The sequence below is a fragment of the Mixophyes fleayi genome, chromosome 5, assembly GCF_038048845.1.
Source record: "Mixophyes fleayi isolate aMixFle1 chromosome 5, aMixFle1.hap1, whole genome shotgun sequence".
In the NCBI taxonomy this organism is placed as follows: domain Eukaryota; kingdom Metazoa; phylum Chordata; class Amphibia; order Anura; family Limnodynastidae; genus Mixophyes; species Mixophyes fleayi.
In genome coordinates, this window is record NC_134406.1 from 235,014,357 (window position 1) to 235,086,445 (window position 72,089).

At 41.7% G+C, this 72,089-nt stretch overlaps 1 protein-coding gene across 2 annotated transcripts; it reads left to right on the forward strand.

Moving 5' to 3' along the window:
• Positions 1-10,333: 10,333 nt before the first annotated feature.
• On the forward strand, positions 10,334-25,463 carry GDAP1 (ganglioside induced differentiation associated protein 1). 2 transcript variants are annotated; one of them, XM_075213674.1, is made up of 6 exons: positions 10,334-10,514; positions 11,431-11,620; positions 14,976-15,149; positions 18,056-18,150; positions 20,129-20,243; positions 23,984-25,463. In XM_075213674.1, exons 1-6 carry the CDS (start codon positions 10,419-10,421, stop codon positions 24,367-24,369), a joined length of 1,056 nt encoding a protein of 351 aa, XP_075069775.1. In that variant the 5' UTR covers positions 10,334-10,418; the 3' UTR covers positions 24,370-25,463. The 2 variants fall into 2 exon arrangements, with proteins under 2 accessions (XP_075069775.1, XP_075069774.1); XM_075213673.1 differs by having other exon boundaries at positions 10,338-10,514; positions 11,431-11,623.
• Positions 25,464-72,089: the final 46,626 nt, after the last annotated feature.

The following is a 72,089-nucleotide window of genomic DNA, read 5'->3' on the forward strand; positions in this document are numbered from 1 at the left end:
CTTTGTGCACTTCACTACTATAAAACTGTGGTTCAAATGACATCACAAAGCACATAATACCTGGACATTCCTCCTTAATAGCCAATCTTGCTGGAAAGAATTGCACTTGTAGACATAAAGGCCAAGATTTACAGCCACTGTTTTACAAGAACACCAGTGTCTGTTCTGCGCTCTGGCACAGAGGAACGACATTTCAGGTAGTTATGCTTCCGCAAAAATAAGGGTAAAGTACAGGAAACTCCCAAAAGCCTTATCATTTAATATTTACTTTTGAAAACATAATCAATTACCTGTATTTGACTTTCATTTTTTTCTACATGCCATAAAGGGAAGTTATTTATTAGATCTTCTGAACAGTAGTAAAATGGGGCAAAGTTCACTAGAAGTATACTTGCCTACTTTCAGTAGGCGACGTCCGGGAGAAGGGCGTGACTAGAGGGCAGAAGGGGGCAGGGCGCCTCGAATGGGATCATTTTGCCCCCTCCCCCACAAGTAAAATGCCGTTTTGTCGCGGGGGGGCGGGGCCAAAATGACGCAATTCTCTGTGAATCGCATCATTTTAACAAGGGAATTGCGGGATGCGGGAGACATGCCAGCTCCCCCGAGAGTCCGGGAGACCGACCCGAATTTCGGGAGCCTCCCGGACTTTCCGGGAGAGTTGGCAAGTATGCTAGAAGCAATAACCGGATACCAAGAGTACATTTTTTCCTTTAAATATATGTATTTTTATTTCTAGTCTTATATAGAATCAAGAAATGTATGTACAATATTACATGGACATTCACATTTAAAGTTGGAAGTAGTTATAACAGCTGTGACAGTGTAAAGCTGGGTACACACTACAGACATTTCGACCAACTTTTTATGCCGAGCGATTTTACATGCGATCGATGGTCCGATCGCTCGGTCCATGGACTGCATACACACTAGCCTTGTTTAGGACGATAAAGGGAAGAGCGGACGTCCCTTTAACGACTTTTTACAGCCATGTTGTCGTGAGCAATGACTGTTATTTCGTACTCACTGTTGTGGATCGGTCGGAAGTTTATACACACTACACAGCGGAAACGAGATTGGAACGAAAATATTAAACGGTACGACCAACCAAATGAGGCGACAATCGTCCATTTGGGCAGACTTTCGACCATCGTGTCACTACACACACTGACCCGACTTTTGAATGAGCGGTCGTATGTCGGCTGTTTGAGCCGATTATTGGACGAAAACAGTGTAGTGTGTACCTAGCTTAAAGCTGTTAATCTTGGATTGTGCATTTTCACTTGCCACACTTCTGTTTTGATGCATATGTACATAAATATTTCTGTGTGTTTTGAAATTGAATTGCTGCCCCTTTGTAAGACAAACTTCTGTATGTTCATTTGCCTTAGATGCCCAAGCTTTTCCAACTTATTCTTTATACAACCCAATTATTTTTTTTCCTAAGGACAGTTATTTTTCTTGGTCCTATTGTGCACAAAATATTGTCTATTTATGGCATGATGTCACTTTCCCCATGCGCCTAGGAAATGGGCGCGTGTCCAGCAGGACACCGCTCAGCTTACTGACTGCAGTGAAGAACACAGTAGAAGCTGGTGCCACAATATATAGAATCTACTTTGGTGGCCTCATAAGTGTGGGGCAGCCATTGATGTGGATCCTAGGTCCAGTGAAAGGGTTAAAAAAATTGGGAAGGGCTGGGGATGTGTTTTAAGTATCAGATATTTCAGTTTTAGCCTTTTAATTACATAGACGTGTGCTACATGAAAAAACAGTCAGTATTTAACTTATGTGCAAAACAGAATACTAATTTGCACCCCTTGCATTGTAACATGGTTTTTGTCCAGGAGACTGAAATAAGGATCCTCTTCATTTAAGATCCTTAATGAATCAGGCCCATTGTTTTCTGATATAAATTGCGTCTTTACACACTGGTCCAATCATTATATTCCACCATTTTTTAGATTAAAAAAATAGCTGCAATCTCTTTTAGTTAAATTTTTTTACTGACAAGCTGACTATTTTTGTTTTACTCATTGTGGGTATCAAGCAGGCTAGCAAAAAAGTAATAATGGCTCCCATGGGTGTTTCTACCTGTGTAACGGCAATAGCCAATAATGAGTAGCAGGAAGATGAAGGAGCCCATTGGGGCCCCTCAGCTGCTGAGCCCCCTGTATGCTTCTCTGGACCATGCTCCCCTCTTCTACCTCCAGTGACAGATATGCTCAGAGGAGAACATTACGCAGTCTGTGGTCAGCGGGACGGGTAAAGAGCGCCCCCTGCTGTGCGACTTTCGAGACTGCAAGGCATCTCATACTCTATGGCATTTTAGGGCTCCAAAATTACATTTTGCTCTGATGGGAAAGGAATGCTGATGTGTAGAGTGGCACTAGCCTGGTAAGGTAAACGAGGGGAAGGGATTGTGCTCCTCCACAGAAACTTTGGGGGTGCCATCAAATATTTGCTATGGGTTCTAGTTAAATTCATTTAGGTCCCTGGAGACTCCAGTCAGACAAATTGCTGTTTCCTCAACCAATGTGTGGTCTCCAGCGTTTGCTTTGCTGCCTTGTTGGCTAGATTTATAGATATAATTTATTGCAGTTAGCCGCCATGTAACAACAAAGAGGTACCAGTGGACTAAAAATAACAGTGTGCTTGGTGCTGGCTAATAATATTCCCCAGTTTCCATTGTACCAAGTTTTCCTTTAAATCAAATTTTTGGGCAGACACAATGCACACTTGTGAAAATAGCAGAATTGATTAAAATGGTGTATTTGGGGACTTAAGAGTAAGAAATTTAAATGAACAGAGGACAAATCTTTGCCCACTTGACCCTTCAAAAGTTGGGAGCATACATGGAATGCCCTTTATGTCACCGCTGTAACGCTGGCCCCACCTCAACGTCTATAAAGCTGTGAGGATCATCAGACTGTTTGATGTATACAGCACATTTAATGAAAAGTATGGAAATACAACACAATAGCCATATATTCCTGTGTTGCAATATGCTGTCGTTTGTTGGAGGAGAAAACGTTTAGTCATACTTTCCAACATTTTTGTTTGGGCTTCCGGGAGCTGACGGGGGGAGGTGGGCGTGCAGGGGCGGAGCGCCGAAAAATTGCGTCATTTTGGCCCCGCCCCTGTGATGTAATGCCGCAAAACGCATCATTTTACAGCGGGGCCGGGTGAATCGCGGCGTTTGAACTGAATTCTGCCCACTTCACTAGGAAGTGGGCAGATCAGGGAGATTGCCACACTCTCCCGGGAGTCCGGGAGACTCCCGCGAAATGCGGGAGTCTCCCGGACATTCCAGGAGAGTTGGCAAGTATGCGTTCACTACCTATGATGGAGGTTGTTGGCTGCACATGGACGGATCAGAGAGTTCCAATAATGAACCTCATCCTGCACACAAACAATAAAACAAGGAAAATTAATTTTGCAGTAAGAAAATATCATAATGAACCACAAGGGCTAGACACTGCACATATTTGTAGGCATTCCCAATATAGACTGGAGAAACTGATTTTACACCAACTGACCTTGTCACTACATTCAAAAGTACTTTTGTTCAATCTAGGAGTATATTATTGGGTAGGTGCAATAAATGCACATAATACTAACAACAATAACAGTATAAATATAATAGTGTATGTTATATCATATCATTACTGCCAGTAATGATATAACATACTAGTTAGTTAATACTTTTTAATCATCTATCTTTAAATTACATATTATTTTCTTTACATTAATACCATACCACAGTTAGTAGAAACAGTATGATAAAAATGTTTTTCATGATTTAGTACAAGTGTATTAGATGAGGGAGACATCTTGTGGTGACATGTATTATAGCGGATAATTATATTATAGCTGATCATTTCTATTCTGGTAAGGTTTGGATAGTAATTGATAAGTGTTTGTGTTAATTCGTACTGACAATACTATTATTATATTATAGTGCTGCTTAGTGATAGTGTTCACGTTGCTAACATCATATTGTGCAAATTTGAGTTTACATGTAAGTAACTAATTAATTATGTTGGGTTAGTTAGAATAAAACATTCTCATAACGAATTAACAAACACCAAACTCTCCAAAAAATGAATAGAAATGATCAGTTATAATATAATTCACCACAAGATACCTCACTCTACAAATAAGAGAGTCATGCTCATTTATATTTTATTTTGTTTATTAACAATTATTTATATTGCGCCCGCATGATCCATAGCATTTTACAATTGAGAACAAACACAGTAATAAATAAAGACTTGGGGCTAAATTTACTAAGAATCGAGTTTGGTGGCGTTTGGAATCCGCCACCCATCGCCGGCGGTTTAGTGGTGCAAACTGCCGCATTTACTATAGTGTGATTTGAAGCTTCAATTTGAAATGGCTGGCGATGTATGGCGGTGTGTAAACTGCAAACCACCATCAAAACCCCCATCCAAAAGATAGGTTTTTAAATACCTGCCTCTGATTGTCAAACTGCATGCTGTTTGAGCTATTTTGCCATTCAGAAAATAAGAGGAAGCATCAATCAGATATAAATTATTAAGGCAATCATTATGTATTTATTAAGGTGCATTTTTCCAAAAATTTAAGTGGTCAAAATTATTGAATTATTATATTAATCTGACAATATGTAATGCAAAATCTATGGATGGTCCCCCAAGAAGTTGCGATATCTCTGGATATACTCGTATTCTGGAAATGTTTCTTAGACGTATGTAACAGGGTTTAGCTACAGCTTGGATGTGAGGAACAAAGGACAGGTCTGAGTCAAGGACAGGGCCAGACTAAAATCAGCCCTGGCATGTAAAGAGCACAGGCGCACTATACACGATATTGTTGCACGCTGATGTGACGTTGCTGGTGCAGTGCAACATGAAGCAGCGACACAAACTTCTGTATCACGCTTGGTCTTCTGCCCACCCTGATCATTTCCCTTATTGTGCAAAGCACCGGGAGCATCAGGAAAATGTATAATGTTTAACACATTTTTTTTATATGGTTAAAATAAAATGTATAATGTGTCCATGCTACTTCCATGCTAATAATCAAATGAGTAGCTCCTTACTCCAGTCTTCTTAACAAGTTGCTGTTGTATTTTGTCACAACAATACTGTAACATAATCATCAAATGTTCCACGGCTTCCTGACACTAACTAAACCCACCAGCCCTAGCTATCGTCCGGCTGCTATTCAGCATCGGAAGCCCCACCCACCAGATACCACAATCATTTTATTCTCAACAAACACACCACAACAATCACACTCATGTTGTGCACCTGTGAGTAAAATCATTCCTCAAGGTAACAGCAGATCCATAACCCTGTCTGTACCTTTCCCTAGGTTACGGGTCCTATTCTGGTTACAAGACCATGACTCTCTTTCTCTCTCTCTCATTTTGGGTCTAAAAACTGGGTGCGTCTTATACAGGGGTAGTAGCACTTACCCTGTCAGATGATTCCTCTGTCCGGTAAAGTCTTCTTTCTTCTGTCGATTCTGATCCTGATGCTGGAAAGTCGCTTACTGTCCTCTTCGCTATGACTGGATGTGGTGTGTGAACCGCAAGTTGGAACGCACACTTCCGGTTTCTGCATTTGGCGTTTTACCAATCAGGACCTTGTCAAAGTCCTGATTGGACATCCGGTCATCGCGAAGAGGACGGTAAGCGACTTTCCAGCATCAGGATCAGAATGGACAGAAGAAAGAAGAGCTCACTGGACAGAGGAAGCATCTGACAGGGTAAGTGTATTTATATATATATATATATATATATATATATATATATATATATATATATATATATATATATATATATGTATACAGTGTATATATATATATATATATATATATATATATATATATATATATAAAATCACTTAATGGGATATCAACAAATAAATGTTCATGTTATGCCACACAATAGTGCCCCCAGTTCATATTATGCCGCATAGACGTGCCCCAGATCATATTATGCCTCATAACGGTGCTCCCCAGTATTATGCCACATAGTTGTGCCCCCAGTTAATTTTATCCCTCATATTTGTGCCACCAGTTCATCTTATACCTCATAGTTGTGCCCCCAGTTGATGTTATCCCTCATAGTTGTGCCCCCAGTTGATGTTATCCCTCATAGTTGTGCCCCCAGTTCATGTTATCCCTCATAGTTGGGCCCCCAGTTCATGTTATCCCTCATAGTTGTGCCCCCAGTTCATGTTATTCCTCATAGTTGTGCCCCCAGTTTATTTTATTCCTTATATTTGTGCCCCCAGTTCATGTTATCCCTCATAGTTGTGACCCAGTTCATGTTATCCCTCATAGTTGTGCCCCCAGTTCATGTTATCCCTCATAGTTGTGCCCCCAGTTCATGTTATCCCTCATAGTTGTGCCCCCAGTTCATGTTATCCCTCATAGTTGTGCCCCCAGTTCATATTATCCTTCATAGTTGTGCCCCCAGTTAATGTTATCCCTTATATTTGTGCCCCCAGTTCATGTTATCCCTCATAGTTGTGCCCCAAGTGCATCGTATCCCTCATAGTTGTGCCCCCAGTTCATGTTATCCCTCATAGTTGTGCCCCCAGTTCATGTTATCCCTCATAGTTGTGCCCCCAGTTCATGTTATCCCTCATAGTTGTGCCCCCAGTTCATGTTATCCCTCATAGTTGTGCCCCCAGTTCATGTTATCCCTCATAGTTGTGCCCCCAGTTCATATTATCCTTCATAGTTGTACCCCCAGTTAATGTTATCCCTTATATTTATGCCCCCAGTTCATGTTATCCCTCATAGTTGTGCCCCAAGTGCATCATATCCCTCATAGTTGTGCCCCCAGTTCATGTTATCCCTCATAGTTGTGCCTCCAGTTCATGTTATCCCTCATAGTTGTGCCCCCAGTTCATGTTATCCCTCATAGTTGGGCCCTCAGTTCATGTTATCCCTCATAGTTGTGCCCCCAGTTTATTTTATTCCTTATATTTGTGCCCCCAGTTCATGTTATCCCTCATAGTTGTGCCCCCAGTTCATGTTATCCCTCATAGTTGTGCCCCCAGTTCATGTTATCCCTCATAGTTGTGCCCCCAGTGTATCTTATCCCTCATAGTTGTGCCCCCAGTTCATGTTATCCTTCATAGTTGTGCCCCCAGTTAATTTTATCCCTTATATTTGTGCCCCAGTTCATGTTATCCCTCATAGTTGTGCCCCCAGTGCATCTTATCACTCATAGTTGTGCCCCCAGTTCATGTTATCCCTCATAGTTGTGCCCCCAGTTCATGTTATCCCTCATAGTTGTGCCCCCAGTGCATCTTATCCCTCATAGTTGTGCCCCCAGTTCATGTTATCCCTCATAGTTGTGCCCCCAGTTCATGTTATCCCTCATAGTTGTGCCCCCAGTTCATTTTATCCCTCATAGTTGTGCCCCCAGTTCATGTTATCCTTCATAGTTGTGTCCCCAGCTGATGTTATGCCACATACTTACCCGGAGTCAGCATCTTTAGTTCCACAACTTCAGTTTCTTTAGGGAGACAGCTGTGGAGCTCCTGTGTGCCAGACAGAAGTGGTCCGTTTGCTGACCCCTGACTTAACCAATGGAAATTAAATTGAATACATGTGCACAGATACCAATTAACATATTATTTTTACAGATGGGCCGGATGGGCCCAACTACCCATCAGCCCTTCTGACATTTGCCAGAAGTGCCAGATGGCCAGTCCGGCACTGGTTAAGGATAACACCAAGTCAGAAAACTTGAGGGGTGGGGTTTATTGTCATGCTGTCTGCAGAAGTAGAGATATTAGGTAGGGAGCTTCTGTTGCTAATATGAATATTAGTAGCTCAGTTTTTGAAAGATTGAGTTTGAGGGGGTGAGTAGACATCCAATATCAAGTAACAGAGATACATTCCATAACTAGGGAACAAAAGATATACTGAGATGTCTGGAGAGGATAAATAAATTTGGGTATTGTCTGTATAGAGATGACACTTAAATCCAAAGAAGCTCATTAGTTTTACACTGAGCTAGATTTATACACCCATCCTGCTCTCTTTCACTCGCCTACAGCATGCTGCCATGATAGATGAGAATGAACTGGCAAACAGTGACAGACAGACTTGCAGACTTGCACTGTGTGAATCGCTTGAATCTCTTACAGAGACAGGGACAATGATGCCATGGTGTCAGTAACTACAGCCTTCTCAGTCTTAGCACATGGACTAGATCCCATAAGAGAAAAGCTTCGACTGTCTGTAATGAAGTGTAGGGGTAATAATTTACTTTTTAACAAAGCAGCAGTAAGAAGTCAGTTAACACGAAATAATATATTTACCTTCCTGGTTATTGTTTTAAAATTTCAATGTTGGAATATAGTGAACCGTTAATTGATCAGTGCCCAGGAAAGTGATATCTTAAATAGCCAATCAGAGACAAGTTGCTTCCTTCCAATGCCCTTAATATCCAGGTGTGTTTTACTACATTACATGATAGAACAATGTAACATTAAGTCTTGTGAAATGGTCTTTTTTTGTTCACATACTGAAAGAATTGGACAGGTGCTAAAGCTGGTTTTTCCCTTCACAAAACTTTACCAACCAAAGACCTAATTTTTATTTTGTTCTGATTATAGCAATGCACCTATATGACCTACATATTGATTTAATATTCGGATTTACATCTGTTCTGTGTCATTGATCAGTTTATCAATTAATAATAAAATAAAAGATGTTTCTTATGGACACAAGTAAAATAAAACAAACTATTCATGTAGGTATTAAATAATCACTAGATTTATAGTATCTGAAAGGGCTGGGGATATTGGAGGAAAGTATACACCATCTGGCTCCTAGGCTTGTGAAACTATGAATGGGATGCTCTGTAGGAAATGGGCCTAGTGTAGAGCTGCTATGCATGGCTCTACCAATGGAGAGAATGTTACTTGTAGGGTGCTCTGAAAAGGCTGAAGGCTGGCATCTGCGTTATGCTGCAGTGGCTGAGACAGAACACCTGGAAATTTTCAGTGGCTGCTCCAATATGCACTCCTCTCTGACAGGGCACTTTAAAGAGACCCACTTCCCTTTCTTCCTAAGTAGAGAGATATCTTACATGAGGTCATGTAGGATCCATTGGTATGCTGCAAGGCCAAGGTTAGAGATGAAGTGGCCCATAATGCAAAGCAAGCTGGAACCTCTAACATTTAGCTTAATTTAAAAAATATATATAATACTACTGATAAGCATCATTAGTTTGAAACACATCTTGATTATATCAAATAAAAATATAGGGATATTAGAAATCAAGCATTGCTATATAGTATATTGTATTTGGTGTGATTATTGTTTACTTAGTGTCAAGGGGTTTATTTATCATTGATGGCCAGTGTTAATTAACATTTTGTATAGCTGCATACCATCCACCACCGTCCTGCGATGGTATGCACGAAAATCCCCCTCCTCTGCAATAGGGTAAAGGGTTTCTCAGGCAGTCTCTATTTTCTGTAATGTGGTGACATTTACCAAGAGTTGCGCACTTAAAATTTTATTTAGCAGAGGGATCAAGAGAAGCACCTGCTTCTCTGAATTGTACCGCCACTATGGGGGTTGTAATCGACAACAGGTTCCTAACACCATCCTGAAATAGCATTAGGTTTTAAGGTCTTGGTCTCAAGAAGTAAAGGTCTATGGGACTGCGTTAACATGCAGAAAATAGGTTAAGGCAGGAGAAATCATTAATTTCTGCTGCATTAGCCCTTTGATAAATTGAACAGAGTGCTACAATAGCCATTCTTTTGAGAAAACCTTCTTTCCTTTCCATATTTTTGTACAATTGTAGTTTCATTTACAGACCCCCAAGTGCTTTGATCATATTGAAACATGAGGCTAGAAGTCAAATGCTTTTATACAGACCACATCATTTATAGTGAGGTCCAATATGCATTTTTATTTTACAACAGGGGGATACAAAATTCCTTATAATACACAGGTATCATATGCATAAGATGGTCCTTATCTCCAGGTGTGTTTTGCCTTCACTGACAAGCATACATTTAATCACAGAGCTCTTTCACAAAGAGTTATGTAACACAAGTGACATCACTGCTCTGTAAATTCAAGGCTATATTTCACAGTAGCGATGTTACTACTCTTCAAATATAAATGATATCACTCATAAAATATAAAGAAAGCTAGATGTTTGTTCATGTTTCTACAAAATAACGTTTTTATGCATGCACTAGGTAAACAATAATCACACCAAATGCAATACACTATATAGCAATGCTTGAGAGGAAAACAACGCCTCATTATGCTGTTACATCGGGAAACAGCACCAGGACCATGCAGACGCACTGCCCTCCCAGAATGCTTTGCTGCTGCAGCCGAGTCGGAGGCTGCCACTGCCAGCCGTGCGTCTCATCAGCGCAGAGATGAGTGATCACAGCGATCCCCTGACCGCAGTGAGACCGGCCACGGAGGACAAGCTCATCCTCTACCACTGGACCCACTCCTTCACTTCCCAGAAGGTGAGTGCAGCACGGCCCGGGCTCTGTCAGCAGGTTCAGTACCTGGACAGCTCAGTCTATCAGGCCCTCTCCTGCTGCTGTTGTTGTAGGTGTGGTTATTGATGCAGATTCAAATGTATATTTTATCTTCTTTACTATGCTGAATTGATGCTCAATCTAATCCAGAGGATAATGTCAAAAAAGCAATAGGACTGTTCTATCACAGCTATGTGGGCTGGGTTACAACAATCTATAGAGGACCTTTTGGTTATCTTACTATATAGATTGCTATGTCTAATCTAGCTGCCTATCTATATATCTGCAATTGAGCTAAAATATATTAGCATCCCATTGGATCTCATTTATGAAATTCAAAATAGCTGGGGTACAAAATCATTTTTTGAGGCTGCGCGCCTCTGTTTGAGCAAATACGTCTAGATTTCGTCCAAACGCAGAATGGAGTTGGTGCATCTAGTTTTGCAGAGCAAAGTTTTCATTAGAGATTATCAGAATGAGATAATGGGGTAGAGAGAATGCATTTGTATAAGTGTTCTTTGCTGTGCAAAGGAATGGATGTTTTTACACCCCGCAAAAGTGTTTTGACCCAGAAAAGTGAAAGTGGTGGTTAAAGTAGTTGGAGGTTGGACGTCTATACTTTTGCACAGAGTGCGTCTTTAGATTTTTCCAACACACGCAGAATAGGCATGCGGCTTTATAAGTGCAGGGCAGACTATCATACATGGGTGCAAAATAAAAGCATTGTGCTTTTTAGGAGGCTGGGGTGGGAATGACGGATTAGTGTGCTGTCTGGTGATGAGTCTAGAGTACATATATGGAAATACAGCTTACATCTAGTTTCTGTATTTTAAAACTGTGATGTTGGCAGGCCAGTGCCTGTGATAGACCTGAAGTTACTTCTTTATATTTCTATTTCCAGGTAAGGCTCGTCATAGCTGAAAAGTCTCTGAAATGTGAAGAGCATGATGTGAGTCTTCCCCTGAGTGAGCACAATGAGCCATGGTTCATGCGACTCAACCCCTCGGGAGAAGTGCCAGTTCTTGTTCATGGAGAAAATATCATCTGTGAAGCTACACAGATTATTGATTATCTGGAACAGACATTTACTGGTGGTAATATCATTGTTTGTTTGTTTTTGGAGATTATATGAGATCATGTACAGTCTTGTGTTATTTATAGGACAAAAAGTTGTCATGACAGGTAAAAGCAGCTGGTAGAGCACTATATTAATGGAGGTGACTAAAATATATTCCAAAATCTAAAAGAGGTGATATTATTTCTTATAACATTTACATGCATCTAATGAATTATTTAGTATGAATGTCACTATGTATCTCTTACACATATATTACAATAAAAATAGATAAATAACTAATGTGGAGGATATGAAGGTTGATATATGTTAGAGGTGGAGTTTTACCCCCCCTTCCTGTTGCATCAATAACGCCATGAGCCAGTAAAAGACTAAAGATGTGGGTGTTCCTGGATGATGAGGGTGTCACGTATGGGATGTGAGCCTCACATCATCATCACCATTTTCATCATTGACCTTTATTTATATAGCGCCAACAAACACAGTGATATAACAAATGTAGATAATACAGACAGACAGAGAGGTAAGAGGGCCCTCCTCGCAAGCTTACAATCTATGGGACAATGGGAGTCTGATACATGAGGGTAAGTGCTACATATTCCATATTTGTACAGCCAAATTGTAAAAATAAAAAGTGCTTAGTGGGCTATATGATCCAGTCACATAGCAATGTTGGTCAAAGGGTTGTTGTCTTGTTTAAATTGTGTAAAGGCTGCTAATAGGGTAACCTAGGGAGGTTAAAAGAGTGATTGAGTAAATTTATAAGCTTGTCTGAAGTGGTGGGTTTTGAAATCACGCTTGAAGGTTTGAAGACTGGAGGAAAGTCTTATTGTGTCATGAAGGGAATTCCACAAAGTTGGTGCAGCCCAAATAAAGTCCTGTAACCGAGAATGGGAGGATGTGATGAGAGCTTAAGAGAGAGGCAGATCTTGTGCAGAATAGAGGTGTGGAGATGTGAGATATTTTGAGACAAGTGAGGAGATGTATGTTGGTGCAGTTTTGTTAATGGCCTTGTATGTTATTAGAAGTATTTTATATTGGATTCAGACAACCAGTGTAGAAACTGATAGAGTGGAGCAGCAGAGAAAGAACAATTTGTAAGGAAAATCAATCTAGCCACTGCATACAAAATAGATTGTAGGGGTAAGAGTCTGATTTGAGGAAGAGCAATAAGGATGGCATTGCAAAAGTCAATGTGGAAGATGATGAGTGCATGAATTAAAGATTGTGTAGTGTCTTGTATGAGATGTGTGCGTATTCTAGAAACATTTATTTGATGTATGTAACTTGATATAGATATAGAGTCAATGTGGGTAACAAGAGAGTTCTGAGTCAAGGATCACACCTAGGCAGTGGGTTTGTGGGGTGTTATTGATTGTCATCTTGTCAACAGAATAAAATTGTCAGGTAGGTAACTTCTATTGGCAGGTAGGAATATGATTGAAAGGTTGAGTTTGAGTTTGTAAGAGGACATCCAAGATGAAATGGCAGAAAGACAGTCAATAATGCTGACCAACACAGATGGTGAGAGATAAGAAGAGGATAGATAAATTTGGGATTCAACCACATAGAGATGGAACTGAAATCCGAAGGAGCTTATTAGTTTTTCAAGAGAAGTGGTAGAGATAGAGAACAGCAGAGGAACTAATACTGAGCCTTGTGGTACTCCAAATGATAAAGGAAGTGGAGCATGGTGGATCCAGAGAAAGTAACACTGAAACAGCGATTAGATAGGTAGGATGAGAACCAGGATTGAACAGTGTCTTTAGGGCCAAGGGATTGTAGCGTTTGTATGAGGAGAGAGTGGTCAACAGTGCTAAATGCAGCAGAGAAGTCCAGGAGAATTAGAAGAGAGTAATGGCCTTTAGATTTAGCAGTGATCAAATCATTGACAACTTTAGTCAACACAGTCTCTGTGGAGTGTTGAGAACGAAAGCCTGAGTGAAGAGGATCCAAAAGGTTGTTTGCAGAAAGAAAGCATGGGAGCTAAGAGATGGAATGGTAGTTTGAGAGAGAGTTTGGGTTATAATTTATTTTTTTCAGAATAGGAATAATCACTACATGCTTGTATAATGATGGAAAGATACTAGTAGAAAAAGAAAGAAATTACAGATTTTAGTTAGAGGTGGAGGGAAATCCAGAAGATGTTTTCAGTATGGATAGACGGGTCGGATACACTGGAGCACAGTCAGCACAAGGGATATCCAGAAGCAGGGTCAGTCAAGCCAAAGGTCATTCACAAGAAAACAGATAAGCGACAAGGCAGGAACATAAGGGGAACCAGACGCTAGGCAGAAAACCTGTTGCTCTGACACAGACAGTGTGTCAAAGCTTATCTGAAATAGAAGAGGGAAGTCAAATTCCCCGCTCACAGGCACCTGACCGCAGCGAGCCGCACCGCCCACCCGGATGCTGACAGTGCGGGCGGCAGTGATCGGGAACAGGAGCGTGGAGCAGGTAAGTATCTAACAGAATTGAGCTGATTGCTTGTCGAAGGAGATGAAACCATTTCAAGTTGGATTTTATCAATCCTGACCTTGAAGTAAGAAGCAAGATCTTGGACACTAATAGTAGTGGAAGGGTTTGGAGTGCAAGGGTTGAGAAGAGATTTAAATGTGTTAAAAAGACATTTTGGACTAGAAGCCTGAGCAGAGATAAGAGATTGGAAGTATGTTTGTTTAGCAGTGTCCAGAGCATTTCGATAGGTAGATTGCAGTATATGTGAGGAAATCATTAGAGGTATGAGATTTACGCCAGTGACGTTCTGCTTCCTGAGAATGTTTTTGAAGATTTCGTGTTACTTTAGTGTGCCACAACTGACAATTAAGTTGAAACGGAGTATGAAGGGTCACCGGATACACATGATCTTCTGATATCCAATTAATTAACATCCCATTTGTCCCATATTGCCTAGTGCTTCACTGAATCCCTGCCAATGATGTTAAATGATATGATCAGATATATATGACATCAGTGACAAAATGCAGCAGTTGGAAGAATACCCTACTAAGTATTGTGATATACATGTGTTAGTTAGAAGTCTAAGAACAATTTACTGAATATTAGTCTGTTCTGCACCACTCTAAATATACTAAGGGCCTCTTCATGTTGGGGCGTAAATCTGTTTGCGTGTCGTATCAGGCGTGAAATAGCTCTGCACATGCTCAGAAACGGACCTTACGCCAATGAACGCAATTGCATGCAATTCATGTGCGAACGGAAATGACACTTAGGACAGGCTACGACTTGAAGGGTGGAACGGGGATGGGAAGGGTGGACAGACATAGGCAATGGTTTTTCTATATTCATTTACTAATGTAAATCCAGTTATTTGCATATTGTGTGTTGACATCTGAACATGTTATTTGCAGAGAAAACACCCAGACTGGTACCAGAAGAAGGGAGCGTCTACTTTGTGAGAGTGCAACATTACAGAGAACTACTGGACTCATTGCCCATGGATGCATATACTCATGGCTGCATCCTACATCCAGAGCTAGCTGTAGACTCCATGATACCAGCGTATGCAACGTCAAGAATACGCAGTATGTACAGAATACAGATAAGCGTTGTGTTGAAAACAATCGGTGACTGCCCCTTTGCTTGTTTAACAGTTAGATAATTCCAACTCTCTCTGCTGGAATATTGCCACAATACGAGCTTGACGCTTGATAATGATCAATCATAATCATTTGGAAGGCTATTGTCTGTGCCCTTAAATCCTGACCAAGGGTTGTCGCTGTTGACCTGTGTGTGTTTTCATTTTCCAACTGCATTAACATTAATAGGCCTCCTAGCAAGCTGTAAGTGCTTCAGTTTTTCAGCTCCCCTACCATATAGCTGGGTCTCATCCAATTTGGTCACCTCCATGTAATAGTCAAACTGGATAGTGTTCCTGTTGCACAGCACTTCGATCTGAGTAACCAGATCAGCCCATCTATGGCCACCTTTTCTGATGGTTACATCATACTTGCCAACTTTTACAACTTCTCCTCTAGGAGATCCTGGAGGAGAAGTCATATGACAGGGAGTAGGAGGGGTTAGCATAGCTCCGCCCCTTCTATGAAATGGCAAAACCCACGCCATTTCAAAGCAGCAGGCGTGGCTTAGTGAAGCAAAAGCACATCATTAAGCACCGCCTCCATCACAGTCCAGGAGGATGCCTACGCTTCCGGGAATCCAGGAGGACTCCCAGAAATTCCGGGAGAGTAGGCAGGTATGAGTTGCATCCCTGACCATTCTGGCAATATGAAGCCAGGACTGTATCGATATTGTAATAAAAATTGTGAGTGAATACACTGTAAACTCATAACTGTGCATAACAGATGCTCTATCCAATGCTTCTACATACAGTTTTGGATAATTGGCAGGTTTGTGCTCTGGATAAAAATGGGAAATAATTAATAAACAGGGAGACTACATGGAGATGGTAATTATTCAGATATCTCTTGTAATAACATTTTTGAACCAAAGGAGAAACATAAAACACATATGTCTTGTCAAATAATGAACAGTGGCTCAAACTAATGTTTCTCCCTGAATGGGATATATGGGCAAATTATGTTATGAAAGCTTGTCACATTTCAGTGTTCAATATTTGCTTATGTGTATGTCATAAACAAAATCTGAGACACTACCCAGTCATTATCAGCTGTTCCGGTATCCTAGTTTTGTTTGTTTATTTTTTTTATAGTTCTGTTGCGAATCAACAACAGTCTTACTAAAAGTTAAGCAATTTGGCTCTATTTATTCCCCTTATTCATTATTCTCAATATACTGATAACACTAATGTTTTGCTTTTAACACAATGAAAAATTATACAGACTTGAAATTGTCTAAATAATCTGTGTCTTTAGCACATTCAAGATGTTAATAATATAAGTTGTTTTAATACAACTAAATGCATATAAAGTGTACAAAATACATAACATTTACCTTCTTTTAAGCTTAAAGAAAAAGTCCACACGTGGGGACATTTTCACAATGCAGAATAGTGAGGACGTGAGTAGATCATGTTACACCGATATATATGAATATTTGCCTCGGATGGCCCATGGTCAATGATCACACAGCCCAACAAAAAACATAATTTTGGTTGCTATGAATATTTGAATGAATTTAGGGTTTTTTGAGGTTGCTGAATTCAAAAATGAGAGTATTTTTGTTTTTCAAATTGGCTCTAGTCCTTGAGATAATGAATACCCTTAATTAGTAGAGAACTTAGCCATAACACATGGAATAGGGAATCTACCAGATTATTCTAGAAGGTGAGACCCGCGAATATTCACTCCGCAATCATTCTAGAATTTCCCCCCTCCATATATAAGTGTTCGTTCACTCGACCCAACTTCTTGCTTGGGTAGCAAAATGAACATTCAAAGTACCCTTGTTTCATCTGTTGATGTGATAATAGGGTGAAGCAAGATCATTGAAATAAAGTAACATGGCCTTCAAGAGAAAACATGACTGTAGGTGCAGTGAACATCATTACCGAGCCATCTTCTACCACTCCATTTCAAGCTGGGACTAATGAAACAATTTGTTAAGGCCTTGGACAAAGATGGCGATTGTTTTAAATACATTTGTAGATCATTCCCTGGACTGAGTAATGAAAAACTAAAAGCCGGAATCTTTGATGGCTCTTAAATTTGTAAACTTATCAAGGATTCTAATTTCACTAAATTTATGAAAGTGGTTGAAGCTTCTGCCTGCTGCAGTTATGTCTCAGTTGTTAAGAACTTCTTGGGTAACACAGCAGACAATTATGGAGAATTGGTGAAAAACATAATCACAAACTTTAAAAATGTGGATACTAATATGAGCATAAAGGTAAACTTTCTCCATAGCCACTTACACTGATTTCTGGATAATCTTGATGAATGTAGTGAGGAACAAGGGGAGAGGTTTCATCAAGGTATAAAGGTGATGAAGGAAAGGTATCCAGGCAGATGGGACAGTCACATCAGAGCTGACAGTTGCTGAAGCCTCCAACGTGATTGTCCTGATAACCCAGATAAAAAAAAAATCGTACAAACAGCATTTTACTATGAATACATTTTAATTATCTGAATGTTTATCTATTATTATACAAAACAAAATACCCTTATGTATTTCATGTATGATTTGACACAATTTCAATTAGATTTGTAAGTGGACTCTGCCTGACCATTAATTTTTTTTGCATTTTATGTTTTCCAATAGAGTACCAATTATCTCAAAAATTAGAGCCACTCTAGCAAAAAATTATGTCATATTCGGAATCAGCACCACAAAGTTATCCAAAAATCACTCTATTATGCAATATTAGGCAATAAAATGAGTGTTGACCAGTGTTATGAATTGGAAGAGACCAGAATCCAGTTTTGTATGAATTATTTCTAAATGTAAATATTAAGTGGTAATTTATTTCTTAATGGTCCAGTTGAAATGTTTTATTGCTTTCATCTTCTAGCTCAAATCGGTAGCACTGAATCTGAGCTTAAAAAACTTGCTGAAGAAAATCCAGATCTTGAAGATGCCTACATTGCCAAACAAAAACGCCTAAAAGTAAGTTAATCTGATCAATGGGACATTGCAATTATATTTTCATACATGTTATGTGCAAATGGGGTTTACAGCATGGAACATAAATTAGGCATACAATGGACCTGTCAACAGGGACATATAGTTTTTTATATTTAGAAAAAGCAAAAATACAATGTCATAGGTTGGCTGAATCTCACTGTACTGTAAAACCCATCAGCCTGCCTCAAAAACCTCTACTGCACTGTCACATGACAGTTGGCCTCGAAAACACCCACTGTCTTGTCACAGGACCTGCAAGCCAGCCACAAAACCCCTACTGTACTGTCACATGGCCTGTCAGCTGACCTCACAACTCCCGCTATACTGTCACATGGCCTGTCAGCTGACCTCACAACTCCCGCTGTACTGTCACATGGCCTGTCAGCTGACCTCACAACCCCCGCTGTACTGTCACATGGCCTGTCAGCTGACCTCACAACTCCCACTGTACTGTCACATGGCCTGTCAGCTGACCTCACAAGTCCTGCTGTACTGTCACATGGCCTGTCAGCTGACCTCACAACTCCCCCTGTACTGTCACATGGCCTGTCAGCTGACCTCACAACTCCCCCTGTACTGTCACATGGCCTGTCAGCTGACCTCACAACTCCCACTGTACTGTCACATGGCTTGTCAGCTGACCTCACAACTCCCACTGTACTGTCACAGGACCTGTCAGCTAACCTCACAACTCCCACTGTACTGTCACATGGCCTGTCAGCTGACCTCACAACTCCCACTGTACTGTCACATGGCCTGTCAGCTGACCTCACAACTCCCACTGTACTGTCACAGGACCTGTCAGCTGACCTCACAACTCCCACTGTACTGTCACATGGCCTGTCAGCTGACCTCGCAACTCCCGCTGTACTGTCACAGGACCCGTCAGCTGACCTCACAACTCCCACTGTACTGTCACAGGACCTGTCAGCTGACCTCACAACTCCCACTGTACTGTCAAAGGACCTGTCAGCTGACCTGACAACTCCCACTGTACTGTCAAAGGACCTGTCAGCTGACCTCACAACTCCCACTGTACTGTCACATGGCCTGTCAGCTGACCTCACAACTCCCACTGTACTGTCACATGGCCTGTCAGCTGACCTCACAACTCCCACTGTACTGTCACATGGCCTGTCAGCTGACCTCACAACTCCCACTGTACTGTCACATGGCCTGTCAGCTGACCTCACAACTCCCACTGTACTGTCACATGGCCAGTCAGCTGACCTCACAACTCCCACTGTACTGTCACATGGCCTGTCAGCTGACCTCACAACTCCCGCTGTACTGTCACATGGCCTGTCAGCTGACCTCACAACTCCCACTGTACTGTCACAGGACCTGTCAGCTGACCTCACAACTCCCACTGTACTGTCACATGGCCTGTCAGCTGACCTCACAACTCCCACTGTACTGTCACATGGCCTGTCAGCTGACCTCACAACTCCCGCTGTACTGTCACATGGCCTGTCAGCTGACCTCACAACTCCCGCTGTACTGTCACATGACCTGACAGCTGACCTCACAACTCCCGCTGTACTGTCACATGACCTGACAGCTGACCTCACAACTCCTGCTGTACTGTCACATGGCCTGTCAGCTGACCTCACAACTCCCACTGTACTGTCACATGGCCTGTCAGCTGACCTCACAACTCCCGCTGTACTGTCACATGACCTGACAGCTTGCCACAAATGCCCAATGCATTGTCACTGTGTCTTGTGACACAATTAAAAACTATGAAATCCACAAGGGATATTTCTTGCATAATGTTTTCTATAGTAACCACTAGATAGTTACAATATTTGCCTTGCACATACAGTATGTGTATTGCAGACAAATATGGGTGCAATAAACTCAAGATCAAAATATCTCAGCCTTACCTTACTGTCACTTTTTAGTATTGTTAATAATATGCAATATTAATATGTCATTTGTAAAATGTATATTTTTGTAGAGTAAATTGATGGAGCATGACAACATAAAGTACTTGAAGAAAATACTTGATGAGCTAGAAAAAGTTCTGGATCAGGTTGAAACTGAGTTACAGAGACGGAGTGAAGAAACACCAGGTCAGAGTGGTAATTAGGTCAAAATGTATATTTTGTCTTGTTTATAATTATAGGGGTAAATTTATCAAGCTGCGGGTTTGAAAAAGTGGAGATGTTGCCTATAGCAACCAATCAGATTCTAGCTGTCATTTTGTTGAATGTACTAAATAAATAATAATTAGAATTTGATTGGTTGCTATAGGCAACATCTCCACTTTTTCAAACCCGCAGCTTGATAAATTTACCCCATAGCATCTTTAGCAAAGTACAGGAACAAATGCAGCATTGTTCAAAATCAAAAAAGAAAATCTGCTTCTTCATATGTTTTATGTATGAATAGCATGGCTATAGCATACACACAGAAAAACACACACTTCAAGAACATATCTAGCTATCTTCACAGTATATCTGCCAACAGTCTTTATTTTCAGCACCCAAAAGGGCAAGGTCTGAGGGGGAAATGGACATGGCTTTAATGGACCTGTACATGGTTTGGGGATATCTGGGGTGTGGCCTATTTTATCCTGAATTTCCAATAGGGGAGGCTGGCAGATATGCTATAGTAATATAAGTTCACCCAGTGTAGCATCTGAACAGAAGAGTAGTTGGCATGCTAATTAGCAGCTAATATTGTAATTGCTCTGCTGTGCAAAGCTCTGACTCTCTCTGCCGCCCCCTGCTGGACAACAGCTCTTTCAGCTCTCAAGAGCACTGAGGTCCACATATAGACCAGGGGGACTGATAGTAGAGGAGTGAGCAATTAGAATCCTAGGCACACAAACGCTATCTCTGGCAAATTATATGCCCAGTACTATCTAGTTAATTATATAATTGCTGCCGCAATTCTGACACATCCTTTTTAACCCCTATTTAATAAAGCCATGTATAAGGGAAAGTCCTGATCGGGAAAGAGAGTAATCTTGCCTGAAATAGACATGATTCTCTTTTCCACCCTTTCCGGTATAAATAATTATATAAATTACAAGCATCAATACTATAATGAAAATAAGGTAAGGTTCCCTAGTGTGCTACATACATTTTTAGAACTGGTCTTTTTGAAACCTTCACCTCTAGCAATCCCTGTTCTCTGGAACGCTATGTGTTCTGCAGTACATGGTTGTCCTGAGGACCAACTCGAAGAAATAATGATTTATCTCAGCAGTCATTGTAGGTTTTTAAGGGAAAAAAATGAAATCTCTGCACCGTATAATGTATCTGAACCTTTTCTTAAAACTTTTGTACGGTTTAGACGGCCCTATTGCGGAACGTCGGTTAAACATGGCTTGGAAGGCCGCATGCAAAAATAGTTTGTGAATTCAAAGCTCATGCGCTCGTTGTTCATAGCTTGTGTGTCGGGAGCGGCTGTAGTTAGAGGCATCCACCCTCTAAACAATAGAAAGATATAAAAAGCCAAGCGCTACACCTTGTGGTTTGTGAGTGGTATGTAGGTGGTAGAGGTGTAATGATTATCTGTTTGGTCTTGAACATGTGTGTGGGGAATGATGCACATGTGAAATTAAATCTATGAACTAGCAAAGGTGTTTATCATACAGAAGTTTCAAAATATCCTGGGCGGAGTGGTATAAACTCTGTAGTTCGAGACATCTAAGAAATCCAAATGGGTCATTAAGTAAAGCAGTGCCACATAGTCGCTGTCAATCCAAAAGTTAGTAGTTCAGAAAAGAGATCAAGAGCTAGATTTACTAAACTGCGGGTTTAAAGAAGTGGAGATGTTGCAACATCTACACTTTTTAAAACCCGCCGTTTAGTAAATATACCCCCAATAGTTCAATTCACAAATGTAGCAGCTGTAAGTAGTATGAGGACTGATACCAGAGCAGTGTGTCAGAAGGCTTCAGCAGTCTCGTACCTTGGGGGGAAACCAGACAGGTATATATGAGGATAAAACCATACCCTGCTATAATAATCTAAATACAGAGGAATGAAAATACAGAAGGGAAATACAGAAAGGGAAAAACACAGAAAAATAAATACAGAAGGGAAAATAATACTTACGCTGTATCGCTGATTTTTCTGGCTTGTTTGGTCCTCTCGTGGCACTAGCCAGGCGGTTTCTGGTATGAAGGCTGATGTCTCTAGAAGTAGTAAATTTAGTAAAAAGACTGTCATCTCCAGATAAGGTAACAGTGAAGATCTTTATTGTAGTATATCCCCATATAATATGACATAATAAATAAAATAAAATCTGATTTAAGAAAGTTTATGTAACAAAGTTCGCTCTGCATTTTGCACGTGCAGCTGTGAAATGGAATGCTGCTAGTGTCGTGCGTTCCACAGGGGCATGCACTGTATTTCTGACTTGTGTGCAATGGCTGATCTTGGACCCAACGCGTTTCAGCCGGGGTTCAGCCTTCCTCAGGGAGTGGGTGTGTAAGGTATAATAATTTGCAGCAAATTGGTGAAAGGAATAATCAAGTACTATCTATCCTTCACATAACATGTAGTGAATAAACAGAATAAATAAATTATACTTATATTCAATTTGGTGTATAAACAGTCTTCAAAGTATTCCAGCGATGGAACTAATCATAATATAAAGAGAAAAAAATAATACAATAATAGTGCAACACTGTTTGGAAATAAATAAAATACAGCACTGTTTGGAAATAAACTAAAATACAACACTGTTTGGAAATAAATTATAAATATCCAATATTAACTCCCACTGATAAAATGTCAACCTGCATGGATGTATACGGCTCAGAGTATGGATGTAAATATTCTATTTTTTAGAGTACATTACGGCCATTTTGCAGCCAGTTCTGCATCGACCCCTATGTCTTTGTACTCATGCTGTAAAGTGATCTCCAGATCTGTTACATACATAGTTTTTAAAGAAATATGATAGGTTGCAGAGATCTGCTGGGAGTAGGGAATTCTGTCCTGTGCTGGGATCACTTTTGGGGAGGGGCATGCTGATAAAAATTACTTTTTTTTTTTCTACACCATGAATGTCGTGATGATCAGCACGGATCTTTGCACCGGGGATCAAACACCTGCAACAGACGTATCTGCGGCTGCTCTCACCTCTAGTTGTGCCGCAGTGACGTGAACATGCCCTTACTGTACTTGGCCCACACTTCCCTCCCCTGTTCCACCCGTTGAAGCATAAGGAGTCGTAAGTCTATGCTGCCAAGTCTAAATATGGACGCATGCATACATTGGGCCTGAGCCATTAAGGAGAGCAAAGCATAAAAAAGGAGTATCATTTGCACCTAGGAAAAACCATGTTGCATTGGAGGGGAGGTAAATTTCAAATGTGGGAACAGATTTATAGTTGAGGTAGGGCATGTCCTAGATCAACATTAAATTTCAGTGTAATAATAAAGTTATTGAGTATTTGTGTATTAGATGAAAAAACAGCCAGTATTTAACTTGTCTGCAAAATAATAAACCAATTTGCACCCCTTGCATTGAAATATGGTTTGTCCCAGAGAACATTTACTCCCTTTTTGCCTTAACGACTCAGGCCCATTGTGTTTATGCTTGTGCGCAGTATAGAAATGCATATTTTATGCCATTAAAAGGACTTATATGTAACTTAACATGAGGACCATAATGCTTAAGGAGCATTCTGTTTTAAATACTTCCTCTCATTTCAGTGCGGTCACTATATCACTAGTGCACTATGAAGTATAGCAAAACAGTGACGATAGAAAAACTGGGGATCTTTATTAAAAGTAATTTGCAAAAAAAGTCCCTCTCATTTAACATTATTATTGTTTTTCTCTTGTATACAGAGGAAGGAGAAGGCAATGAATCATGGCTGTGTGGACAGTTTTTCAGCCTGGCAGATGTGTCATTAGCTGTCACTCTTCACCGATTGAAGTTCCTTGGATTTGCCAGGAGAAACTGGGGTAATGGAAAACGTCCTAATTTGGAGTCATACTACGAACGTATCCTACAAAGAAAGACTTTTAATCAAGTTCTCGGAAATGTCAACAATATTTTAATTTCTGCGGTATTGCCGACTGCTTTTCGCGTGGCCAGAAAGCGAGCGCCTTCCATTCTTGGTACAACGTTAATGATCGGATTGTTGGCAGGGGCAGGATACGTTTGTTTCATGTGTGTGAGAAAAAGACTCTTTAATGTCTTCTTGTCCATTAAGGCAAAACACTTTTTTTAGTTCATTTTAGAAGGTTTTGGGGTTACTACCATAATTGACATACACTACATGGCCTAAAGTAAGTGGACACCCAAACATCACATCCATATGTGCTTGTTGAAAATTTCATACAAAAAACCATAGGCATTAATATGATGTTGGGCGATAACGTCTGGCTCACAATCGGCATTCCAGTTTATCCCAAAGGTGTTCATTGGGGTTGAGGTCAGGTCTCTGTGCAGACCCACAACTCTCTAGAATGTCATTAATATTTTCCTTCAATGGAACTAGGAGGCCCAGATAAAATCATGAAAAACGCCCCCTCCTCCACAAAACAGTTGACAGTGCACATTTGGGTAGGAAGCATTTTCCAGGCATCCACCAAACTCAGATCCGTCCTTCAGACTGCCAGATGGGTGAAATGTGATCCATCACCCTAGAGAATGCGTTTCCACTGTTCCAGAGTCGATGATTGTCATAGCACATGGTGATCTGAGGCTTGTGTGCAGCGTCTAATCCATGGAAACCCAATCGATGACAAACAGTTCTTGTGTTGATGTTGCTTCCAGAAGCTGTTTAGAACTCAGTAGTGAGTATTGTAACTGCACATTTTTACACAATACGCGCTTCAGCACTTGGCGGTCCTGTTCTGTGAGCTTGTGTGGCCTACCGCTTTGTGTCTGAGCTGTTGTTGCTCCTAGATGTTTCCCCTTCACAATAACAACATTTACAGTTGACTGGGACAGCTCTAGAAGGGTAGAAATGTGTTGAACTGACTTGGAAAGGTGGCATCCTATGACTATGCCACGTTGAAAGTCACAGCTCTCAGTACGTCCCATTGTACTTCTGATGTTTGACTATGGAGATGGCTGTATGCATGATTTTATGCACCTGTTAACAAAGGTTGTGGCTGAAATTGACACTAATTAGAATGGATGTCGACATATTTTTTTGCCATGTAGTGTATTAGAAGGTGTGTTAAAAGATGAACGTAGGAGAATATAAAGGCAATGTGTGACAAAAAACACGGTTTGTACAGACATAACCATTCCCACCTGTACTCATATGTCAAACATCACATGATGTCTGCACAATAAAAGAGATGTGACGTTTAACTTCTGCTTTTTATTTTTCACTGTAACACTGTAAGGATGCATACACATGACCTACCCCCTGCCCCCATTTCACCCTCGCTTTGAATGCTAAAGGATTGTACCTCTTATGCGGCTTGTAATATCCCTGTGAGGGGAGCAAGAGATTTGAATTTGGACATTGGGTGCTACACAAAGAGGCTGTAAGATGATATATAAAATCATATAGTACAATTTTGTTCCATCCTGAAATCAGTCAGTCTATCCCAGAATGTACACGTGCATTCATAGTGATATCACAAGCTCCATCCAAGGTGAGCCTGAGGAGCGTGTCTTCTCCGGGGATTCTTTTAGGGAAAGTGTATTTTTTGTATACAACACACCTTGGGTTCCCCACCTTTTCTGCTAGAAACAGTACGCTACTTTCTTAAGCTTTTAGACTATGGTACGGTATTTGGAAATGGATGAACTAGTGAAACTAATGAAATCCATCTAGCAGATATGTCAAACTCTTTATAATGTCTTAGTGTTGCATTCTATAAGGCTACATACACACTGGATAAAATAAGCTAGTGTGAATGTACCTGTCACTATAGACATCATTGATCACAAGGCAGCAATGCCGCAGAATACTACAGCCGTTCACACACCTTATACAGAGAAAAGTTTGCTTGATGGAATCTGCAAGTCTGAGATTGTTTTGCTTCTGCCATTTCTTGCTAAAATGCCCATGATGTGTGTGAATAAAGTTCTCTCTACGCCAACTTTTGTCTGAGTTGCACAATCCTCATAAATCCTTATAAAATTAGCACCTCTTACCATCTATCAGCTGCCTGACACTGACCTCGGATAGTTTATTGAACTTGGCTCTTACCTCTAAAAGATACCATTTCATCAGATATCTGTTCTGATTTGCCTATTGTTTCCAACCATGTCCTATCCATCTTTAACCCCGCATTATTCCGAAATAACAACTCTACAGTCATGGCCAAAAGTTTTAAGAATGACACAAATATTATTTTTCACAAAGTCTGCTGTCACAGTTTTTATGATGGCAGTTTGCATTTACTCCAGAATATCATTAAAAGTGATCAGATAAATTACAATTAATTTCAAAGTCCCTCTTTGCCATGGAAATTACATTTATCCCAAAAACAACATTTCCACTGCATTTCAGTCCTGCCACAAAATTACCAGCTGACATCAGGTCAGTGATTCTCTCGTTAACACAGGTGAGAGTGTTGACGAGGACAAGGCTGCAGGTCACTTTGTCATGCTGATTAAGTTAGAATAACAGACTGGAAGCTTTAAAAGGAGGGTGGTGCTTGAAATCATTGTTCTTCCTCTGTTAACCATGGTTACTTGCAAAGAAACACGTGCAGTCATCATTGTTTTGCACAAAAGTGCTTCACAGGCAAGGATGTTGCTGCTAGTAAGAGTACAGCTAAAATCAACCATTTATCGGATCATAAATAAGTCAAAGGAGAGAGGTTCAACAGTTGTAAAGAAGACTTCAGGGTGCCCAAGAATGTCCAACAAGCGCCAGGATCGTCTCCGAAAGTTGATTCAGCTGCGGGATCGTGGCACCACCAGTGTGTCATTCTCATAACTTTTGCCCATGACTGTACTAAGTCCTAGGGCAACCAAGTATTCACAAGCATATCAGCATTTCTAGGATTCTCATCATCTCAACAGGTATTATCCTAAAAAGATGTTGGACTAAATATCTCTGATTTGTTCTTGCTGTCACTAACTCTCCAAATAAGTTAATAATTGATTTTGTGAGTGTGGTCAACCACAGTCGTAGATCAAAGACGCCAACTGATGGCGTGAAAGGTCTCTTGCACCCTCTGCAGTATTTGAAAAATTCCCCCACAGTTTTGTACATATGAAGAAATAATTGCATTACTTTGCTGCACTTTGTAAATGAATGCCACTGATCTATAGCTTCACATATAAACCACAGGAAGATATTTAAATCATTATACTTATTACAGTTTGATATAACTTATCAGATTTACCACATTACTAAGAAATCCATCTATATCAATCTTACAAATAGTAAAAGTTGTGTTTTAATAAGGAATCATACTAGAATTCACCACCAGATGTCAGTAGTATACCACAACCTCTAAATCTAAGTAGTAGTATATATAAAAAGCACCTTCCTTGTTAAGACTTATTTAATTTTTTGCTATTCGGTAAAGTTATAATGATCTCCATATAATAAACAAATCCACAACTATGACTAAGGTAAATAGAAAAGAAAGGTTGTAATGCTGCACGTAATGGGATCATTTTCACATTTAATTGGTCCTGGCTAAAGTTGTGTAATTTTATTAGGGTTGGACAAATTTTGTTCCAAAGGGACATTATTATGTTTCCCAGGAAGAAGCCTAAGTATTAACACAAAGATGTTATTTACAAGTAACTAATAGCCGATGTATTAGGAGGTTACCTCAAATGGCTCAAGAGGCAGACTGAAGGCGATCAGTTACACACCCTGAAACCTGATAAAACCCGTATGGGAATAAATAATCAAATATAGTCATTGTCATTGAATAATACGTTAATCAGCCGAGGGAGACTAAGAAATATCTTTCATACAAATAACGTCTCATGGGAAAGGTCATCTGTTTACCTTTATCACTTCAGACAAGCAGGAAATAGTCTATGTAATTAGGGTTACATGGGGAACGTAAGTAGTGATTTCACCTGATTTTGCAACTTGGCAACCTCTTGAGAGCTTGCTTATAAAAAATGTATGTAAACCTGTTTTGAATGCAGTTTCTCTATGTCTGCCCAAATTTCTAATCGTTATACCTTTTTGGAGATGGTGAAGTTGCCTTTGATAAGTCTTATTCTCCTCCATGTAGGATGTTTCAAAGGGACTCAGCATCAGATATCGGACTTCCACTGGCTTTAGAAGAGCTGTCTTAAGCTCAAAAAGAGCTGATATATTTAGCAGCGAATGATAGTAAAGTGAATCAAGTATGCACATAATAAACACCTAGCCCATGTGCAAGACATTAACTTATTTCTTGAACCCTGACTGTCAAGTGAACAGCTAGAGCCACAACAGTGTAATGTTTGCCACAAGTTATTTGCTTAACCTTTGTGCATAGTATAGGTATAAATGTATTAACTGCAGTATACAAAGGATATATGACAGACTAGTACCCTGAATAAACACAGGTGGAATACCAAATGACAGTAGGCAACTGAATACAAAAAGCAGAATAGTCAGGTACAACCCAAACTAGCAGCATGTGGCAAACACAAAAGTAGAGGTCACAAACCATGGTCAGGACAGGCGGCGGATAATGATAACCAATAAACAGGCTAAGGTCAGTACAGGTGGCAGAAAAAAGTGGTCAATAAACCAGCAGGGTCAACTTCCAACAAACAGATACAAAGCACAGAGTCTAAGTTAGCTGACTGACAGCCTTATAAAGCCACCTGGAACTAATCCCAATAAGTCAATGATTCCAGCCCTCCCAATGTTGATCAGTGATCCTAAGCTCTGGAGTGTCAGTGAAATTAAGTGATGTCAAGGCAACCAGTGTAAACAATGGAGATAGGCTGATATGTTATAGAATGCCTCAATCTGCCACTATCCCAACCTATGTCCATAATCCTGACAAACCGTCCATCGACTGAAGCTACTCTTCATTGAATTAGAGACTCTGAATTGATCTACTGGAGCTCAGCTCTTCTGGGACTACCTGTCTCCACCCAGACACAGTCACTGAGCCTCATTCATGAAGTACAATATAGTTGGGCTTGGTTTTCCACCGGCATGCTTGGAATGGTACGCCCAATGCACATCAAAGTGTGAGCCTGCTCTCTGCTCTCAAGAGATACCTTTGCAAATTGGAAGTATGTCTGTGTGTGTGTGAAAGGGGAAACAATCTCAATACTGCTACCTTTAGCCTCATTTATGGCTTCAATTATTCATGAGAGTAAGGGGACATTGGGACAGTTTTTATTATGCTTCACTTTTGTTTGTGTTAAACATTTTGTGACATTGCTTACAGTGCACCTAGAAATGCTCTTCTCCTGCCATCATGGAAGAGCAAAACGGTCTCTATTAAAAGTGAGACCCCAAGAACGCTAGTTCTTCAGTGTCATTTCAGTGCTCCGCAAAATTAAATATTATTTTTACGCTGCTCCACAAACCTAAATGCATTGGTGAGCCTACTCAGTACTTTGCAAGGAATGCCCTTATTCCACCAAGTCATTCCCTTGTCTGGTGCAATCTTCTGCTTCTTCTGCTATTTGGCAGATATCGATGCGTAATTGTGCAAATCGATGAACATGACATATCTAAAGAGGATTTTGCTTTAAGTCTGGGCCATTCTGCACTTCGGAAATGAGTCTCACTGTTATCAGCTTTTCTGAACACACGCCAGTCTTTTCTAAGAAATGAACTGTAATATTTTCATTAAGACACACCAACCACCTAATTAGTGATAACAACATTTTATTTAAGTCTGTCCGGTCCATGACTGTAGGCACCAGGGCCAGTGCTACCATTAGGCAAGCCTACACAGTCGCCAAAGTGTGGAAGGTTCCTAAAACACTGGATGAGTGACATAATATCAATCATTCAGTATGTCCCTACAATGTCCCCAGACTGAGCGCTGGCTGTTAATATGGAGGAGCAGCAGTCAGCAGCTTCTTACCTTCTTACCAGGCTGCTCCTCCTCCATGTCAATGACAAGCTGGGAGTGTGTTGCTAAAAGATGTTTGTGTGGTCTGCAAGGATGAAATGTACCTTAAGGCCAATACCTTTACTGTACCAAAGATAGTTTCACAGGCAAAGCGCCCAAACTCCAATAAAGTTTTTATTTTCTGCAGGGGTAAACATATTAGGAATGATCCACCAGAATGTGTTTTTTATTTTAAAGAGGATATCAGTAGGTAAAGTCATAAAATGTTTGCATGGGTTTAAGTCCGTTGGGATGAAACTGCTTAGGTATGTCATTTTTCATGGTAGATTTGTAGACCCTTAGTAGAAATGATGTAATGAAGAAAGACACTTGAGATTGTTCAAATACACAACTTTCCATAGTGACATAGATTCTGTTGTCCTGTAAACACTTAAGAATAATTTCTTCATGTTTTCAGTGTAGTCACTATATACTTGGCTAAGCGATGTTGGTTGTGTGTTAGATCTAACTTGGGTCATCAACCTGGCTATTGCTCACTCTCCCCAAATTCAGGATTCTGTGGGTTAAAATTAACAACAGATGTTTCCACACATGCAGGTCTGGTAACAGTGAACATGTGTGATGCAGATGGAGCAGGTGTGGAGTGCACAGTTACCTCTAATTAAAAGAATAAGCACAATGAGCCTAATTTATTAAGGAAAGTTAAGTAAAAAATTGAGTAAGTAGTCTCCTGGACAAAACCATGTTTCAATGCAAGGGGTGCAAATTAGTTTTCTATTTTGCACTGTCTGTTTTTTCATGTAGCACACAAATATCAACTTTAAATTCCAGTGTACAAATAAGCTATCAAGTATTTGATCAAGTAAAGCATCGTCCTGTCAGGGTTTTTTTTATTATGCCAAGACCTGGATTGTAATATGAAGATGCCAGTGGTGCCAACCTTCATACTTAGGATATGCTGGCACGATTGTTCCTCAAGTGCCAGCATGTCCTGACAGCCATGGCTATGCTAGAGCTTGTAGCACTACAGGTATCAGCATGCCAATCAACTTGGCATACTGGGTCAGTAGTGCATCATGATAAATGATTTGCTTTACTTTTATTTATTACTTTTATTTGTTACCCTACACCCAGCGCCCAAGAGTGTTTGAATTACCCTAATGCTATCAGCAATGGGCTGTTCATTGATAGGGGTGGCTTGTTTTTTTCTTGTGGGCCCAATCCCCTTAGGGAATTCAGCCTCGTGTTGAACAATCAAGAGCTGCTTGGTACTATGGTACTATGGTAGGGTGACCCCACACTTAGGTTTCCCTGCACAGTGCCACTAGCCCTGGATAGCTTAGGCTAGTGTTGGTAGCAGTAATTTCTTCCAGATGTTGCTAATACTAGCCTAGGCTGGCATGGCTAGAACTAGTTTGGCCATTTTTGGGGGGAGGCGGCGGGAGAGCGGCATTTAGGCAGGTGTGGAAAAATGCTGCAAAGTAAGAATGCTATAAAAAATTGAAGTGTTAACAGTTTATTTTGATCAATTAACAAAATGCAAAATGAATGAACAGAAGAGAAATCTAAATCAAATCAATATTTGGTGTGACCACCCTTTGCCTTCAAAACAGCATCAATTCTTCTAGGTACATTTGCACACAATTTTTGAAAGCATTCTTACTTTGCAGCATTTTTTCCACAGTTGTCTAAAAAATGTTCACAGTGTTGTATTATTTTTCAGGTTTATGACCGCTTCAAGCATATGTTATTGAAATGTGCGCAATTTGTGTACTATGCAGAGTTGCTTGTATCTTAAGAAACGTGCGACTCTGCATACTAAGTTATTTTAGTGGACGTAATTTACTCCTATGCTTTTGGTGTATATTACGTCTGACCCTGAGGCCCTGTATGTCCCATACATGAGGCCCTGTATGGCAATAATTATCACATTATCACCTCTGTCTTATGTATAACCCAACACTTGGCTCAAGAGCAGAGACACTCACACACAGTGGGCCTATAACTGTCACTCTGGCAAACTTCTATACAGATGCAGTCACATTAGAGTGCTTGCACATGCAGTTCAGTCTAGCGACATCCTTCCCTAACCTCACACTCTGTCATATCCCGTTGGGACCTCTATCTCTGTCTTTCTGTTTTTGAACATATCTCTCTGAATTCAGGGACACTTGAGCATTCACAGTACTAGGAACATGAACAGACCAGACTCGGGCCCTTGCAAACAGATCTATCAGGCTTTAACCAGAGTCTTCCAAATGGATTTGAATCACAGAGGCGTTACATAAGTGCAAAGCAAAATTTTGCATATAGAGGATAATATTGTCATTCAGCCAATAGCAGCGTTTGTTAGGCGCGCACCATTAAAGATGATTATATAGATGCTTCACTTAAGGTACTCCCAGTAAAGAGCAAGGGCATGTTCAGACACATGGACACTTCTCTTTGTAAACCAACTCAGAGGACTCTTTGGTGTCTCAGCAGCAGGTTTTGTTAGCATTTGTTGTACCAAAGTTCCTTTCAGACCTTGCGCCAACCACTAGCACTGCAGTGGCATATTGGCAGCAGCTGCTAGCAGTGTAGTCTAGGATCATTTTATACTATTGGCTCTTCATGAAGTTTGGAGCCAGACCCACTGAAGTAAATCATCTGAAGCATTCTCTCTCTATCATTCCTTGAAGTCAATATCAACTTTATTTCACCAAGAAATGAGGTCATGTAGATTTGTAAAAGATCCTGGCCAGTTAGATCACCTTTATGATGCTCGGACAATCTTTGGAAAAACATTGGCACCAGTGCAGCCAAAGGGAGGAATAGTATTAGCTGCTCTAAAACAAAATTGCTAGGTGAGTTTTGAGAAAACCACAGCACGGAGTTCATATGACTGCAAAGGGGTTGTAGGATAAAGGATACTTTTGCATTTTCTTGCATTTCCCTTTCCTTTAATTGTTGTTAGAGGAATTTAATTGTCATAAGAAGCAAAGCACGTCAGCCAGGTCCATATTGTGAGCAAATGGTAATAATGGGAAGGTGTCATAACTAACCAAGGATCAGGAGCACTGGAGTATAGTGGCCAGTGGTATAGCTGGGTCCATACCAAGTAAGAATTAAGCAAGTACTACCACAGTAATGAAAAGCCAGAAAAGCTTGAGGCTTAAAATAGGAGATAATTAGGGCCTGATTACGGGGTCTGGCGTCCCTAGGCTAATATGGTTATAGCACTCCCTCACCTTCCAAACTAGGTTCATACACAATAGGTAAAAACAAACTTATCCTTAATTTAAAATCCTTCACCCTCCCCCACTAATGTATATGTTCCAGTGTTTTCAAAAAGTCAGCTACTCTTGGCTTTTTAAAAGGATCACAGCAATCTGTTACTTATTTAGTTTTTATTACAATCCGAACTGTATAGCAAAAAGGTGGAATGAGCGAGCTCAACTAATGGTGAAGGTGGAGGGGGCTGTCATGCATGCGCCTGTCGCCATCCTTGTCTCTCCTTCTCATTTATCCCAAAGATGCCTCATTTTCATCAACCTTTACCATAGGAATGCATAAATATTAAAAATATTATTACTTTTTTCTTTCATGTTTTTTTACTTTGAAGAACAACTATTATCTTATATTTTAATATTATTATCATTTTATATCTCTCCCCCATGCCCTACAATGCAGCCTAGTCAGCCTATTGGATAATCGGTCCTTTATCATCATTTTCATCATTTATTTATATAGCGCCACTAATTCCACAGCACTGCACAGAGAACTCACATCAGTCCCTGTCCCATCGGAGCTTACAGTCTAAATTCCCTAACACACGCACAGACACAAAGACTAGGGTGAATTTGATAGATGCCAAATTAACCTACTAGTATGTTTTTGGAGTATGGGAGGAACGGGAGGAAACCCACGCAAACACGGGGAAAACATACAAACTCCACACAGATAACGCCATGGTCTGGAATCAAACTCATGACCCCAGTGCTGTGAGGCAGAAGTGCTAACCAGTAAGGCACCGTGCTGCCCTTGTACATAATAAAGACACAGTGGGAAATCACCAGGAGAAGTGGGATGGGCTCACCCATAACAGTTTGTTTATTGGCTTAATATTGCAGCATGTGTGGCGCCAAAATGAGTAAAATGTCAGATAATGATCATATTAAAATAAATAGGGTCATTAGCAGCAAAGTGGAAAATACAGTCATAAGATGAGCTACCTGCCTCTGTGTTGGATTATATTCTGCCCCCATTTAAAGGCTGCAATCAATCTGGAAGCAATCAAGTCACTCGTTCTGATAGCAGAATGGTCATGTCTCTTATTGATTTAGCCTCTTATGATTCTGTCCAAGTTGAAATATGAACCTGTTGCTTGATTCTGCGGTTGAGTGTCAGGAATGGCCTATGTGTGACCACCTTTAGAGGGAATGCAGACATCCGTGTGCATGTGAGCAGTGGAACAGTGGTTCCTTTCTGTCGCAGCCTGGATATTAACCTTGCAGCTGTGGTAAGTGACACTCCCACTCCTCTTTAAAGGGATTAAAGGGTAGATTACTATTAGAAATAGTGTAATAGTAATAAGTAAGGCATTACATGTTTCATATTTTATGTTTGGAAACATATTGAAGTATCTTTAGAATGTAAGCCCTTGTGGACAAGGCCCTCTCAACCTATTGTCCCATGTCTACCTATTGTCCCATGTCTGTCTACTGTCCCCCGTACGTTTTGTCATTTTTTTTGCTGCACTGTGTGCAGCGTCGGACTGGCCCAGCGGACTACCGGTTAAACCACCGGTAGGCCCAGCTACCTTACGGCCACACCCCTTTTTACCCGTGGGCGGAGCTTAGGAGGCCCCTCACGACGGTCCTCTCCGGCGTCCCCGCTGCTCAATTGCGATCGCAGCTGCGATCATGTGACCCCGCCCCTCCCCCTGTCAGCTGATCTCCTACAGTCCAGCGGTTCACACTAGAAAAAGAAGAAGAGAAAAAACAAAGAAACAAAAAAAAACTTACCCATCATCCAGCCCCAGATCCTCCTCCTCACTGACTGCCGGGCGTGACGTCATCACGTCCGTCAGCCTCAGTGAGAAGCAGCAGCATCAGCAGAGAGGACGTCAGGAAAGAAGGTAAGTAAAGGAGAGTGAAGGGGGCAGAGAGACACTGAAGGGGACAGAAAGAGACACTGAAGGGAACAGAGAGAGAGACACTGAAGGGGGCACAGAGAGAGACACTGAAGGGGACAGAGAGAGAGACACTGAAGGGGACAGAGAGAGAGACACTGAAGGGGGCAGAGAGAGAGACACTGAAGGGGGCAGAGAGAGACACTGAAGGGGACAGAGAGACACTGAAGGGGCACAGAGAGAGACACTGAAGGGGGGACAGAGAGAGACACTGAAAGGGACAGAGAGACACGCTGAAGGGGGCAGAGAGAGACGCAGAAAGAGGACAGAGAGAGATGGCGAAGAGGGGGACAGAGTAATTTGGTGAAGAGGCGCAGTGATATGATGAAGGGGCACAATGTGATGGTGAAGGGGCCTAAATACATCTTACGTCATTTTGACCCAACTTGTTAAAAAACGGGACTACCCGGTAATTATTTTGGCTTAGGGGTGCCTTGGAAACATTATGGTGACCCTAAGGGTGCCTCGAACTGAGAAAGTTTGGGAACCACTGTCCTACACTCATTGACAGTACAGAACACACAATGTAGTAAGTAAACTCTTCTCTTTAAAACGTTTGCTCTGTAAGTCTGGGTGCTGTTGATTTAATGGCAGGGATGGTTGGCGTTTCTAAATGTACCCATTATTTTTTCCAAATAGGGCCCTCAGCAGTCCAGGATCCAGACAAGCCGCAACTAAAGAAACCAGCAGCCACAGGTGGTAAAAGTGACAACAACAGGTAGGACAGTCTGTCAAATGTTCTGAGTCTAGTGCAGGCTTGGCTAACTTGTGGTACTCCAGGTGTTGTGAAACTACAGGTCCCAACATACCCTTACAGCAATAAGCTGTTATATATTGGCAAAGCATGCTGGGGCTTGTAGTTTCACAACACCTGGAGTACCACAGGTTAGCCAAGCCTGGTCTAGTGGGACAATCCTGCTTTTTGGTGACTGTTCTGCCCAATCTAAGGGGCAGGTCAAGACTGTGTATTCTTTATACACACACTGCATTTTTTATATACTGCACTAAGGTGCTAGCTGTCCTTCGTGGACTGACCACTCCCCCTCTAGTGTCTGGTCCCGCCTCTATGATGGCTGACCACACCCCCTTTGGTGGGCCCCTAGTGTTGCATTCCCCGGTGGGCCCTTCATGCCCCAGTCCGACACTGACTGTGTGTGAGTCCCCATAGCATTACTCACACTCATCTGTGCGACTTACATGTATTACCTCATTTATTTGTTACTTGCTTCTGTATCTGGTGCTACGGAATCTGTGGCGCCTTATAAAAAGGTAAATAAATAATAATAATAATAATAATAATAATAATAATAAAAAAGTATACTGCAGAAATGTAGTCTAAAAACTAATAGCTCATATTATTATGCCTCAGCTATAACAAACGAGATGAAGGTCAAACAGTTTAGCTTTCATATAATACATGAAAATTTACACATACATTTTTTTTGTTAAATTATGCCTTTCTACACTATATTAATTTGCAATGTAGGCTTAGTATCCATTTAATGGTTGCAATACAGCTCCATTTATGTATTAAAAATTTAAACAGACACTGCACACTGGTCATCTTCCGCCTCTCAGCCTGGATAGTAATGATTTGACAGATATGTAGACCCATGTTCTCATCTCTCCAGCCTCTCTAATCCACAGTAATAAGCTATATTGCATAGAACTTGTATAGTGCTAGGTTTCAATAGAATCTAATACAGCACATTACATCGTATTAGTAAGGTCTACAGGATTTGCTACCAATCAAACTGTGAGCAAGGAGCTGAGCATGTATAGTGTCTGCATACAGCCTGATTGGAATGACTGGTGGGGTACATAAAACATGATATCCATTATGAAGGGTGGAGGGTCATGGTTATTAATTTTGATGGAGAACCCCTTTAAGATATCCAGGACTGTTTAGTTTATACAGTATCTCATGAGACATGGCTCATATGAAGTTTCACATTGCTCTTGTGAGTAATGATTCCCTAAATCTATTTTGCATTAAAATCTCACTACCTACTTTTTTTTTTAATAATAAATTCAATGAGAGCAGTATAGAATCCCGGGGGCTGTTTTAACCATTTTTGGTAATGTAAATTGCTATTGGGTGCTGTTTCGACACTAATGAATTGGGCCCAAACAGGGATATTTATGTGTTCTGGAATAAGGAATTCTGCAGATCATGAACACAGATCTTGGGCTATTAAGCATCTGTTCTTGTTCAGCCGGCTTAAGCACATCAGCGTGTAGGGAGAATCATTTCCCAGCTCCAAATTGTAATGTTTGACTTGTATGAAACAGCTGAATTATCTTAAAATAAAGAGTAGAAGAACGTAGTGTTCAGAAACTATAGAAGTTTGTAACAGACTTAGTTTTATATGGAAGCAAGATAAATGGTAGCATAGGCTTCCAGGATAATTTCACTCTAGCCTTTCAGTTTTGAAGACAATTAATGTGCCAACAGTAATATTTGTGCCAGATACCAACTCATTTACTACTAACTGTAGTAAATGAGCGTGTTAAAGGGAAAGTATCACAGTCTTGCAAATACAAAGTAAAAAAATACTTGCAATTCATTTTTAAAATGTATTTCACTAGAAAAAAAAATCACTTTAACATGAACATATCAGAAATGTACTGTGTCAGGTTAGGCCTGGCAGGTCTGAGTTTAGCCCCTCATTGGGTAACGCTGATGTGCCTTGTATGTATTTTCCCTTAACTGTGCCACATGTATTACTCTGCACTGATGCCCTGGAACCTCTGCTGAGTGTAACTTGGTGGACGTGCTTAGCAAAGCAATTGATGTCTGAGAATATGACAATATGATTCTCTGGCCTTCAGTCAAAGTCCACGGACAAAACGCGTTGGGTAACATCAACAACACTCACACCAGCGAACGAAAAGAAGCCTCACGCCATCCAAAAGCACGAATCCACCCCTCCGCTAGAGAAAAACTTCGGAACAGAGGAGCGAAGGACAGCGGTGAGCAGCACAACAGTGGAACCCACCGGCGCCTGTGCGTTTCACCCAGAACCAGAAAGTTCGGCATTTGGAATGCACAGTGCGTTCCAGGTGCCGCTGCAGGAAGCTGCTTGGCCTATCTACTTCACCGCCCACCAGCTACAGAGAGGCCCCGTATCCCACTGGACCCCACTAAAAAGAAGGACGTTGGAAATGAACACACAACTGCTCTTATAAGAGCAACCCATTAAGAGCATGCCGATTTACTAAATAAATTACTCACTAATACACACGCACGATTAAACAACCTCATCCACCTCTACCGTTTACCCAGTAGAAGACACATATTTAACACATATACTACACAGCATCCCACACAATGCCACATATACCCCAGACACATAACATACAACTATGAACTATAGACAAAAAGCTCTTAACCTAAGAGCTACAAATCAGAACAAAACTAGGAGCTATAAACGAAGAGCTATAGACATTGCTACAAACATCCAGAGTAATTCTCCGAGCTACAGACATAGAGCTATAACCTAGTAGTTGCAACCGTCATTACACTTAATATACACTGCATTAGAGCTATAGACAGAAAAAGCAAAAGAGCTGTAACATTTAAAAACCGCAAAAAAGCTATAATCGCCTGCTGAAAATATCATCACTCAAGTATATTGTCTGTACCGATACTATTGCAATTTCCCCCTCTCTCTCTCCCCCACCCCTGTACCCTCTTATCTCCATTTACAGGCACCTCAGGTTGTGTCATGGCAGAACCAACCAACCAAACACAAGACCACATCCACAGGAATTGGAACAACTGGAACACCCGTAACGGCAGCACCAACCACCAAAACACAAGCGCAGACGTCCAAGGTAAACCCCCTAAAAAGGGTCCCTACCACCTCCATTCAAAGTGACAGCATAACTACCAGTGTTACTGGTTGCAGCACTGGAACAGTTTACGTCAAGTTTATGATTCGCTCAAACCATTACCCAATCATCTCAAGCAGTGCCCATCCTGGTAAGGCCTTAACCCATTTTGACCACAGAAATTTGGGATTGTTCTATGGAAATCAGAACTGTTGACAGGTATGATCAGTATTATTGTTCTATAGGCAAGCACTACACAAATAAAAGGACTCACAGCAAGTGCAGAAGGCAGGTCTTACTTATTCAGTGAAGGCATAATGCATACCACGCAAGGACTTTGACACAAAAGACTTGAGGGTCTGTTGTTTTCTGTGGAGTAAAAGATGATGTTGGATTATCTGAGTCTTTTGCCAGTGGGAAGAAGTTTTCAATTAGCTTCAGTTCCCAGTCAATCAGATGGAGAAAACAAGTGTGATGGATGACCATTGGGTGGATTACCTTATTGGTCTCACCTAACTAACAAAAACAGTACATAGAAATAGAAGCTCAGATTAAGATTAAGTCAGTAAATGCAACTAGTGTACTTGGTACACCCATCCTCTCCTTGTAGAAGCTGGTGAATAAGACAACATAAGTTCGGTCAGTTATGTTGCATACATTGGTGTTAGAAGGCTTGCCCCTCTTCTTTCCTCTCATGTCTCCCTAGCTTAGTTCACTGAGGGGTTCAATAGGCTGTTAATGTCACCATAATTACTCCATCTCCACTACTGTAAGGACCACGCTAGCAGATAAAGTTTTAGAAACGGGCTAAAGAGGCCTTCACCTTTAGTAGCCGCTTTTTCCGTAGAACTAGATTCATTCTGAGGTACTGGGATACCTCCAGGACTTTAACTCTAAGGTAGTAGAAGTTTATCAATTTAACCGTAGCACAGGAAGCAGGAGACCGGATTACTGGAGGCAAGAGCTGGGTACAGACCAGAGGTCATAGGTCAGAAGCAAGCAGGAAAGTCCAGGGACAGGTCAAAGGTCGGGAAAACAGGGAAGTCCAAAAGCAGGCTGAGGTCATGAGGTCAAGGGGCACAGGTTTACAAGCAGAGTCCAGTACAGAAGCCAAAAGGTCACAACAGGTAAACAAATCTTAGGACATCAACTATCCACAGTGTAGCAGGACAGCAATCAGACTAGAACACTAGTGCTATAACCGGCAGGGAGGCTAAGCCCTCCCTGCATTAAATACATAGTGTGGCCAATCAGAGAGTGCAATCAAAAGAGTATTCAGTCTGTTGGGGCTGATTAATTATCAGATATGCACGCGCACCCGTCTGTCAGTTTAGCTGGACCGTGGCGGTGAAGGGGAAAACATTCTGGCTGTTGCCCTGGTAACAGCCAGGATGTGGAACCCGGAAGTGACGTTCCAGCTGTCAGGGTGGCAACCGGGACGCGACCCTTACAGTGAGTAACAATTCGCTGCAGTAGCGACTTGTGACAACTACTATCAAGAAAATGTCTGCGTACATTGTAGTAAAATACTGAATTTCTCTGAATACTAAAATAAAATAAATATATTTTACATATGTTTTCATATATTATTGAATTGGAATATATTAGTTTATGGGTGCAATTTTGTCTATCCAAATCCAAGTCAGCTTTCATCTCAGCATGTATTACTTTATAGGTTATTAAGCATTGTAGCATATACTGCAACATATGTATGATATTCAGGACCGCCGAGAGAGGGGGGGGGAGCGGGTACTAATTACCCGGGCCCGGCATGTCAGGGGGCCCGGCCCGGGCCCTTGCGCTGCTGATTTTTTTAAAAACATTTTTTTCCCCATTTTTAAAAAACGGGGAAGCAGCATGTCAGAGGGGTTAAAAACGGGGAAGCAGCATGTCAGAGGGGTTAAAAACGGGGAAGCAGCATGTCAGAGGGGTTAAAAACGGGGAAGCAGCATGACAAAGGGGTTAAAAATGAGGGGGAGCACAGAGGGAATAAAAAACGGAAAAGCAGCATGTCAGAGCTGTTAAAAAATGAGGGGGGCATAGAGGGGTTAAAAACGGGGAAGCAGCATGACAAATGGGTTAAAAAATGAGGGGGAGCACAGAGGGGTTAAAAAACGGAAAAGCAGCATGTCAGAGGGGTTAAAAAATGAGGGGAACACAAAGGGGTTAAAAAACGGGAGGGGGGGGCAGCATGACAGAGGGGTTAAAAAATGAGGGGGAGCACAGAGCGGTTAAAAAACGGGAAAGCAGCATGTCAGAGGGGTTAAAAAATGAGGGGGGCATAGAGGGGTTAAAAAACGGGGAAGCAGCATGTCAGAGGGGTTAAAAATGGGGAAGCAGCATGTCAGAGGGGTTAAAAATGGGGAAGCAGCATGTCAGAGTGGTTAAAAACGGGGAAGCAGCATGACAAAGGGGTTAAAAAATGAGGGTGGCACAAAGGGGTTAAAAAACGGAAAAGCAGCATGTCAGAGGGGTTAAAAAATGAGGGGGGCATAGAGGGGTTAAAAAACGGGGAAGCCGCATGTCAGCGGGGTTAAAAAACGGGGAAGCAGCATATCAAAGGGGTTAAAAACGGGGAAGCAGCATGACAAAGGGGTTAAAAAATGAGGGGGCACAAAGGGGTTAAAAAACGGAAAAGCAGCATGTCAGAGGGGTTAAAAAATGAGGGGGGCATAGAGGGGTTAAAAAACGGGGAAGCAGCATGTCAGAGGGGTTAAAAATGGGGAAGCAGCATGTCAGAGGGGTTAAAAATGGGGAAGCAGCCTGTCAGAGGGGTTAAAAACAGGGAAGCAGCATGACAAAGGGGTTAAAAAATGAGGGGGGCACAAAGGGGTTAAAAAACGGAAAAGCAGCATGTCAGAGGGGTTAAAAAATGAGGGGGGCATAGAGGGGTTAAAAAACGGGGAAGCCGCATGTCAGAGGGGTTAAAAACGAGGAAGCAGCATGTCAGAGGGGTTAAAAATGGGGAAGCAGCATGACAAAGGGGTTAAAAAAAGAGGGGGAGCACAGAGGGGTTAAAAAACGGGGCAGCATGGCACAGTGGGGTTAATAAACAGGGGTCAGCATGGCACAGTGGGGTTAAAAAATGGTGGACAGCATGGCACAGTGGGGTTAAAAAGGGGGGGAGGCATGGCACAGTGGGATTGAAAAAGGGGGGGGAGCAGCATAGTATAGTGTGATGAAGGGGAGCTAGATGAAGGGGGCAAAAGCAGCATGGAGGGCGCAGTGTGATCATAAGGCATGGCGATGATGAAGGGGCACATTATTGTAATATTGGAGCTGGAGGAAGGCCTAATTATTAATCGTGGATGGTATTGATTTAACGCCAGGGTTGTTTGGAATTATCTAAATGTAGCTCTTTTTTTTCCAAATAGGGCCCCCAGCATTCCAGGATCCAGACAAGCCGCAACTAGAGAAACATGCAGCAACAGGTGGCGAAAGTGAGAAGAACAGGTAGGAGAGAGCAGGACAGTATGTGAAATGTTGTGATTCTAGTAGGGACAATGTCAATTTTTGGTGAGTGTTGTGCCCAATGTAAGGTGGAGGCCAAGTCTGAACTCTTTGTGTACACACTGCATTTTTTCTATACTACATTTTGGTGCTAGATGTCCTGAAAGTCAGGAGTGCTTGGACATATGTGACGCTCGGATGAATTGAGAGCCTAGTGATTTTGATGTGTTAGCCACGCCCCAATGGTGCATTTGCCTCACTCCCAAATGCATGACCACACCTCCGTAAGGCGGTGCAATTTTTTTTACCATACTCAACTATGAGGGGGGCCCCATGAATTTATTGTACCGGGGCCCTGAATTCCTCTTGGCAGCCCTGATGATATTCGTTTTTTCTAGCCACACATATTGCATGTTGAATCCAATACACAATGATATTTGTGTTCATTTAATTTCACTTGCTATGTCATGAATTCCTGCTCTACTTTTAATGAAGCTTAAGGTGCATTTACTATTTAGATAGTAACATTAAGAGGGTTAACATTTCCTGTGTACAGTGGCTGATTTTGTAAATTGCAATGGTAAGTTAATATCATATTTCAAATAATGTCTCGTACTGTAATGTCGTTGTGCTTACAAAACTCTCAGCTCAAATAACTAAAAATCTCCAAATGTTTGTTGTTCAATTTGCTGACTACTAAAAACAAACCAGATTGTTCTGTACAGCATGTTTCTGGATTTTGCAATTGGATCTGCTGGTTCTAGATATGTTTCAGGTGTATTCATGAAAATTGATATTTTAGCACAAATAATTCTAAACTCTTCAGAGTGATTTTTTTTTTTAAAGTATACCTGTTACATTCACACAGTGAACATAATTTATGCAGTGCAAAGGCAGCTTTGGACCATGTTCATGCAATGTCAGCAGTGGAATATAATATATCTATCTATCTATCAACAAAAGATAGCGCTGCCCATCAAACTATAGCATATAAAACTGCAAACTATCATCATTATCATTTATTTATATGCCGCCATTGTGAGGACTGTGGTGGGTTTTCAGAAATCACCTAGGCAGACTGTTGCCAAAACGCAACTTTATTGGTTAATACAACAGGTTATGCAGATATACAGTTTACCAGGTGAATGACAAAATTCGCACAGAAGAAAGCATCCAGTCGCAGGTTTTCTGATGACTCTTTCAAGGACCCCAGCTGTTAGGCCAGATAATTACTCCTCTACCACAAGGTAAGGCCAGTCCAATGCCTTTCCGCTTTTGTCAGATTCGAAATGTCACAAAGCCAGTCCTATCGAATCGTGGTCACAGCCTATACCTGGGATGGAAGTGTAGTTCCTAGTCACCAAGACGCCCACAATTCCAAATTCCAAATCACAGGTTATATTCCCCTCAATATTCCAATGGTGCTGGGGCTAAAGGAGGTGAACTGGGGGTGCTGGTCAGGCTATGATAGGTGGACAGGTGATATGACCTATTCCCTAGGTGTCCTGCTCCTGAGTGGTTGGGGACCGTTGATTCCCTGTGGAGAGGGTGCCCATGTGTCTAATCCTTGTTACTGGTGGAACAATGACATTGTTGGCTAAACATGATAAGCTCGATAATATTACACATGCATATGTTAACCATTTAACCCAGATATCTCTTCCATTCCAACAACCCACTTAGCGACATTTAAGAATAACCTGTCTGAGTCTATTCCATTATTTTCATACAATAGCATGTGTTAACCAGACGCACAAGAGCCTCAAATGATAATAATATCTGTATGGCAGCGAGAAGGCAAAAGTTTGGCCGATGTAAAGGTAGATTGGGAGGGTTGCTGTGAGTTTAATGACAAAAAGTCCCACAACCGCATTGCATGGTCTCACAGCCATCAATTCCACAGAGCTGTACAGAGAATATTTGTCATTCAGATCAGTGCCTGCCCTATTGGAGCTTACAGTCTAAATTCCCTAACACACAGATTAGGTTAATTTTATTGGCGGCCAATTAGCCTACCACTATGTTTTTGGAGTGTGGGAGTTAACTGACGCACCCAGAGGACACCCACGCAAACATGGGAAGAACATGCAAACTCCACCCAGATAAGGCCCAATTCAGGGATCAGAGCTCATGAGTCTAGCCCTGTGAGGCACAAATGCCAACCACTGAGCCACCATGATGCCTATATCTATCATAATTAGACTATATATAATTATGGCAGAATAAACACATTTCAAAACTGGGTTATTTACAATAAACACTATTCTACTAATTTACTGATTTGATTAATATAGTCATATAAAAACCCACATATATGAAAAATGCAGATGTTAAATAGCATAATGATATTACCATAAGATAGCCAAATTCAGGAGCGAGAAACTCGAATAGTTGAACTGCAAGAAACAAAAGTTGATTTGTTTCTTGTTGTCACAGAACTAGCAGGAGAAGCCACTAGCTGACGCTAGCACAACTGACCAGGGAAACGTGGAGTCTAACGCACCCCAGGGATTCACCAGGGATCCCACAAGGGAGTTTGGGCTTCGCTGCAAAAGAGTGCGCAGGTCGCGGTTCTCAGAGACAGTCACCAGCGTAGTGACAGGAGTAGAGAGACGTAGTCAAACAATCCGGGTCGGAACCAGCCAGGCAGGATAATACACAAGGGAGATCCAGAGAATAGTCAGGACAAGCCAGGAGTCAAACCATAATGAGCAATAAGGCACCAAATTGTAATCCGGTAGACTAGTAGAAGGAACAAGCTGAGTCAGAACCGATATCATGGAGACAGGTAAGTGCTGGAGCAGGTAGTGAACCAATACCTTGGCACCCTAGTGGTGCCAGAGACTCCTATATATGCGGCAAGGTGAGCCCTGATAGGGTAAGAGGACAGGTGAGTTAGAGAAGCGTCCCTTGCCTAGAAATGGGACACGATACACTCTGCGCAGGCGCGTGCACTGCGTGTCAAAAGAAAACAAGGAAGTGCTAGGCAACGGGCCGTGGCTGTCAGGGAAGGGCAGCGGCCGTCTCCCACTTAGTGTCAGTGAGGAGACAGCACCTGACACTTTGTATTCTAAAAATATATGTCTAAAATTGCTCTTACATGGACATGGTGCTCTGATTTCTGAGTAAAGGCAGCATCATTCCATGTATTGTATATTATATTATGGTGCTCTGTATATTTTAGACAATGCTTATTTTACTATTAAAAAGGTTAGGCAAAATGTAAGAACTGTTGTGATGGAAAGAATGTGGGGTCTTGAAGCCTCCTTTGATTTATGTTTGAGGCTGCACGATAAATTACCTGAAACCTCAGCAAATAACCCCCAAGAGCTTATTACAAAGAGCACTTATGCAACTAAGCTGCTGTAAATTTCCTTCAAATTTCTGTCATTTTAGCAATATAATAAGAAGTAAAAACTGAAATATTCAGTTTGAACTGGCAAATCTACAGCCAAGAATACTGCTCGCTGCATTCCTTCAACCTCAGTGTTTTCATATTGCTGGAGATCATGGTCTGGTGGTCTGACTTACGATGGCAAACCTTTCTTTTGGAAAATAGCACTCTGCATTGGGTCATTTCAGAACATAATGTACGGACTAAACCTTTTCAGATTTTTCCCATATACAAATTTTCTTTACTGCACATACCAATTGCTGTATAGATGTAACTATACTCTTTTAGTAGTTTATCAGAGATTTAGCATAAAACCCATATGATATAGATCCCACATGATATAGTTGTGCACCCTTAAGTTCTCATCATGATAGACAACATTTATGAGCAATCCAATCTTAATCACATTACAGTAAGTCATTTATGAAAAGCTACAGTAATCACTTGTGACATCTACGTGCAGAGATTAAAGTAAAAACTCTACTCAAGGGGAAGTTTTCCTATATTTTCCTTAAAATGCAACAGAATCTGTTAATAGCATCCTCAATAATTAAACCACCACCATCCTTATTACCCCTCTCATCATTGATCCCCACCCAGGGGAAAACGCAGGATTAGTAGAGGGGGGTTTCCACACCATGCCGCCAGTGGGCATGACAAGCATGCATGGGGGGCATGACTATAATTTTAGACAGTGCTTGGCTGCTCTCCAACTCCTACTATCCCCATAATATACGTGGGCAATGCTGCATGCACTGCTGATAGGTGCACATAGCTCTCCCTTTTCAACCAGAGCCGTGTGAAGCGGGGGCAGAGTCCAGCTACCTCAATTATACAGTGTTCCAGGCTTGGAGTGGGGTTTCCAGGCACTATGAACCCCCCCCCCCCTCGGTTTGCCTATGCCACCATACTCATTAGTGCCACTCCAATACTCACATCATTCACAATCATCTTAATAATCTCCACCCCCTGCCCTCTGTCACTGACTTAAGCAGACAATGCTGTGAATTTAGTCAGAGAGGAACTGATCACTTGCCAGTTTCCCTCTGAGCACTTGCATGGTATCTCTGCATGACCATGCTCGCGCCAATGCTCCTCCTCTATCCAGAGGGGATTTTATCACATCAAATACGATAATGAGCTGGCTTCTTAACCAATGCAATAACTAATCCTTTTGGCAGCAAAAACACCCAATGCCACCAATAGGGCTTTCTACCCTTTTAGAAATAGACCACATAATTATAATGCACAGAAAAAAAAATGAGATGTGATTGGCATCCAACATGCAGAATAGTAGCAATTCTCCAGTACTGTTGGCCAGTACTGAAAGATATTGTCATTTCCTCATTTTCTGGGAAACAACTGACAAATATTTAAACGCTAGCGATAGTTGGCACATAAGATAGACATAGAAATGAATATATATATATATATATATATATATATATATATATATATATTTATATAAATATATATTGATACATAGATAGTAATGTGGCAAGCGCTCCATATACCGGAAAAGACCATACACTAAATAAGTGTGAAATAAGCCCTCCGGTATAGATAACGCTGTTTTGGGCTTGGCAGTGGGTGTTAAGGGTATCTGCTAATAACCGCTTGTGAGGTCTAAAGTAGTCAGATACTCACTCCCAGCTAGGTTCTCTACCTGTTTGTCTGTTTGTGGAAAAGCAAAAGCGTATAATCCGATTGGCTTCAGGACCAACACAATTGTACTATTCCACTTGCTGGTGGATTCTTCCACAACAACCATTAGGAACATGTTTATTTTCAACTTCCCCCTTCACTGCAGCATGTCTGGCCTTGGTTTTACGGTAGGGCCGTTGCTTATGCACTCCCTCAGGGAGTGTGATTATATTGTGCTCTGTCAAAGTGGTACGCACAGGGATAGGAGAAAAGACATCCCAGGGATAGGAGAAAAGACATCGCTGTTTCATGCCTCCGTTTCTACCACCTGTTGTCTTCGAGATGGTGTCAACGAGGTCTCAATGGGTACCTCATAGTCTTCTGTTTTAATGGCAAGCTTCAAAGATACAGGACTTTCCTCATTCCAAGGTTTTAGTAAATTGACATGTTAAATTTGTTCCTCCCGCCTTCTACCCTACTGGCGGACTCTATAGTTCATCAGACCAACCACTCTATGCTCTCATAAGGTCCTTAGCAGTGTGCAACGATCTTACTTTCCTGGATAGGGACAAGTACTAAAACTCTGTCACCCGGGTTAAAAGAACAGACTACTGCCCAAGTGTCATACTGTCTTTTCTGACGTTACTGGACATCATCTAAGTGTAGTTTCACCAGATGACCTATTTGTTTTATCCTTCTATACTATTGAGCAATAGACTGAACTAAATTTGGCTCCTTGGGTTTTTGTTCTTCCCAACCTTCCTTGAGGATGTCCAAAATGTCCCTAGGTTTTCGTCCTGTAGGGACATTTTGGACATCCAATAAATTGTCTAAATCCTGTTGAGGCTTGTGGTATCTCTCGTACTGCGAACATTAGAAAAGGGGGAAGTGTATCCCAATCTTTCTTTTCTTGTGCCACCGCCCTTCTAATCATTTGTTTTAAAGTAGAGTTAAAGCGCTCCACCAGCCCATCCATTTGTGGGTGATAGACCAAGATGTGAAGGACTTTTTACGCCAAGTAGCTGAATTAATTCTTAATTCATCAATTTTGACATGAAAGGAGTGCCCTAGTCAGGGATTCCCCAACCTCGTATATAGAAGTAGTAGCTGTTTGGCTATCGTACGTGACTTAATATTACGTAAGGGAATGTTTTCCAGAGAGCGCATAGTTCAGAATCACCATTACATACTGGTGCCCGTGAGATGATTTTTCCAGCAGACCCACTAGGTCCATTCCTATCCGTTCAAAGGGAACTTGAACTACCCAGAATAGGAATCAATGGGGCCCTGTAATCAGGTTTTGGAGAGGTTTTCTGACATACTGAGCAGGATAAGCAATTCCTTTTGACTGCCATGCATATGCCCGGCCAGTTAAATTGTAGTAGCTATCTTTCCCAAGTCTTATCCTCTCCCAAATGACTCCCACAAAGATGCATGTGTGCGGTTCAAAACTAAAGGTACATGTACCTGCGGTATAAGAAGTTGTTCAACATTTTTCTCCTTAACAGCCCCCACTCTATACAACAAATCCTCTTTATCAAAAAAATAAGGTTCTCCGGCCTGCCAGCTTTCACCACAACATTAACTTCCACAGCAGATTTTAATGCATTTTCTAGGGTAGCATCATTAAGCTGATCCCTGACAAAGTCTTGCAATGGAATGGGTCTTGGGATTCGGGAGAAGTCCTCAGCTTCCTCTGGTGGCCCCAGAAAGTTCATGACAGTGTCACCAGAAAATTATTGCATCAATTGCTCCTTTTGTCTCTTTGGGCAAGTTTTGGGATGGGTAGCGGTTGTGGACCTGTATTCAGTATCCTTAAGCGACAGTTCTGTTGTCGTTTTTCCCGGGTCCAGCAGTGAAGGCTGGGCAGGTTCCTTTAAGGATGGTCTTTCGGATGATGTGTCAGTTGTCGATGTATCCTGATGGATTCGGTCAGTAAGCACCTCCTGGAACAGGGGAAAATCTCGCCCCAGGACAAGGGGGTACAAAGTTTTGGGGCTATGGTAGCCACTACCTCAACTGTATGACCTTTTAGAGTAAGTGGAAGGAAAGTCTGCTCATATTCCTCAGTAATTCCATGGATGGTTCACCTTAACCTATGTGTCTTTACAGTCTAGAGAGAGAGATAGAGAAAGAGAGAGAAAGAGAGAGAGAAACAGCACAGATTCCATGAACACACCATCGCACACATGTGTATACACAAACACTAAGGAATACTTGCTTGCACACAAACACTCCAGGTCAGACACAATCCTAGTACTTTAGGTTTTTTTCCTTTTTGTAAAACAATTTTGCAAGAGTGATTTCTGCCAATAGATTGTTAAAATGATTGGTCTTTCTTTTTGGCATCAAAGGGTAGTCACAGTTTTCTGATCCGCTTACATGAAATCTAGTGAAAATTGTCAGCTGAAGTGCTGATAATAATGATTATATTTGAAACATTGTTGTTTCATGCAGAGGTCTTGACATCCATAGTGTATGTTGAAGTTTGATGTATATGGTTAGCTATATACAATGATAGTCTGTGTTTACATATATGTGTAATATAGTAAACCATACTGATTACTTGTGATGTCTACAATCTTACACCAGAATACCTGCTGGTGTTCCAGGCTGTTCCTATTCCTTAGCATTGCATGAGAGCAGACAGGCACCTTAAATTTTGCCTCCACACAAAATCTGTTTAAATAAAGCTATCAAAACACACAAAGAGCAGGGACATTAAGTATCACAATGTCTACTTATTAACTTCAATTACCAGTCTCAACAGACACTGGGCTAGAGCAATCTACCCAAGCAATGGCATGTAGCACTATACAGTTTTCTTTTTAATTTTTGCTATGGCAGGTTTCAGTTAAAGACATGAGAAGTAACAGCAACATGCACAAAAATTGTTCTCCAATGCAAATACATACACAATAACTCACTAATGGTTGCTTATAAACTAGCTAAACGGTGCAAATTCAACATGCACCTATTTTTGCCCAAATGCACTAGTTTATTAGTTTAAACATGAATGAGCATGCCAATATGGCAGCTTCTATGGGGGTACAAAAGTTTTCTCCTTTTGATGACTGGAGCTAGGTGGATTGTGTTGTTCATTACTGAATGCATCCTAGTACAAGAAAGTGGCCCACTGTGCTCCCATAATTATTATTACCGGACAAGATATTTAAAAGTCCTTCAATGGGTTGAGATTCTGTATTTAGGGGGAAAAGACAGGGGTATTCTTTCCACCTGCAAAAACGGCCTTTGTTTTATATGTACTTAGAGGGGGTAGAGTTCAAGGGCCTAATACAGTGGATTCCAAACTATTTTCAGTTCAAGGCACCCTTAGGGGCATATTCAATTGTCGGCAATCCCGCGGTCGGCGCACGATTACCGATATTACGGTAATCGTGCGCGAAAAAAGATGTAATACGGTAATTTACTCGCTGGATTTCAGCTCGCAGCTCCCTGAGCCGCGAGCTGAAATCCAGCTACAAATTACCGTATTACATGTATTAGTTTTTCCGCGGCAGGATTTTCGGCGATCCCGCGGACAATTGAATATGCCCCTTAGGGTCTCCAAATTTTTTTCAAGGCACCCCATAGCCAAAATTATTACCAAGTAGTCCCCCTCCTTGTTTACCACTGGCCCTTGCCGAGGCACCCCTGAGAGATCTCTAAGGCACCCCAGGGAGCCTAGGCGCACAGTTTGGGAACCACTAACCTAATACATGAAGTAATGCAAAACAAACGTATTGTACATTGTTAAAGAATGCACATAAATTGGGCATACGTACGTCTGTACACATCAAGGAGCGGGTGTAAAGACATATGTTAATGGATACTGATCTAGGTCCGATCTGCTCTAACAGGCATATACTGCAGGATACGTCCAATACATATGTTGAATATAAAGTCCCAAAAAAACACACAGAATTGTTTTTTTTAATTAATGTCACCTGTTAATATTATAGTAATTAAGGACAAAACATAAAAAATGTTTTTTATCCACCCCAATAAAATAAATTTATAAGGCTGTTATGAATGTTTACTGTACATAAAATGGATTTTTAGAGTTGCTCCTAATTGCAGACACATATTCTAGCATGCATATGCATCCATCATCACTAGTAATCGTCACCTACACCTGACTTGTAGTTGGTGCAAGTGTTACGACTGAAAAACACGTAACTTAGAGATATCCAAAGTTTGAATTGGATGCTGCTGCTGTGTGCGGCCGAGCTTGGCATGCTCTTACTGTAAATTCGAACTTGGCATGCTCTTACTGTAAATTGATATCGTAGGCTGTAGTACAGTGGCGAATCCAAGGGGGGGCGATCGGGGCGATCGCCCCCCCTAGCGGGGGCTTGCTGCCGGCGGCTGCACACTGTGCAGGTCCGTTCAGCAGTGACAGTGTGCTGCCCGGCTGCTCTGATTGTGTTTTAAACACAATCAGAGCAGCGGGGCAGCACACTGTCACTGCCGAGCGGACCTGCACATACTGTGCAGCCGCCGGCAGCCTTAGAAATTAGAAAGGGAGGCGGGGCCTAAATCGCCCCCCCTAAAATCGCCCGGGGTATAGCAATAGTCTGGATCCGCCCCTGCTGTAGTAAGGGTCCTTTGCGCTAAAACATGTATTGGACATTGCTGCATTCTCTGGCGTATGGTTCATTTATGGGTATGCACAGTGCATTTATACACAAAATACGGCATGTATCGGTATTTGCATGCCTTAATGAATCAGGACCCAGGTGTTGATCTATATTCCGAGTGGGATATTTTTTACACCAAATAGAAACACACTATGGGGGGTATTCAATTGTTCAGCTTGACGGCCGAAAAAAACTCGCACTCTAAAACTATTACCGTTAATACGGTAATTACTCGCTAAAATTCAGCGAGTAAATTACCGTATGAACGTTTTTTAAGCGCAATTTTACCGTATTAACGGTAATAGTTTTAGAGCGCGAGTTTTACGGCCGTCAAGCCGAACAATTGAATACTCCTTATATATGACAATTCTTATGTGCACAACTACCTATGTAATAAAAAGTACAAATACATGTGAAATGAGAAGTCCCAATTTCCCCTTAATTTTCGTGACATATTTATTATACGATTAAGGTTGAAAAGTATTTTGGATCAAATGTGATAATAAGCAGACATGTTTACTTTTATAGGCATGCACATCTCGTAATCTCGCAAGTGTTTGCGTGTGGACACTTCCCCAAGTGGAATATGGGAACCATCTTTTTACACACTCAGCAGTTAATCCATCTGCATATAATTAAATGTGTTTCGCATTTGCATATTTTTTTGGTTAATAAATGACCCTTACTGTACATACTAAATCATAAATATCTGGTACGGTTACAGACATTGTTCCAGCCTGCTGAAATATATAACAAAACACTATTATGCTGACTCATAGATGTTACTATGTTATCATACAAAATTATACACTTCTTTGCTAACAAATGTGCTTCTTAATACATTGAACACATTTCAAGTATGCGATTCACATTCCAGTAATAATGATGGGTTATAAACTGTGGTTAGTTGTGCAATTCCATTTGTATGGGACTTGCTCACTCTTTGTTAGGTGTTCAAGAAAATACATTTATCAAGTGGCATTTGAAATAGAGCAAAATATTGGTCAGCATTTTAATATATTAAGGGAAAAATAAGTTGACTGATGTTTTTCTAGATTATGTTTGTTATGAAACTGTCATTTTTCCTTACAAGAAATATGTCCTTGATGCTGCTCCAATTTAGGACTTGGAAGTGGGGGCACCTCTGCTGCCTCTGTCTCCACCAATGTAAAAGCACTGGTGGTGCTGATGTACATGCTGTAAGGGGCTGTAATCAGATGGTGGTGGTTCCAGATTCATTCCTTTGGTGGCTATTGGGACATGCATGGGTAGAGTAGAAACAATGCAGCAAACATTTTACTCATACTTAAATTGAACACATTGAAATGGAACAAAAAAATGTAATTGTAGAATAACGAAGTATAATAATAAACAGAAAAGCATTGCAGTTATGTTATGGTTTGACGCAGTGGTGGAAGTGGGGGTGTATACGGTGCCATATATACTTCTCCCACTGCCTTTATTGTAAAACTATCAAACTCCATTACCATTACATTTTCAACATTTTTACATTTTCACTTCAACCACTGGTTTGACGTTGATTCTTAGAGAACCAGACAAAATGTGTTTTACGAGTGTTTATGTTCTGTCAAATATCAGTAGTGTGTGTGAACTAGGCTCTTGTTTTCTATACACATAGGGGCTCATTTAGGGCGTCTTTTTGCTATTTTGATGCTGTGCTTGTGTACATAAAATGCATACGCTTCTAGTTTTTTTGCGTATCAAAGACTTCCTCCTCCTTTGCACTAGGAGAGGACGAGCCCCCAAATTATTAAAGTAATTTTATCGTTTTCCAATAAGCATTGTCTAAGCGATTTGTGTGGTTCAGATGCACAAGCAATTTATTTAGCAAAAGCAATTTGTTTAGCAGTTCAATAAATAAGTAAAATACAGTACAATATAGCCGATACACGATACCTATTAAAGATGTTATATTAAAGCAGGAAAGTATAAAAACACTGAATACATTACAGCTTCCTTATAGGGGTCACTCAGGTTCAATGAATGCAGCCATGCAGTCACGTTTCCAGCATCAAAGAGAGAGAGAACAAAAGCCAGCATGCTTGTATATACTTGTCCAGATAACACTGTCACTCACCGGACCGTGAGTGCCTCTTCCCGGACATTTAGGAACCGTGGTCGTCCACCATCCTGAGGGTCTGCGCATGCGCAGCCCTTTTCTATACTTCAGTGTATACCCCTTTAACTCAATTGGCAGATCAGGCAACCTCCCTATATTAAGCACCTGTGGTCAACACCACGTTGCCTGATCTTGGAGTCTCATTCCTCATGAGTCTCTGAAGGTGTTCCTGTATTACTCGTGTATTCAGCGCTGCTGATTCCTGTGGTTTCTAAACCACTTCTTCTACTGTGGTTCCATACCACTTCTACCATCAACTGTATCATCATGACTGTTTGCTGATTCCTATCCGCTGCCTCCGTGCACTACAGTCTTCTAAACCACTTCTACGCTATTTTACATCTATGTGACTGTTTGCTCATTGCTATCCGCTGCCCCCGTGCACTCCAGCTTTTACTTCACTCACCTGCTTCTCATCAAGTCTGTTTGCTGATTCCTATCCGCTGCCTCCGTGCACTACAGTTTCCTGCTGGCAACTCGCCTGTGTTCAACATCGTGACTGCCAGCTGATTACTATCCGCTGCCTCCGTGCACTACAGTCTCCTGCTTGCAACTCGCCTGTGTTCATCATCGTGACTGCCAGCTGATTACTATCCGCTGCCTCCGTGCACTACAGTCTCCTGCTTTCAACTCGCCTGTGTTCAACATCGTGACTGCCAGCTGATTACTATCCGCTGCCTCCGTGCACTACAGTCTCATCTCATCTTTGCTGTGACTTCCTCGAGCCTGCCGCTTTCATTACCATCTGCTACACTTCATGATCAACAGTTCCTGCCCTGCGCTGCACTCCTGTTTCCCATCGCTGTTGGTTCCTGTGGTTGCTACTGGTTACCTCCGTGTGCCGCTGAGTCCTGCTGCTGTGGTCAGCGCTATCCTCCATCTCCTGCTGATCCGCTCTCCACGCCTTCACGTGTTCCACTGGTCTCTACCCTCCTGTCAGCATTTGATTTGTATCTCATCTACTACCCTCTGCTGGATCATCTCCATTCTCCTGGGTCTCCTATGAGTCCAGTTCCACGTGTTGCTGACTCCTGTGAATTCGTGTCCCTGTTGGTCTACTCACCTGTGCGCTGCATCTGCTAGACCGCTGCCTCACCTATCCAGGGACTTTCTATCCAGGCGGCCTCCCGCCGCTCAGGTACCGCTGCTATCCCATCTGACTGCTACTGCTGAACCACGGTATGCATACTTCTCATTGACTGTGCTGTGTATTGCATATCTTGCTGGACTGTGTTTGGTTCTCTCTGGAGTCTGCTATCCGCTGAGTCTATTGCCATCATTGACTGTGTTATTATTGTGCTGGACTACTTCAAGAGACTTTCTAGATTGCAGACCTGCTCAGTCATTTATATCTATATGTATATCTATATTGTGCATATTACTGTGGATCGTGTATAAGGTGCCTGTGTATATCCTGTTTTGCAGTCTTCCCCTGTGCACCTCCTCACATATATATTCAGTGGTACAACTTGCTGATGTCAGACCACTGATCCCTGTTTCCGTTATCACCTGTTCCATCATTCTCTCACATAGCAGTGGTACAACTTGCTGTCGCAGACCACTGACTACCCGGATACCTCCACTTGGATTCCATTCCTTCACTCAGACAGCGGTACAACTTGCTACCCGCAGACCGCTGACTCTCATCACCTCCTTGTTTCTGTTGGACATTCCTCCTCTCTATAGCAGTGGTACAACTTGCTATCGCAGACCACTGACTATCTTCACGTGTCCTTGTCCATACAGTTCCTTGTGTATTATTACCTCATTATTACCAGTGTTGTTAGTCATAGACTTTCCTGAGCATCTCATCGGCCATCATTTCATGTTCCGTGATCACCTAGCTACCAGAGTATTCGATTACCATCTACATTGCTCTGGTAAGCCTACCATCTGGTGATCCCTGGGTAAAGACTCCTAGTGCCCGTGACAGTAAGATCAGGCCATGACAGACCCAGATGTGGAACCTACCGCCAAAGAGATGCTGCAACATCTGGTTAGCCGTGTGGAGCAACAGGATGCCCGCCAACAGCTGCTACTTCAGTGTTATCAGTCATTAACCTCCCAAGGAACATCTGGACAGACTGTGACAGCTACTACTGAGGCTCCTGTGCTTTCCTCCGTTTCCCCATTGCCATCCCAGGTGTCTACAGCTTCCACGCTTCACCTGCCTACTCCGTCAAAGTACGATGGAGACCCCAAAACTTGTAGGGGTTTCCTTAACCAATGTTCAGTCCATTTTGAGCTCCAACCTCAAAATTTTTCTACCCATCGTTCCAGAGTGGCCTATCTTATCTCTTTGTTTTCAGGACAAGCCCTGGCTTGGGCCTCCCCTCTGTGGGAGAGGAACGATCCAATATTACAAGATAGTGCCAAATTCATTTCTATATTCCGAAGTGTGTTCGATGAACCAGGTCGTGTGACCTCCGCTGCTTCCAGCATCCTCCGTCTGCGACAAGGATCTCATACTGTAGGCCAGTACGTCATTCAATTTAGGATCTTAGCCTCTGAACTTCAGTGGAACACTGAAGCCCTAGTTGCCGCCTTCTGGCAGGGGCTTTCCGATAAAATTAAAGATGCACTGACTACCCAAGAGCTTCCTTCGTCACTTGAAGATTTGATCTCTCTATGCCATCGTGTTGATATGAGATTTCGTGAAAGAGAGGCTGAGAAAACGACTTCTGCTAAAGCACCTCTTCGCTCTAACCCTCAATTTCGTCCAGTGTCACCCGCTGTGATTCCCATGGAGATAGGACGTTCCAAGTTATCTTCTGAGGAGAGGAAACGAAGAGTCAAGAATAGACTCTGTATCTATTGTGCTGATTCCACTCATGTTCTCAGCTCCTGCCCTAAGAGATCGGGAAATGCCAGGCCCTAACTAGTTCTGGAGAGGTGAAGTTAGGGTCCCTGGAGTCCTCTCCATCGTCTATGAAATCTAAAGTCTGCGCTTTTGATGTGACTATTTCCTTTGCTACCAAAACCTTTGAGTCACAGGCATTGATTGATTCCGGAGCAGCAGGAAATTTTATTTCCAAATCGTTAGTAAATCAATGGTCTCTACCAGTGATTACCTTAAAAACTCCCATTACTGTGACGGCTATCGATGGATCACGTCTCATCAACGGTCTCATCACCCAGAGTACGTCTCCAGTAACCCTTCAGATTGGTGCTCTGCATCATGAAGAGATATCGTTTTTAATTCTTCCTGTTACGACAAGTCCGATTGTCCTAGGCCTTCCATGGCTTCAGTGTCACTCTCCCCAGATTGACTGGCGCACCCCTCAAGTCACGTCTTGGGGGTCTGAATGTCACCATCATTGCCTTTCCCAAGTCATTCCTCTCAAGGTACAGCAAGCTTCCATCTCAGCTATTTCACCAGGACTCCCTCCTCAATATGCTTCATTTACCGATGTTTTTGATAAAGCTCAGTCTGAACGTCTTCCTCCTCATCGTTCTTGGGATTGTCCGATTGACCTTCTTCCTGGCAAGACTCCTCCCAGGGGCCGGGTCTATCCACTCTCGTTACCTGAAACTCAAGCTACATCTGAATATATACGGGAGAACCTCCAGCGTGGGTTCATTCGACCTTCCACCTCGCCCGCTGGAGCTGGGTTCTTCTTTGTCAAAAAGAAGGATGGATCATTATGCCCTTGTATAGATTTTCGTGGACTCAATGCCATTACTATCAAGAATCGGTACCCCATTCCGTTGATCACTGAGCTATTTGACCGCATCAAGGGAGCCCGTATTTTTACTAAGTTGGATCTTCGTGGTGCCTACAATTTAATCAGAATTCGTTCCGGTGACGAATGGAAGACAGCGTTTAACACCAGAGACGGGCATTACGAATATCTGGTAATGCCTTTCGGGCTATGTAATGCCCCCGCTGTTTTTCAGGGCTTCATCAATGAGATTTTTCGGGACTTATTATATGTATGTGTCGTCGTCTACCTGGACGACATATTGATTTTTTCACAGGACCTGCCCTCTCACCACCAACATGTGGCAGAAGTTCTCTCCAGGCTACGGAGAAATTCATTGTTCTGTAAATTAGAAAAATGTTCATTCGAATTACCCCAGATTCCATTCTTGGGGTATATAGTTTCCGGAGTTGGCCTGAAGATGGATCCTGACAAAGTAAATGCTGTACTACATTGGCCCCAGCCAACTACTCTTCGTGCGATCCAGCGTTTTTTAGGTTTTGCCAATTACTATAGACGCTTCATTCAAGACTTTTCTTCTATTGCATCTCCTATTGTGGCCCTGACTCGAAAAGGGGCTAATCCTAAGCAATGGTCAACTGAGGCTATTCAAGCCTTTCAAACATTAAAAGAGTCCTTCTCTTCGGCTCCAATCCTTCGCCAGCCTGATGTGACACTCCCCTTCTTCCTAGAAGTAGATGCCTCTAATGTGGGCTTAGGAGCTATTCTCTCCCAACGCTCGGAACAGCAAAAATTCCACCCTTGTGCCTTCTATTCTCGGGGTCTCTTACCCGCAGAGAAGAATTATACCATCGGAGACAAGGAATTACTGGCTATCAAAGCCGCATTAGAGGAATGGAGATACTTGTTGGAGGGAGCTCGCCATCCGGTGACGATCTTTACGGATCATAAGAACTTGTCATATCTCCAGTCTGCCCAATGCTTGAATCCTCGTCAAGCAAGATGGTCTCTTTTCTTTTCCCGTTTTGAATTAATAATTACCTTCAAACCAGCTGCCAAGAACAAAAAAGCTGATGCCTTATCTAGAGCCTTTGTTACGTCCTCTGATATAGAAGAGGTTTCCAACCATACCATTCTTGACCCCAAATGTATCTCACTGGCTGCTTCATCCACCAAAACGCTACCATTTGGGAAGACCCTCGTGCCTCCTACTCTAAGGAGGAAAATCCTTTCGTGGTTTCATGCCTCTCGTTTTTCTGGACACGCCGGTGAACACAAGACTTTTGAGATCCTCTCTCGAAGTTACTGGTGGCCTTCAATGAGGAGAGACGTCAAAGAGTTCATTGCTTCCTGTGAATTATGTTCGCAATTCAAATCCTCCCGCAGAACCCCAGCAGGGTTGCTGCGACCACTACCCATTCCGTCCAAACCATGGACCCATATTAGTATGGATTTCGTTACTGACTTACCACCTAGTAAGAACCATAACACTATTTGGGTGGTAGTGGACAGATTTTCGAAGATGGCTCATTTCATCCCTCTGTCTGGTTTGCCTTCCTCGTCTATCCTGGCTGAACATTTCATTAAAGAGATCTTCCGTATCCATGGATGTCCATCTGAGATTGTGTCTGATAGAGGAGTACAATTCGTGTCCAGATTCTGGCGAGCCCTTTGTAAAACCTTGGGCATACGATTAGCACTCTCATCTTCTTACCATCCGCAATCCAATGGACAAACCGAACGTGTCAATCAAGATCTTGAGACTTTTATAAGGATATTTTCTTCAGCCAATCAAGACAACTGGGTAGAGTTACTCCCTTGGGCTGAGTTTGCCCATAACAACATGTACCATGAGTCATCATCCAAAACTCCATTTTTTGTGGTCTACGGTCACCATCCGTCTTTTCCGGAATTTCCTGCCCTCCCGCCCACCCAAGTTCCTGCGGTGGAAACTGTTTGTCAGACCTTTAAAAATATTTGGTCTCAGGTCAGAACCTGTTTAAAGAAGACATCTGTCAAATATAAATCTTTCGCTGATAAGAAGAGGCGGGCTATTCCACCACTAAAAATTGGAGATCGTGTCTGGTTATCCACAAAAAATATTCGTTTGAAGGTTCCATCCATGAAATTCGCCCCTCGTTTTATTGGTCCATACAGGATCATTCAAGTTATCAATCCAGTATGTATGAAACTCCTTCTTCCTAAGAGTCTTCGGATTTCTAATGCTTTCCATGTATCTTTGCTCAAACCTCTTATTATCAACCGTTTTTCAACTCCTCCCTCAGCTCCGCAGCCAGTTCAAGTTCATCAGGAGGAGGATTTTGAGATTACCGAGGTACTAGATGCAAAAATTTCGCGAGGAGCCCTCCACTTCCTCGTTCATTGGAAGGGCTTTGGTCCTGAGGAGCGCTCTTGGATCAAAGCTGAAGATCTTAATGCTCCTGCCCTTTTGAAGAAGTTTTACTCCAAAAATCCGGACAAGCCCGGTTCCAGGCGTTCTGTGCCCACCTTTAAAAGGGGGGGTACTGTCACTCACCGGACCGTGAGTGCCTCTTCCCGGACATTTAGGAACCGTGGTCGTCCACCATCCTGAGGGTCTGCGCATGCGCAGCCCTTTTCTATACTTCAGTGTATACCCCTTTAACTCAATTGGCAGATCAGGCAACCTCCCTATATTAAGCACCTGTGGTCAACACCACGTTGCCTGATCTTGGAGTCTCATTCCTCATGAGTCTCTGAAGGTGTTCCTGTATTACTCGTGTATTCAGCGCTGCTGATTCCTGTGGTTTCTAAACCACTTCTTCTACTGTGGTTCCATACCACTTCTACCATCAACTGTATCATCATGACTGTTTGCTGATTCCTATCCGCTGCCTCCGTGCACTACAGTCTTCTAAACCACTTCTACGCTATTTTACATCTATGTGACTGTTTGCTCATTGCTATCCGCTGCCCCCGTGCACTCCAGCTTTTACTTCACTCACCTGCTTCTCATCAAGTCTGTTTGCTGATTCCTATCCGCTGCCTCCGTGCACTACAGTTTCCTGCTGGCAACTCGCCTGTGTTCAACATCGTGACTGCCAGCTGATTACTATCCGCTGCCTCCGTGCACTACAGTCTCCTGCTTGCAACTCGCCTGTGTTCATCATCGTGACTGCCAGCTGATTACTATCCGCTGCCTCCGTGCACTACAGTCTCCTGCTTTCAACTCGCCTGTGTTCAACATCGTGACTGCCAGCTGATTACTATCCGCTGCCTCCGTGCACTACAGTCTCATCTCATCTTTGCTGTGACTTCCTCGAGCCTGCCGCTTTCATTACCATCTGCTACACTTCATGATCAACAGTTCCTGCCCTGCGCTGCACTACTGTTTCCCATCGCTGTTGGTTCCTGTGGTTGCTACTGGTTACCTCCGTGTGCCGCTGAGTCCTGCTGCTGTGGTCAGCGCTATCCTCCATCTCCTGCTGATCCGCTCTCCACGCCTTCACGTGTTCCACTGGTCTCTACCCTCCTGTCAGCATTTGATTTGTATCTCATCTACTACCCTCTGCTGGATCATCTCCATTCTCCTGGGTCTCCTATGAGTCCAGTTCCACGTGTTGCTGACTCCTGTGAATTCGTGTCCCTGTTGGTCTACTCACCTGTGCGCTGCATCTGCTAGACCGCTGCCTCACCTATCCAGGGACTTTCTATCCAGGCGGCCTCCCGCCGCTCAGGTACCGCTGCTATCCCATCTGACTGCTACTGCTGAACCACGGTATGCATACTTCTCATTGACTGTGCTGTGTATTGCATATCTTGCTGGACTGTGTTTGGTTCTCTCTGGAGTCTGCTATCCGCTGAGTCTATTGCCATCATTGACTGTGTTATTATTGTGCTGGACTACTTCAAGAGACTTTCTAGATTGCAGACCTGCTCAGTCATTTATATCTATATGTATATCTATATTGTGCATATTACTGTGGATCGTGTATAAGGTGCCTGTGTATATCCTGTTTTGCAGTCTTCCCCTGTGCACCTCCTCACATATATATTCAGTGGTACAACTTGCTGATGTCAGACCACTGATCCCTGTTTCCGTTATCACCTGTTCCATCATTCTCTCACATAGCAGTGGTACAACTTGCTGTCGCAGACCACTGACTACCCGGATACCTCCACTTGGATTCCATTCCTTCACTCAGACAGCGGTACAACTTGCTACCCGCAGACCGCTGACTCTCATCACCTCCTTGTTTCTGTTGGACATTCCTCCTCTCTATAGCAGTGGTACAACTTGCTATCGCAGACCACTGACTATCTTCACGTGTCCTTGTCCATACAGTTCCTTGTGTATTATTACCTCATTATTACCAGTGTTGTTAGTCATAGACTTTCCTGAGCATCTCATCGGCCATCATTTCATGTTCCGTGATCACCTAGCTACCAGAGTATTCGATTACCATCTACATTGCTCTGGTAAGCCTACCATCTGGTGATCCCTGGGTAAAGACTCCTAGTGCCCGTGACAAACACTTAGTGAGGTCTTCATTGGTCCAGGGTTAATGGTATTCCAGTTCCTTGCAAGTTATAGGTCAGTTCATTTGATCCTTACAAAGAACCCGGGGGAACTTCCCCACCCTATTGTTCCCATGATTTGACTCTGAATGACCAGTTCAAACTGACCCAGACAAAAGTATTTTTTTTTAGCATTAATCTCATATTGCTTGTATCTTGCGAGCGCCAGATGCGATCACTATTCCGTCCACACCGGGTTAATGCTGGTGAAATAATCTTTAATATGAGACCAAACTCTTTATCTTTTAAAACACTTGAACCATAACAACCTTTACTACAGTATTATATATGAATAAATATACAATCTAATACATGTTACTAATAAATGAATGTGGATTGGAACCTTAATAAATATGAAATATATAAATAACTAAATATGAGAGTGCGAGTGTGTGCGTGCGTGTTTTACCCCGTGATCGCACCATGCCACGTGTTACGTGGCGTATACTGATGCAATCCCACGGTAAAACAATATTAACCAATATACTTTCGTTCATCCAATTATACGACTTCAACAAGAGTTAAAACTGGGATAGTCAAGAAAAGGGGAAGTTTAGTAAGTGCATGTTCACCTAATTGCATCCACAGATATGTCTTTTAGCTGCTCCCAGTTGCTGCTTTTGAATTGCTGCGATTGGGAGCATATCACAGGGCTAGTGATTGCAGGAACAAGCGGCTGAACCACCACTGCCGGCTCTTACTCCCAGGTACTGACGTCAGTGATAACGGCTAGCCAGACGTACGTTTCACCACAGCTTCTTCAAGGGGAATCACTGGATACACGACAGAGGGGGCTTTTTGTAGTTCAAGCCGCCACTTACTTGCTTCTTCGATAATGATCTTGTCCATCAACCTATGGCATTATTATTCAAACTACATACCCTCCTCCTTCATTACTTTCATTATAGTTGCATATAAAGGTACAGTCTACATATATCATATACTTCCTTCTCTCTATAAAGGAATTTATTTAATTATTATTAGACGCACCAATGTTCAAATACATTATGTTGTTTAAGCAAGAGAAGTTTCCCAGGGAACTCAGTCAAAAGTAATGAATGTTTCAGAATCATCTAGCTTGTGTAGTATATATAGAATTGTCCAGTTTTATCAATCTCCTCTGCTGTTCCTTTAACCAGCAATGGGGTTAACAGTGCTCCTTGGGACATTTGGAGTACCACTGAAGAATTAGCTCTGTTGAATCAACATTCTCTGACTAGAACAGCTCCTATTACTCTGCATCATGGTCTTGAATTTGTATCTAACCAGAAAAGGAGGCACCACAAAAGAATTTCCTAGACCTGTCAAGTAAGGCACTTACAGTATCAGAGTATGAGTATTTATAAGTATTTATAAATTGATGTATTAATACATTTGCTAATAATAGACTTCCCCACAGATTCTATTGTATGAAAGTTCTTATTAATAAACTTGTTCCTGAATAATGTCAACTGGTGTCCAAAAGACCTTTTATGAATAAAGATTCACCAGAATGATTCCTAGATGTGACAGCTCATAAAGTAATATAACATATCTGTTTCTCTTTTTGTAATAATGTAACACTGCATGATGCTTTTCTCTCATCTCTTCAGATTTATACAGAATAATTTGGGGTAGGTAAGAGTGTTAAGAATAAAGTTGAAAGGGCAGTAGGTTCTTTCCTGGGTCACATATACTTAGCAGCTATGCCTCCACCCATTGTATTTTTTTTTCCTGTTCTACTAAATCATTTGACCACCTTGATCAGGATCATCATCTATCTCATAGCTCTCATTGTTATACACCAAACTTCTTCGGGAGGCTACTATTACAACTGTCACCTCAGTATGGATTCTTTTTTTTCGTGCTTTCTCCATTGTCATTTCAGACGTCATAGAACTGGCTGTAGACTATTCTAGTCTCCTTCCATTCTCATCACTAATGGGGATATAAGGAAAACATTCAGTTCTCATATCTTTTTTATGGGTAGTTGAAAAATGCAATGGGCTAGATTTACTAAGCTGCGGGTTTGAAAAAGTGGGGATGTTGCCTATAGCAACCAATCAGATTCTAGCTATCATTTTGTAGAAGGTACTAAATAAATGAAAGCTAGAATCTGATTGGTTGCTATAGGCAACATCCCCACTTTTTCAAACCCGCAGCTTAGTAAATCTAGCCCAATGTGTGATTTTGAAAACTATTAATAAAAGTAAAGTCTGAGCTAAGGGAAGTTTTAGTTTATTTTCTGGCTAGGTATGTGCAACTGTATCATTAGGCCCGTGGCTTTGGCCTCTTCTCAGGAACATTCACCAGGACATATTGTTACCTGTTACATGATTCTGTGCTGTGTGCATTCTAAAAACAACCTTTCTGATTAAGGAAATATGTCTTGTAGTGTAGATAGTTACCATTCTTTTTTCACTGTCCTTTATTCAGCTGACATGGTTCACGCTTGATTGCATAGCCTTTATGTTTGCTACTAAGTTAACTGTGTGTATTTACATTTTGCAGACTACTATAAGGTGGTGATCTTCTGATAAAATATTGTTTTATTTTACAATGGATGAATCAATATCAATGGTTCCCACACCCTTACCCTTTAATGCAGCCTGACTGATGGAAGCAGCCCTCAGTAGTCGCTGGGGGCAATTCTTCCCAATGGTTGCACCAAAATAGACCATGTATTCTGGCTATTATGACACAGGAGAATGCATCCTGCAAATAATGATATAAAGCATATGGCATGTCCTGAACTGTCAGACAAACCCTTTTCTGACTTGTAGGTATATAAAATTTGTGCTTTACAAAATACTGGTTTACTAGTGTCGCGGTACTTGATGTCTGGCCCCGGTAGCAAGGCCTGAGAATCTTTGCTCCTGTTTACAGCCAGCTGGAGAGAAGTAGACACATACACAGAATGTGATGAATTCAACTCATCTCTAAGGGACCACCCCATGACTGGCTTTATTTATACATGAAATACTGTGTACGTGATTAATCAAGTATTAAAAGAAGCGTAATTTAAATTAGAGATGGGCGGGCTCGATTCCCTGAGATCCGAACCCCACCAAAGTTCGCCTATCCAAGTCGGCTCGGTACTCTCCCGCCCATTCGGATTCTAAATCAAGGCAAAACGTCATCGTGACGTCGTCGGATCTCAGAGCTCGGTTCTTGCGATATTTGAAATGCATAAATACCCGCCTCCACAGCAATCCATCGCCATTTGACAGAGGGAGAGAGCAGGGTTAGGTCACATGCTGTAGTAGAGGAGGGACAGAGCAATTATTGTATACCTTATTCTTTTAATTATTATTGAAATTCTGTTAGCAATTCTTCTAGCAATTGTTAGAGCAGGAAGAGAGCATATCATATCTAGCAGCACTATCTATTGAATATTTTGCACTACAAGTGCTTTGGGGTGTCCCATATTCCCCAGTGTGAAACAATAATTTTTCTGGCTGCAAAAAGTAATATCTAGCAGCACTATCTATTGAATATTTTGCACTACAAGTGCTTTGGGGTGTCCCATATTCCCCAGTGTGAAACAATAATTTTTCTGGCTGCAAAAAGTAATATCTAGCAGCACTATCTATTGAATATTTTGCACTACGAGTGCTTTGGGGTGTCCCATATTCCCCAGTGTGAAACAATAATTTTTCTGGCTGCAAAAAATCATATCTAGCAGCACTATCTATTGAATATTTTGCACTACAAGTGCTTTGGGGTGTCCCATATTCCCCAGTGTGAAACAACAATTTTTCTGGCTGCAAAAAGTCATATTTAGCAGCACTATATATTGAATATTTTGCACTACAAGTGCTTTGGGCTCATTAAATGGATTCAAAGCAGTCCACATATGAGCAGGATCAGCAAGCAGGTGCTAGCACCAGTCCTGATGGTAGTGTTCCCAGTACATCATCTGGTAAAGCCTATGTAAAAGTACATAGTCTTTTTAAATCAGGGAAAAAAACACACCCAAAAAAATAAGTATAAGTATAAATATAAGTATAAATGTAGGGTGCAATCTACCCCCAAATAGGAAAGAGACTTTGGGGCATTTCTATATCACGTGCAGTCTTGAAAGGCTGCTGTTTTGGCAATTTCTCAATAACGGTAGGGTGTCATACACAGACTGACCCTAAACTGGCTTTGTCCATTTCAATTTATATTGTACAGTCTATTATGGTTGAATTTTTTACTATTTTCTACAAGTGGAGGGGGGCCTAGAGAGACAGAAAGCAAACTGGCTTTGTCCATTTTAATTTATATTGTACAGTCTGTAACGGCTGAATTTTTTACTATTTTCTACAAGTGGAGGGGGGCCTATAGAGACAGAAACCAAACTGCCTTTGTCCATTTCAATGTATATTGTACAGTCTATAACGGCTGAATTTTTTACTATTTTCTACAAGTGGAAGGGGGCCTAGAGAGACAGAAACCAAACTGCCTTTGTCCATTTCAATTTATATTGTACAGTCTATAACGGTTGAATTTTTTACTATTTTCTACAAGTGGAGGGGGCCTATAGAGACAGAAACCAAACTGCCTTTGTCCATTTCAATTTATATTGTACAGTCTATAACGGTTGAATTTTTTACTATTTTCTACAAGTGGAGGGGGGCCTAGAGAGACAGAAACCAAACTGGCTTTGTCCATTTTAATTTATATTGTACAGTCTGTAACGGCTGAATTTTTTTATATTTTCTACAAGTGGAGGGGGGCCTATAGAGACAGAAACCAAACTGCCTTTGTCCATTTCAATGTATATTGTACAGTCTATAACGGCTGAATTTTTTTTACTATTTTCTACAAGTGCAGGGGGCCTATAGAGACAGAAACCAAACCGCCTTTGTCCATTTCAATTTATATTGTACAGTCTATAACGGCTGAATTTTTTACTATTTTCTACAAGTGGAGGGAGGCCTAGAGAGACAGAAACCAAACTGCCTTTGTCCATTTCTTTATATATTTAACTATAAGTGTAGAGTGTAATATACACCCAAAGACGATGGCTGCATTGCCAATATGCATAGATGGAGAGGGAGACAATTTGGTTTATGTGTAGGATTAATGACGACCTACCAGGAATTAAACTGTTTTTTTTCATAATTTATTAGCTTTACAATTACATTACTTATCCAAGAAGCAGGTGGAGCACTAAATTCGGTTATTTTATGCCCCCAAAAATTGATTTTTATACATAATTGCAAAACAAAACCAAACAAAACCAAAACCAAATCACGCAAGGGTGGTTTGCCAAAACCAAAACCAAAACACGGGGGTCAGTGAGCATCTCTACTTTTTATATACACCCGACCGTTGCATCAGTTGCCGGCATGTCCGGCCGGATCTGCTCACCGAGGACATCATTAAACAGTGGGAAGTCTCGCCCCAAAATGAGTGGATATGGGAGTTTAGGTGCTATGGCAGCTACCACCATAACAGTTTTGTCTTTGAGTGTGACTGGTAGTATTTTTCTCTCATACTCCTCTGTTGTGCCATGTATGCAAAGAACTTTCACTTTGGGCAACCAAGAAGTTATGGTTTCGGGTAAAGCAGAGCTGGAAACCAATGAGAGTTCACTCCCCGAGTCAACCAAGGCCAGAACAAGGTTTTGGTTGATTAGCACAGTCACCCGGAACAAACAAGGACTTCCTGATGTGGGACTCATGGTAAAACAGCTTGGAAATGCAGGTCCCATATGTGCTACAGAACAGTCCATGGGTTCCTGTAGTTTAGGACACTCTGCCTTAAAGTGGCCTGGCTCACCACATTCAAAACACTTCAGATTAGACAGCTTTGCACCTGGCCCTCTGTCCGTAGCAGTTTTGCCATTGGGCCCTGTGGCAAGGATTGTCAAACCTGGCTTTTGGCGTGGCAGCGGCTTTGGCACAAATGCAGGTTCTTTAGTCATTTGCTGTAGCGCACAAAACCTTTCTACCACGGTGGCAAGCTCTTCATAAGTTTGTGGGTCTGATTGCAGAACCCACTTTTGCAAATCGCGGTTCAGCCCCCGGATGCAGTGATCTATCGCCAGAACTTCAATAATCCGAGAAGGCAAATTTTCCTCAGGCTGCAGCCACTTCTTTAAAATTTTAGAAAGCTCAGCCACTTGCGCTTTGACCGGTTTTTCTTTATCATAGCGCCATTGGTAAAAGCGCTGGGCTCTGCCTGGCCCGGAAACTCCAATGCGAGCCAATATCTCAGACTTTAGACACAGATAATCAGAGGCCCGTTCCTCATCTAGATCCATATAAGCTCGCTGAGCTTCACCAGTCAGATATGGCGCCAGTCTCTCAGCCCAATCTTTAGGAGGCCATTGTGCCCTTTTTGCAAGTCTCTCGAAAGACACCAGATATGCTTCTACGCCATCAGCTGGTGACATTTTCTGGAGAACAGGACCAGGTGGTTCATTACTGTCATGCCTCACCTGGCTTAACTCTTCTCTTAAGAGCCTTGTGTTTTCCACCTGTGCCTCGGCGACTTGTAGCATCTGAGCTTGCTGCTGTTGCTGCGCAGCGGCCACATTCACGAGGGTTCTCAGTACTTCCTCCATGTTGACGTCTGCGCGGGTTGGGTACCGGAAACTTGCTTCCCGGAGCATCCCACTCCTGACACCACTTGTGGCAAGAGCCCACTACTGCAGAAGCACACGCGTACAACTTCTTCCTTTTTATGGTTCTTTATTGTCAGGATGGTAATAAGGTTTTGACACCGTATACTTGCAGAGCAATTATGGAGACCCTCAACGCTTACTATACATAGTCCAGCTCTCTGTCCAGATCAGCCAGCTAGCCCAGCGTTGATCTCCCTGAACAATGAAACAAGCAGGGTTTTATACCTGACACTCCTCCCACAGGCCTAGCTTGATGGACAGGTGATACACCCACCTTCTCTTTAAAAGGAAACACCCATCCCTGGCTCTGTTTAGACTATCAGACCCACCCTGTCTGTTTGCTGAGAGGAAGCAGCTTTTAAATCATGTAAGTAAACCAATTTTAAACTACACATATGTTTTTACCTGGTTTAATCTCCACCTAGGTATATAACTGTGCCAATGTTTTACTCTACTTCCCTGCTTTCTCTGCATATTGCCAGCTAAATGCCTCCTTTTTTTTACAATATATATATATATATATATATATATATATATATATATATATATATATATGTATATATATATATATAATGTATATTATGGTTTTCTTGATTGTACCCTTAATATGAGTATATGGGATCTTTCTGAACATGGGGCAGATTACTGGTTCCCGCTTTTTACAGAGATTCCTTGGTATGGTTTCTATTAATCCACCCCAATTCTCCGCAATTGTACTTTCCAAGTATTTTAGATCAAGATGACACCCTACTGTCACTGTGAACTCCCTTTCACTAATGGTGGAAGGATCAACTGTCCTGTTTGGTTTGTAATTTATACCTCCTTCAGTTCTTTTGTCTGCTACTGCTTTTAAATATGGGCTCAAGAGCCAACTCCCTTTTTTTAACACTATATCACAGGTATAATATTCACATTTAAAGTATTCTTGTGTTATGTATTTTTTCTATGCAATTATCTCCTGTAGTCCCCTTGTCCCCTTTCTAGCTTTCAAAAAACAATAAATCAGTTCTACTATGACAACCGTGACCACCAGCACACGTTTCTAATATCTGAATTTCCTCTCCTGTCATACTAAACAAATGAAAAACCCAGACAACCATCCGCCTCAGGCGCCTCACATGGGTACCAACAAGAAGCCGCAGAGAACCCGTTCCAGACTCATGGAGCGTTGTTTTCCCCACAATGTTACCGTGTTTATTAACCGTCACTTCATTCAGTTCTAGTGAGAGCTAAGAGACCTTTAGATTTCTCAGGCCAGGATTCACAGTTCTCAGAAGACAAGGACAAGCCTCTAGTTCCAGGTGAGAAGTGCAGGATATCTTATGTGGTCTTTATTTATTTATACATCTCACAAGAACACATTAACAAGCATTCAGCATTCATATTTTACATCTCTAAAGACATCACAACTTATACTTTATAAAAGAGCAGATTTGTCAGGTTAATTTTCAAGATCCTCGTGAGCCCGCCCCTACTGATCCCCACAGTACTATTTAGGAAGGCAGAAAAAGAGTAGAGAGCGTGCAAGAGCACTTTCTTCACCTACTCACTGTACGGATTTACTTTCTGCGGTTCACAAAGTTTGAGTGGTGGATGCAGTCAGTCCTATGGTGGGCAGTTGAGGATCCCAGACGAGCACCCAGGAAATGTCGGATACTTTATGTCTGGCCCCAGTAACAAGGCCTGATAATCTCTGCTCCTGTTTACAGCCGGCTGGAGAGAAGAGTAGACACAAACAGGTTGTGATGAATTCAACTCAACTCTAAGGGACCACCCCTAGACTGGCTTTATTTATACATGAAATTCTGTGTACGAGATTATACAACTATCAAAAGAGGCGTAATTTAATTATGCATGCTACACGGATTGAGCACATGATGGGAAAATACAGTTCTCTTAAAGTTTGAAGTTAAGCATTTTTGCCAGGCGTTATCTCATGTCTAGTCCAGTTGTTTGGCCTTGAGGTGCTGGGTGCTCAGCCAATCCTTCTGCTACTTCTGCTGACATTAAGTTTTTCACATAATTGTAAGCTGAACTTACAAATGTAATGAAAATTTTCTTTACCTCTGTATAGCAGTACTTTACTTTTTAATAACCAATATCCTTGATTTTCCAACCTCACACTAGTGAACAAAGGTAAGGAATGGACCTCCATTATTACTTGTTAGCGTTGTACCCAGTATGACAACATTATAACATGGTATGGCTAGGGTATGTTGCTTAAACTAAACATTATATATGACCATAAGCTGTATGGATAAAAGGGAAGGTCACTGGGTCCATATGTCTAGGATTTAAGTACTGAAATCCAGTTGTAACTAAAATTCCTTGAATCCTGGTGCAAAATGTGAGCTGGGGTCAAATGGACATGGACAAGCTCAACCTATTTAGCAAATATTTGAGAGATTATATATCTAAATTCCGTCATGAGTTCTGTGCAGTGATGTCATTGCACAATTCTACTAATATATAAACTCTCATATTGTACTATTAAGCTGGGTGTGCTGGTGCTTTTGTTATCACAAAGAGAAGGAAAAAGCTAAGCAGTTCTGGCATATTATATTGAGGTTTCCTCAAGGGAGATTAGAGTGTTAGAAAATATTACAGCCTTGGTTGTTATCCAATGCCTAGAGCAATTCTTGCTATAAAGAATGTGCAATATGAGAAAGTTGCTAGGAATTATGATTCGCAGACCTCTTCCAGATTGGCAAGTGTTAATCTGATGATGTCTTGATGAACACTGATGCAGTGGAAGTGCTGGAGGGAATGCTTATAAGTAGAGCTGCTCAGGCTTAGTTCCCCGAGAACTGAACACACCTGAACTTAACAGATCCGAGAACCGAGCCGAGCGCCATCGGAAATTTAAAACGAAGCAAAACGTCATTGTT

What these genes read in the sequence shown, in the direction of transcription:
- GDAP1 (XM_075213673.1), top strand. Translation starts at nt 10,419, where the DNA reads ATGAGTGATCACAGCGATCCCCTGACCGCAGTGAGACCGGCCACGGAG. An exon ending in GGAACAGACATTTACTGGTG is followed by an intron (nt 11,624 to 14,975) that starts GTAATATCATTG and finishes TGTTATTTGCAG; the next exon opens with AGAAAACACCCAGACTGGTA. An exon ending in ACGGAGTGAAGAAACACCAG is followed by an intron (nt 20,244 to 23,983) that starts GTCAGAGTGGTA and finishes TCTTGTATACAG; the next exon opens with AGGAAGGAGAAGGCAATGAA.